Source organism: Dryobates pubescens, chromosome 7 (assembly GCF_014839835.1).
Source record: "Dryobates pubescens isolate bDryPub1 chromosome 7, bDryPub1.pri, whole genome shotgun sequence".
Taxonomy (NCBI): domain Eukaryota; kingdom Metazoa; phylum Chordata; class Aves; order Piciformes; family Picidae; genus Dryobates; species Dryobates pubescens.
The window spans coordinates 2,876,160-2,948,248 of record NC_071618.1 but is presented as its reverse complement, the minus strand read 5'-3'; the positions used below and the strand labels follow the sequence as shown (position 1 = coordinate 2,948,248).

General features: G+C 40.9%; 2 protein-coding genes across 2 annotated transcripts in view; one reads left to right on the top strand and one right to left on the bottom strand.

Annotated features, from left to right (window-relative positions):
- MFSD9 (major facilitator superfamily domain containing 9) overlaps positions 1–7,086 on the top strand; it is a 10,071-nt gene extending 2,985 nt beyond the window's left edge. The window contains exons 3-6 of the mRNA XM_009911420.2: positions 741–784; positions 2,233–2,362; positions 3,136–3,345; positions 3,894–7,086. Coding sequence (XP_009909722.2) covers positions 741–784; positions 2,233–2,362; positions 3,136–3,345; positions 3,894–4,684 — 1,175 coding nt within the window. The 3' untranslated portion in view covers positions 4,685–7,086. The remainder of the gene's footprint in view (positions 1–740; positions 785–2,232; positions 2,363–3,135; positions 3,346–3,893) is intronic.
- An 8,674-nt stretch (positions 7,087–15,760) lies between these two features.
- On the bottom strand, positions 15,761–52,954 carry SLC9A2 (solute carrier family 9 member A2). The gene is made up of 12 exons (XM_054163067.1): positions 52,491–52,954; positions 46,600–47,063; positions 40,899–41,149; positions 33,792–34,009; positions 32,256–32,458; positions 28,252–28,341; positions 26,710–26,780; positions 25,269–25,430; positions 24,589–24,685; positions 23,491–23,622; positions 19,635–19,725; positions 15,761–16,720 (listed from the first exon to the last, which is right to left on the bottom strand). Exons 1-12 carry the CDS (start codon positions 52,765–52,767, stop codon positions 16,350–16,352), a joined length of 2,427 nt encoding a protein of 808 aa, XP_054019042.1. The 5' UTR covers positions 52,768–52,954; the 3' UTR covers positions 15,761–16,349.
- Positions 52,955–72,089: the final 19,135 nt, after the last annotated feature.

Sequence of the window (72,089 nt, the reverse complement as noted above, 5' to 3'; positions counted from 1 at the left end):
CTTGCAGTAATGCTTATACAGATAACTTTTCCAGCATCCAAAAATTTACAGCTCAGCAACTTTGGGAGCCAGAGATGTTGCCTTTAGTTTTACTGTTGATTTTTATTACCTTAGTTTTTATTTTGGATGAAGTTTGGCACTTCACATGAAATAGTTCTGGTTCCTTTCTGTGAGCTGACAGAATAGTATTTTAAACAGCAACTCAAGGGTATGTTTTCATTTCAACAATCTGCTTTGATTTTTAACTTTGAAAGAAACCAGGGTTTGGGGTATATTTTTACAAATTAAAGAGATTGGCAGATGTTTCGCTCTGTTTCTCTTTGCTGCTTGTTTTTGTGCTACTAATTGCCACGAAATTCTTAACCTCCACAGTGAAAGAGGAGGATAGGTGATTTCTTGAGGGCTGCTGTGGTGCCAAGTGGAAAGTGATTAGTGCCTCCTAGTAATAAAATTCTTTCCTGATTCTGAGAAAGGATTTGTAAATGCCAAGGTCTGTTTTGTTCAAAACACTCTACAAAGCAGCATCCTTTTGCATGATACAGTTTACACGTTTTCAACATTTTTCCTTCCTTATTTTTTTTTGTCATTCCTGAAACTGTTCCCTTAGCTATGTGCTAAACTTCTGTTCTTCTAGTAAATGATTCCCAGAATTTGTCTATTTCCACGTGTAAAATTTTGTGTTTTCATTTTTTAAAGCATTGTTTAGTTCTTAATATTGGTATTTTAATTACTTGTTCTAGGATCTCTCTACGGTATAATGCAACTCTTTTCCAGCACATTCGTGGTAAGTTATAACACTGCATTCCTGAGTATACTGATAGTTTTATAGATTTTACAGGGAAAAAGGATGAGGTTAATAAATATTTCTTGACATTTTTTGGAAAAACAAACTGTTTACAGTGTTCAAATAATCATTTTTTTTCTGGAGGATCCAGTTTTTAATTTGTGTGGAAAATGTTTGTTTCAGAACTAAACAGAGTACAGTCTCTAGACAAAAATTAGAATCCAGATTTGGGCTCCTAGGTTACTGAGCACATTGTAGTCATACAACATTCTCTTCAGTGTTGGTCCTAGTAGAGCAGTTTCATTCAGTGTAGTAGCCTGTCCAGAAAGCAGTCTCAAGAGTCAGCACTTCATAAGCCTGTTATTTAGAATTTGCTTTCCCTGCTTAATGAGCAATTCCTTGTAATTTGCCATATGGCCTAAATTCATGCATTATATCTTTGAGCTTTGTTTGGTTCAATTTTCTATTACCCTGTGAGTTTTTACAAACTAATGTAAGCAAGACTGCAAAGACTAAACCTCTTGAATGCATGCTTTACGTTAGATCTCATGAGGTAAAAAGTTTTCACTGCGAGGGTGGCAGAACACTGAACAGGCTGCCTGGGATGGTTGTGGAGTCTCCCTCTGCAGAGGAACGCCTTCATGTATTCCTCTGTGATCTGGTATAGGTGATACTGCTCTGGCTGGGGGCTTGGACTACATGATCTTTCAAGGTCCTTTCCAACCCCTACCATTCTGTGATTTCATGATAGCTATATTTAGCCTGAAGCATCTTTACTATTACCCTGGTACCTCTTAGCTTTCAAGAGACCAGATTTTGAGCATTTCAAGAAAAATACTGTTTCAGGGGTTGTAGTGCAGGGCACCTGGAATAAATTGCTTCTATATTATTGTGATATTTGCTTTGAACAGCAAGTCCTTTGCTTGCTCTCTTCAAAAACTATTTCCTGTTTTGAATCAAGCTGACATGTAAACTTGCATTTAGCACACTTATTGTTTGCCCTTCTCATAACTACTTCCTAGGTCTCTGTGCTCAAATGGCTCATGGCTAAGATCATTCTTTTTAGGATGCTCAACATGTGTCCAGTACATAGCAACCACTGATGAAAATAACTATTTGTTGTGATAACATTTTCAGAGAGCTTCTGTTACTAAAATACCGTGGTGTTTATTTTAGGGCTGTATTTTTAGAAGAGAGAAAATATTTTTTTTAAAAGCCCTGTGCATGATCACATAAAGAAGAATCATAGTTTCAGCAGGTGGACTGCCAGCAGGGCAGAACTCTGCTTGTGACTTCCTAATTTTGAGCATTTAGGAACATTGTGTAATTCAGCTTTTATTGACAGTCCTTTGATCTCTTTTCTCAGTTTAATTTAGATGTACTGATTGTTCACTGTATGTCATTGTATGTTAATAAGAAGCTAATCTTAATTTCCTGCTTTGTGAAAGGGCTGCTGGAGTGATATAGTAGGAAGACGATATTCCCTGCTTGCGTGTATTCTTCTCAGCTCACTGGGATACTTCCTTCTTGGAACATCCACCACTGTGCTCTTGTTTGCCATTTCTAGAGTCCCTGTAGGTGAGCAAACATTTTGCAGTTTAAATTCTCTGTAGTTTCAGCTAGAATGTCATGATATATGGGTGGCTGCATAGCATCTTCCCCCAACAGCACTAGCTGAACCTTAGTAATGGGAAAATATGGCCTGTAGTTTTGATTTAGGAACTGCTAATGTGGTATCTTCATTTGAACACAATTTGCGAATTAATAATTTGGTTGCTGTTTGATTACTTAGTAGAAGTAACACACTCTACCAACACAGTGCTACCAGCACTGTGACCAACAGCCTTGCCCTGGTCAGAGGGAAGGAACACAAATGGTTGCCTTATTAATATTCCTCCAGTATGCTTAACCTTTTGTGCTCTTCTTTTCCCACCCATCAATTTCCCATATGAATTTGGTATGTTAACAATCCTGGAAGTCTTCATAGTCAGCAAACTTGGTACAGAGCTAGATTCATAAATAGAGATGTTCCTACTCCACCATTGCCTACCTACAAATTCCTATTTTAGTAGTTATTTTATTCCCAGTGTGCTTCATCACTCAGCTTAGTTCTTTGTTCAGCAGGGCTGCAGGATCACTCCTTCCACAGAGACACCTCAACAATACTGATTCCCAAGTCCAAATTCCTGAACAGTCAGAGTGGTTGTTCATGGTTCAACATGCTGCATTGAGACATTTGTGGTTAATGGGATCTTAAAAATAGCATTCACATGGATTTTGACCATTGGTACTTCATGTACCTTCTGGACTGAGCAGTACCTGTTTATTATTTTGTTTAAATTATATTGCAGGTATTTTCAAACACACACTCTCCATCTCTAAAGCCCTGCTTTCTGACTTGGTTTGTGAGAGAGATCGCCCTTTAGTAATGGGACGCTTCAATGCAGCCTCTAGCGTGGGCTTCATTCTGGGGCCCGTTGTTGGTGGCTACCTTACAGAGTTGGAAGATGGCTTTTATCAAACGTCATTTATCTGTGCCTCTATCTTCATTCTGAATGCTGGTAAGTTGCACATCCTACTTTTGCATCTTGGGCCCCTTCATTCCTTGCTTTTGTGTTCATGCCATTTGTAACACAAATTCGTGGTGCATTTATCATCTATGGCATGCATGTTCTGTATAGCGATACCACCCTTTGAATTTGAACCTGTGTGGAAGGGTAGGAATTTTGAAAGAGTTAACCTCCAGGTACTTCTCCTTCGTATTGTATACATCACTTTTACATTCAGAGACAGGAATGTGAATTTTTAATATGCCCAAGGAGACAATGAATTGGAATTTTGGCTTTAAGTCTTCAAATCTGTTTCTATGTTGTGATTGTGTCACCTCTGTGGTTTTTTTCCCTTGCTTTTGCTGCTTTTAGAATTGAACTGATACTGTGAATAACACTAAACTTGAACTTTGTAACATTTTAAAATTAAATGATTGTTTAAATCCTTTTTTGAATGTTGGGATTTTTTTACATCGAGTAGATTGTGACAATCAGACTAATGTCGTTCACATAAAGTTAATGCAATTGAATGAAATCCACTGATTTCTTGGTCTATATAGGTCTTGTCTGGATGTTACCTTGGAGTGAAGAAATCCCTGGCAATAGGGGACGTCAGCAAGACAGCAAAAGAACGGACAGTTTCTCAGCAAAACCAAGTCATGATGGGCACCTAAATTCAGCAGCTAGCAGAGCCGTGGCAAGTGAAAGTCTTTTCTCATCTCCATGGATCCAAGTTGTAACAGTACTGAAGAGGATTAAAGGAATTGCATGCTCCGATCTGTGGGATATATTTTTAGTGCGGTTGCTGATGTCTGTTGCTATACTGCTGTACTACAGTAATTTTACTCTGGCCTTGGAGGAGAGATTTGGGATGAAACCTTTGTTCTCTGGATACCTAACAAGCTATAGCAGTGCACTTGGAGTCCTGGCTGGCTGTCTGCTTGGACCAATAACAAGATTCTATCAGCACAACACTTACAGACTTTTGTTGCACTCTAGCACTCTTACCTGCACATTGATTCTCCTGTATGCTTCAGCGCTGAGCATATGGATGGTCATTTTGTCTTCCACATTCTTAGCCTTTTCAACTACTATAGGTCGTACTTGTATCATTGATCTTGAACTGACCATTGGTGGGAACAAGGCAAGTGGTACGCTCCTAGGTGTTGGACAGTCTGTGACCTCAATAGGACGTATAGTTGCCCCACTCCTTTCTGGTATTTCTCAGGAGTTCAGTCCTTGTGGCCCTCCAAGTCTGGGGGTTGGACTAGCTTTAGTAGCTATTCTGGTAATGAATGCCAACAAACAAAAATACTGCAGTCGTGGAGATGTTAAGTTAAAAAATCAGTAGGTGCCAATTTGGATTGAATAGATCTATTTTACAGGAAGGACAAACCGAATCAAACTGGGATGGTGATTACACCTGCCAGACTTGGACAGTAGTAACAGTACCTTTTAAGAAGACCCCCTATTTTCACATGGAGGCAAGTAAATATAAACATTTCTGCTGCCAGGATGTTATTCCAGCAAATGTTATTCTGACTGGTACCACTAGAACACTTGTGACAGTAACAGGTGTTGCTGTGTTGTATTGGCTGGGATTTTTTAAATGGATTTTAACGTTCTTGGAAGGGAAAAAGCACAACATGAAATACACAAATCATGCTTGTAGCTCACATTTGAATGGATGTTTAGATTGATGGATTATTCAAAAGCAGAAACTGGTTCTTATTATTTAAACATAGCTGAATTTTTATTACTTAATCAGAGAATTTCCGTTATAGCTCATTAGTTTTAATTTCTTGTGCTGTGGTCTACTGCCGTTTGTCTGCTGTGACAAAGCTTAATTAGCAGGGTTTATGTAATTTTGTTTGTTTATGTAATTTTGTTAAGCGTACTTTGTCCAAAAAACTTGGTGTACAGCATGTGATTAGGTACCTTGGGCTGGCCATTCAAGCCCTGCTGTTTCCTGGCCTTTCCCCAGGTAACAGAATTTCGTATATGCTAACTTCATGTATTAGAAGATCTAAAATGGACAATAACAGAACCACGCAGGATCATTCAGACTGAAACTGTGAATGTAAACTTTATTGGAACTTGAACTGGTGGTTTCCAAGCAACTTTGTTATAAATTACTTGTTAATACTTCCTGTGCAATGTTCTACCTTCATTCTACAAATAAATTAGCTTCTTAATTCTTTTGAATGATGACTGCTAAAGGCATGATGGAGTAACTAGCAGTAGTTAATGGATCTGGATTAACACGTGCGCTCTCTCTCATCTCTGGAGGCATAAGTGACATTTCAGTGACAAGAGAAAAAACGTTTGGTTTTTGATATTTTAGTCTTCATTTGCCTATACTGCTTAGCTAGTGAGTGGTTACTCTCAGAGCTGTACTCAAGAGTTGTAGCACTCTCCTATGCTCTCGGCTGTTCAAGGTCCTGTTACTTGTCAGTCATCGCTGTTTCTATTTCATTTGAAACATTTTAGAAGTGTTTTGAACTGGTAACATTCCATATGCTTTTCCTGGTATTACTTGAAAGTACAGAGTCAAGCTGTAATTGTGTAATTGTTGGATTGTGGGAGGGTTTTGTTAAAAAGAACTTGTTTATCTCCTTGAACACATCCATTCAAATAGCACTGCTGCTTCAGGAGAGTCATACATAGTGTTTTGCCTTCTTTTAAATTTTATTTTAGTTTATTCTTTACCTTTTCCAGTGCTTGCTGTCATTTAAATCCTTTTAGAAATCTCAGTGATTTCAGTGGCAGCACAGTGGGAATATGTATGGAAGTCTGAGTTGTTTTGATTTTATATGTCAACGTAATCAAAGAATCTTAGAATGCCAGGTTGGAAGGGACCCCAAGGATCACCTGACCCAACTGTTCTAGATGATTGTGTAGTTTGAATGTGATGGCTGAGCACCGTGTCAGGCTGAGTCTTAAAACTAACCAATGTAGGGGAATCTGCTACTCTTCAGAGATTATTCCAGTGTCTAACATGGAGAAAAATCTTCTTCTGGAATCCATTTGAAATCTTGCAAGGAGTAACTTGTACCCCATTATCTGTTGTCTTTTCCATGTGAGAAAAGGAGTCTTCATTGTCCTGGTAGCCATCCTTTATGTACTGGCAATGTCTGTGTGTCATCTTATGATTTCAGTACACATCCTCAAGAGTTCTTTGTTGTAATAGTCTGTGTTTCGTTTCTGCCTAGGAACTTGAGGCATTTTCAAGTGTCTTTTCCACTCTTATCTTGCTTGGTGTGTGTCCCAGAATACTCTTGCCTTAAATTTCCTCTTCTTTCCAGCTTTTATAAAGCTGTTTTGTTTTGGTTTTTCACCTAAAACAACCATTCTGTAAGTCAGGGACTTCTGTTTTGCAACTATAGCAAGGGGCAAAGGAAAAGGATAGGGAAAAAAACCAATAAAAATTAACATATGTGAAAAATCAGTAATTTTTCCTGTACTTGCTTGTTATAGGAGGTAGCATAACATTCACCCTTCTAAGCTGCTGCACTGGTTATAAAGATGAATCCTGTAAACACAATGAAATTCACTTTATATTAACATATACAGCTGCTTGAATATTGGTTATTAAGACCACCAAAGTTCCCTCTTTATATATCAGTGCAAAATGTGCTTTCCACAATGAGCAGGTATTTTTCTTTTGAAAATCTGTGGAAGGCTGAGCTCTCAGGGACATACTGCAACTGATGCTACAGTATTTTGCTTGCAGGCTAACATTATTTCTGAAGTACTGCAGAAATACTTCTTTGTAAAGCCTCAGTTACAGAAAAGTTGCACTTTTGTAAAAAAATGAATATGAATATAAATATATATATGAAATACTCTCTCTCTATGTGTGTATGTATATATATATAAAAAAAATTTTGTGGCTGTATTTCCCCCCTCCTCCCCCTGCTGAAACAACAGAACAAAATAGAAACGTTCAGGTCAATATGAACCACAGATATTTGTTGTGAGTTTGTTTTCAGTTTGTTTTCTTTCAACCTGCTCCTTAAAGCAGGTCATTTGGACCTGCCTGCTTTTCACACAAAAAGCACAAGAGGTGGCTTGACAGTGAGTAGGAAAGGAGGAGTGACATAAAATAGAGAACTTGCGGGTTATGAGATGGAGTGCTTAAAGCTAGTGTTCCCACTGCCTGGACAGCATGTTTGGATCCCTTATGTCGTCTCTGTTGCCATAACCATGCAACAGATCTGAGTATGGACTAAAAAAAGTTTCTACCTGCAAATCACTGCAAATTAATGTTTTTCTCTTGCTTGTTATTAGTGTTGGGTTGTTTTTCTTGGCCTTGAAAGTAGGCTTGGGGTTTTATTTTGCTTATTACATTTTGAAATTCTCATTTTTTTGTACCTTTCTGACTTTCAGTGATAGCTGACATTGAAGAGGCTGTGTATACAATGTAGTAATTTATTTCTGTAAAACAGCTGATCCTATATAACCTACTGAACTTGTTGCTTTTACAGGAAGAAGCAAATGTAATTCCATGTTGGTGTATGCTGCATACTTTTGAAGATACCCTTTATAAACAACAGTTCTGCAACTTTCAGTTCTTGTACTGTTTTCTTTTCTCTGAATTTACTCACTGCAGCACTACCACAGCAGTTGGGGACATTCTCATTTTACATAGAATACATAGAATACATAGAATAAACCAGGTTGGAAGAGACCTTCAAGATCATCGCGTCCAACCCATCAACCAATCCAACACCGCCCAAGCAACTAACCCACAGCACCAAGCACCCCATCAAGTCTTCTCCTAAAAACCTCCAGTGATGGCGACTCGACCACCTCCCCAGGCAGCCCATTCCAATGGGCAATCACTCTCTCTGTATAGAACTTTTTTCTAACATCCAGCCTGAATCTCCCCTGGCGCAGCCTGAGACTGTGTCCTCTTGTTCTGGTACTGCTTGCCTGGGAGAAGAGACCAACATCCGTCTGTCTACAACCTCCCTTCAGGTAGTTGTAGAGAGTAATAAGGTCACCCCTGAGTCTCCTCTTCTCCAGGCTAAGCAACCCCAGCTCCCTCAGCCTCTCCTCGTAGGGCTTATGTTCCAAACCCCTCACCAACTTTGTTGCTCTTCTCTGGACTCGTTCCAGCAAGTCAACATCCTTCCTAAACTGAGGGGCCCAGAACTGGACACAGTACTCGAGGTGTGGCCTAACCAGTGCAGTGTACAGGGGCAGAATGACCTCCCTGCTCCTGCTGGCCACACTGTTCCTGATGCAGGCCAGGATGCCATTGGCCCTCTTAGCTGCCTGGGCACACTGCAGGCTCATGTTCAGTCTACCGTCGACCAGCACCCCCAGGTCCCTCTCAGCCTGACTGCTCTCCAGCCACTCTGACCCCAGCCTGTAGCTCTGCATGGGGTTGCTGTGGCCAATGTGCAGAACCCGGCACTTGGATGTGTTAAATCTCATGCCGTTGGACTCTGCCCATCTGCCCAGCCTGTCGAGGTCCCTCTGCAGAGCCTCTCTACCCTCCAGCAGATCAACTCCTGCCCCCAGCTTGGTGTCGTCAGCAAATTTACTGATGATGGACTCGATGCCCTCATCCAGATCATCAATAAAGATGTTAAAGAGCATGGGGCCCAGCACTGATCCCTGGGGCACACCACTGGTGACTGGCTGCCAGCTGGATGTGGCACCATTCACTACCACTCTCTGGGCGAGAATACGTTGATCGTTGAGCAGATAATGCAGCACCAAACAGGACGTGGGCAAGCATTGCTCGTCAGTTGGTTTGTTCATTACTTCAAGTGCCGCTACATCGTAGCTGATGTGAACCTCTGTGGTTCAGATGCTGCCAGCCCTCAACTGGCTGTGGAATACCCCTGGATAAGTGGTGCTGTATAGCTTGACACTTCAGGATTTGAAAACCCAAGACTCAGCTGTGCTTTTACTGCTATAATTTCAAAGACTCATTCACGAAGAACTGATCATGAATCTTCTAAGGGAGTATATTGGAGCCTGAACTTTGAGAATCAAATTATCGGAGTGGAGCTAGGGCTTCTCATAAAAATGAAAGCGTTTGTAGAGCTCATTTTAAAGGGATGTCTTGAAAAGCTTCTGTGTTAATTTACAAGTATAAAATAAGCAACACTTGTAGTTATTTTTAAATCCTAAATTATCAAAGTAGTATTTTTGAGATGTGCTGCATGATAGGTTCCATTCCATCAAACTTGTAATAAATAGGAGGTCTTATATATGAAAACTTAGGTGAACTGAGGCATTTTAAATGCCTTATCCTTTAAAACCAAGTGCATTTCAGGTCAAGACTCACCAGAGCAACCAGTGTAACTCTTGCATTCCCTTCTGCAGTGCTAGTCCCTCATACTCTTGTTAAATCTTACAGGATGAAAAGCATGTCAGTGCCTGCCCACTGGGGAGAGGATTGCTGCTAACCCAATCTCCCATGATGTTGTCCTATTAGAAGATGCATCTACCACCTGCAAGAATTCAGATTCTCACATGGCTCAGCACGGTATCCAAGGGGACAATTTTCAGCCCCATTTTTAACTCCCAAATCCTAAAGTTCCTTCAGCTGATTATAAGAGAATTAAGGTGCCATGCTTTTTTTTTTTAATCACAGAATCAGGGAGGTTGGAAGAGACCTTCGAGATCGTCAAGTCCAACTAATCACCCAACCCTATCTAATCAGCTAGACTATGCCTCATCCAGTCTCTTCTTAAACAGGAGGAGGAGGAGAAAGTTCTTCACCGAGAGAGTCATTCATCATTGGAATGTGCTGCCCAGGGAGGTGGTGGAGTAGCCATCCCTGGCGGTGTTCAAGATGGGATTGGATGTGGCACTTGGTGCCATGGTCTAGTCATGAGGTCTGTGGTGACAGGTTGGACTCGATGATCTTTGAGGTCTCTTCCAACCTTAGTGATACTCTGATACCTCCAGGAATGTCGACCCCACCACCTCCGTGGGCAGCCCATTCCAATTATCGGACGACAGAGATTGGAGTCAATACAGCTGACCAATATGATCGAGTATCGATCCTTTATTGTTCCAGTATGGCAGGCCTATGGCGCAGGCCTAGGGTGCGAGTATAGCACAGTGAAGTATAGCATGGAAGAAGGGAAAGGAAAGGCAGAAGTGCATAGCAAGGGAACTGCTACAACATATAAACTCGGAGTGCCTTGTTGGCATGGCTTCATTGGTTCCCTGTGAGTGACCACACATCACACTATTATAGACCATTGGTCCAACTACTGATGACACGCGAGCTTTGTTGATGCAGGTGCATGTCCTGCTGTCCCAGGATAACTTGCTGTGTTTGTAGCTACCAGTGCCTTGTTTTAGTTACATGCTGCAAGACAGCACTGGTTTGGTACACTGCTAGCTGGCTCTGCACTTATGCTGAGCATGGCCTACCCCCATGTCAGGCTCCAGGCCTGCACTGCCAGATTGCTCACAATGCTCATCGCTGGCATTGCCACAAACAATCACTCTCTCTGTGAAGAACTTCTAAGATCAAGCCTAAACTTCCCCCTGCACAGCTTGAGACTGTCTCCCCTTGTTCTGTTGCTGGTTGCCTGGGAGAAGAGACCAACCCCCACCTGGCTACAACTTCCCTTCGGGTAGTTATAGACAGCAATAAGGTGTCCCCTGAGCCTTCTCTTCTGTAGGCTAAACAACCCCAGCTCCCTCAGCCACTCCTCATAGGCCTTGTGCTCCAGATCCCTCACCAGCTTTGTTGCCCTTCTCTGGACATGTTCCAGCAAGTCAACCTCCTTCCTAAACTGAGGGGCCCAGAACTGGACACAGTACTCAAGGTGTGGCCTAACCAGTGCTGAGTACAAGGCCACAATGACCTCCCTGCTCCTGCTGGCCACACTATTCCTGATACAGACCAGGTTGCCATTGGCCTTCTTGACCACCTGGGCATACTGATGGCTCACATTCAGCCTACTATCAACCGGTATTCCCAGGTCCCTTTCTGCCTGGCCACTCTCCAGCCACTCTGTCCCCAGTCTGTAGCACTGCATGGGGTTGTTGTGGCCAACATATAGAGCCTGGCACTTGGATGTGTTAATTCTCCAGCCTTTGGACTCTGCCCACCTGTCCAGCCTCTCAGGGTCCCTCTGCAGAGCCCTCCTACCCTTGAAGAGATCAACACCTGCCCCCAGCTTGGTGTCATCTGCAAACTTCTCAATCCCCTCATCCAGATCATCAATAAAGAGATTGAACAGGGGGCCAACACTGATCCCTGGGGGCACCACTAGTGACTGGCTGCCAGCTAGCAGTGGCACTATTCACCACCACTCTCTGGGCTCAGCCCTCCAGCCAGTTCTTAACTCAGTGCAGAGTGCACCTGTCCAAGCTGTGGGCTGCCAGGTTGGTCAGGAGTTTGCTATGGGGGATGGTGTCAAAGGCCTTGCTGAAGTCCAGGTAGACTACATCCACAGACTTCCCCACATCCACCAGGCAAGTCAAGTACCTCTCTCCATTTATCTGGCCATTTAATAAATGGGCCAAGAGGGAGGTTACACTCTGACTTGAATTTTGTAACTTCCTCATGGTCATTCACATACTGACAGTGTCAAGAACAGCTGTGGATTTATCTAGAAAGTTATATCATGATCCTTGTGGTGGTTCAGGCATGTTCCAAAAGGGTCCAGCCCAGTGGGTGGGCAGAGGAAGCCAGGTGTTTCATCCCATAATGCCCTGCTCCCCTATAAGACATCAGCGAGGGGTCCTCTCTTCCTCTTTCTTCTCTCACCGCTACCTGGGTAATGGGGTAAACCGCCTTACAGCCCCCTCTTGGGCCTGACTGGGCCCAAGGCTGGGGTGGGAAGAGCCCTGGGGGTTTTGGGTGTACCCCCAGGTGGGGGGGTGGGATGCTTTTGGGTATGTTTTGGGATCTCTCTTTTGTCACGGTGCTTGTGGTTCTCTGTAAAACTTTCTTGTTCTTTTTTTTCCCCATTTAAACTTTCCACCATTTTTGCAATCCAGTTGTCTGAGTCTTTTCTTTTGCCTGTGGTGGGAGAACTGGCCTTTTCAACCTACCACAATCCTCTAAAACACAGGATAAACAAAGTATTGTTTGTCCTCCTGCCTATCCTGGATTTAAATACCACCTTAATCTGGTCGTCCATAACTTCTCTCTACTGTGTCCTAATACAGTTATTCTTTTCATGCTTGGACTTGATACTTGGTCCATTGTATTTTCTGGCCTGAGCCTCCAATCTATTGTTAGCCTTTCTGTGGCCATGCATTGCAGATGTCATGTGCATATTCTAACCATGTCAAGTGTTCTTGTAGTACAAAAAGCACTCCTACAGCCAATTTCAGAATCCTTCATTTTTCTTCAGGAATTGAAGGATGTTGGCAAGAACCTAGACAGTTTTGTCAGTGTGACTAGCTGAAGCATTTCTTGCATTTGTCAGCCTTAAAACGCTACTGGTGTCTAGGATTAATAGATTTGGCATCTCTTGATGCAGGGTGTGGTGTGCTTGCTCTCAGAGCCCCCAAGATGCTCTTCATAAATAGCACGTATGCTATTTTGGTCAAATTTTTAACTTTGTTTTCCCATGTGATTTCTACGTGGCTTCAATGGAGAGGATATTCTTAAGTTCCTAAATTGTTACGCAGCATGGTTTTCTTTCACTGAAGTCCTGTGATTTCAGTGGAACTAGTTTGCATTATACTCTACTACCAAGTAGGTCAGCCCTTTAAAATTTTGCCACTTCTGATTTTCCCTTTCAAATCTCTGCTGAAAACAGATAACTGAATGTCTATCTACTCTCCAGTCTTTGCTGTACCTACTTTCTTATCCTGTTTACTTTCAATTTATAGATCTCTCAGCAGTCAAAGGCAGAAAGAAATGACCAGAAAACCCTAATTCAGAGTGTAACATACATACTTTCCTACTATCCCTAAAAGTGGGCATTTGAGTACTCTGCTTCCTCAGCAAGACAGTAAAATATCGATACTGCAGAGTGAACTGGGAAGTCCATCTGGAAACAAAAAAATGTGCATGTTTGTTTGGCGTGTTTCCCAGTCACTGCTGCTTTGTGGTTTCCTGTGAAAAGTGCAAAGACGTCCCCAGTCAATACATGACTTTCCCCGTTAGATGGTGCTCGAGGACAGATTTATTGGGCATTTCATTCTCTGGCGCACAAACTGATGCAACATGAAGGAAGTCTCCTCTGCTAGCTGAATTTAGATGGAACTTTTAGAAAGAGCAAAAAGTGCTCTTGTATGGTTTTGTGGTTTGGTTTTGTGTTGTTGTTTTGTTGCTGGTTGTTGTTTTTTTTTCAGTACGGAAAAGCCAAACCTCTGACCCAAACCAGACAGCGTTGAATGAGAAGGGCTACCGGGGATTCGTCCTGTGTCACCTACTGCTGTCATTGCTACTTGAAAAGGAGAACACTCAGGAAAACAGTTTGCCAAGATGGTGAAGGTCTAGACCCAGCAGTAGTGGAAAAGAGCCTGAAAAGGGTGGGAGGAGCAGGAGAGAGGACAGGAGAGAGCACTTACAAGGAGTCAAGAGTCCCAAGAGATTTGTGGTTCTGCTTCAGACTGTCAGAGATCTGCCTTGATGCTTGCATTCTGTGAATCTCAAAGTGTGTTGGAAAGGTAACAGCATGTTAGTGTATTTTGAAGCACCAAGAGCTAAAGACCATATTTAATAAAAACTACCTCCAATCTGGTGTGCTTGTGATAAATGGTACCCACGTTAAGTAACAATAATCTGAGTATGCACTAAGAGACAACCAGAAAAGCAGTGAGGTTCCCAAAACCTGCATTCATTATTTAAAACCATGCCATAAAATACAGTAACTGTTTGAAAACAAGGTGGAGTTTCCCACATACAAGCCAATTGCTTGATCATTACAAGCACATGAATGAGAAAGCTTCACAGGGGGAAAACTCAATGTTGATGTGCAACATTTCACATTTATTTAGTCAGGTTTTAGATGGGCCTGATATAAACCACCCAATCTAATCAGTCTGATCTGCAAGGAGGACACAGTTTCAAAGCTGAAATCCACACTCAAGGCCTCTTTCTTATTCAAGCATGATCCCAAAAATGCATGGACAATTTCACTGATGAAACATACTTTCCTGTGAAAGGCAAACAGAAATTTGGTTCTGAAGCTTGCTGGCTTGCTTTGAGTCCAGTTTTACTTCTAAAAAAGAGATGATCATTAATGGATAGCTAAGTATTTTCTTCCACAAAAATAATTTCTTGAGAATAGCCACAAACATTTGACTGAGATTTCTTGAGTTCATATACCCATGCCCCTGCAGCTTAGACTTTGCATTTCATACAATGCAGAAACTTCCATAGTTGGAACGGAAGACTGAAAGAAAGACTCACTTTGCCAATAAAAGGCTTTAGGAAGGTTTGACATTTTTAATACATATATGAAATAAATATTTTGGAAAAGCTGTTAGAAGAAGGAAAGTCTTAAATCCTCATTTATAAAGCTAATTTATTAACCCCATTCATGAATCTTTGAAATATGTCTGCCCTGTGATTTAAAAAGGAAATTCTGATTCTTAATAGTTTTTTTTTCAAAACAAGCTTGAAAAAGAAAAAAAAAAAAAGAAAAATAAATTAATCTTATTGCCCACAGCTTTAGAAATGTGCTAATGAAAAAAGAAAAGTTATGATTTCACAGTGTACATTCTTCAATTAAAATTGTTGACTTTATAACAAGTAGAATGGAAATGATTTCTGTATTGTGCTGAAATGTGCATTGGTGCTAAGGCAAGCTCAAAACTTAGGACGGGTTAAGTGGGACAGAAAGTGCAAATTCCTAAGAGCTATACAGTTAAGTATAATTTATTTTAATGCACCCTCCCTTCACATATGCATTCAAGTGGCAGCCATTTATGCTAGGATGAAAACATCTGTGTTTCTTATGGGTGTTGCTAAGGTGCATAGTGACTTCAACTGATTTCAGGGCCCTGCTGTGCTACTTTTCTGTACAAACAAATTAAACAGAACATTTTTGCTCCTAGGAGTGCATAGCTCAGACAAAGTAAAGATTATCTTTCTGCTTTTACAGATGAAGAAACAAAAACTAAACCAAGTTGATCAAGGTCACAAACACAAGTGAATGAGCTTTCTTGAGTCTCAGTGGTCCCTTCCTCAAATGATACTGCTTGCTTCATCTACATGCAGCACTCTGCAACTATTCTACTACTGTACTTGCACTGCAGCCAAGAAATGAAGGTGCAAAAAAGCAAGTTTGACTAAGAATATTGTTTATCTGTTTCTTTTAGGGCTTCTGGTGTCCTTCTAGGTGCTCTCAGCTCTCATTGACATTAGTGAAAATCAAGGTAATTCATATTTTCTTTGGTGATCTTTAGTACCTTTCAAAGGTAACATATTGCAAACACTTAAGAAAGTAAAAATTCAAGTTATGCAAGTCTTGTCCCTTTCTATAAACTGCATTTGCAGTTTTGCTCCTACAGCTTGTTTCTTCTTTTCTTCCTCTTTTTCTGTATCACAGTTCTTTGACCAAACTGGGCTTCAGGAATATATTTAATCTTCTTACAAAGTCTATATGATAGGTGCATTGTGCAATTTTCAGTGTTACTCATATTAAAGCTCTGGTTAAAACAAGTATTAGTTGATTATAAATAAAATCTGAAATGATACAAAGTTTTTTTAATGAACCCATTCATCACTGGACTTTCAACAATGATAACTGGGCATTGAACTTGTGAGACTTGGTTCCACAGTAGACAACGTGATAAGGCACATTTCCATGCTATCTTAATAGTGGAAATAATGTAATTAAAGCATTGGCATAAGTTATTCATAAAAGAGATTAAGATTTTTTTATGTCTTTGGTTCCAGTATTCCTTTCATTTAGTCAATGGCATAGACTTCAATCCAAATGGAAGTGGTTAGATCCACATTGAGGCCTGTTTGTTTACTTTAACGGATCCCATAGTCTGATCAGATAGTTTAGAATCCTAATTTGATATGTCCATGGTTATTAGCAGTAGTTCTTGTATTGTTATGTTCAATATGGCTGGTTCTCAGGCTTATTTCTCTGCCTTTCCCCTTGTGATGCCTGCCTAACTAATCGTGGTGGTGGCATAGGTCTTGCTGACCCGTGGTCTGCAGTCAAATCTTCCCTACTCAAAGTGCCAAATCTTGGTCTTGTCAGCAGTGGCTGCCTGAACCCAATGGATGGCTGGGGCAAGGTGCTTGGCTCCTGCTGCTCTCCTTGTCCATCCTGGCTCCCGTCAACTTCATTCTTCCACTCCACCATAAACTCAGGTAGTGGCCTCTGCTGTCTCAGTCTCTGATCTCTCAAGATTTTCCCTGCTCTTGGTCTTAGATTGAGCACAGTTGTAGCGGCATCCAGCTCAGAGTCACTGCTGTCTCCAACTGTTAATTGAAAAGACAATTAACATTTTAGGTGGCAAATATTACTGTTTCAGGAATATTTGAAAAAAAGCACACCGAGCCACAGAAGAAAACTTCCCTATGTTTCTTAAATTTAGTGCTTTTCTGATTAGACACAATAATAGATACCTAACTGCCACAAAAGAGGACAGATCTGAAGTACAAACATGCCTCCCCTCAAAATTGATTTTAGAAAACCTCTACTCAGCTGCTCCTCAGTTGCTTAGTGCTCCCCTGTTCAACTTGACATTTCCTCAGTTCTGTCTCTGGACATGGAAAAACCTGTCTCTCTTGGAGGTATTTGAGCTCTAGTCCCCACTTACATCCAAGCAGGATAAAAAAAGGAAATTTCTCACCCTCACATCCCATGAAACCTAGCCTGAGAGTTATTTCTAACAAAGGGTCACCCAAGGTCAATGTAGAGACAAAGGAGGAAACATCCCACCCTTAATACAGCTGAATGTAAGATACAGAGGAAAATGCACAAATGTCACAACTTGTAAGTGTTACAGACTCCTGCACCCCCTCACAACAGGAAAGAAAATGGTCAGAGGAAAGCTGGCATAATCATTTAGGGGATCCTCTTAAATGATGGCTAGCAGGTAAACCAAGCTGGAAACTTTCTGGATGTGTATGAGTGCGCATATTTTCCCCAGCAGGCTTCTTTCAAATGGATTAACATCTTCATCGAAACTTGCACACTTCAGTCATTTGATAATCATTTTAATAATCATGTATGACTGGCTCAGATTAATTCTTAGACTTAAGTCAGATATGGTATTTTAAATATATCAAAGTAAAGAACTGTGTATTGTGCAACTGTCATAAGAACAACTTCCATTAGTAGCCTACATGTTATTTCTTTTAAAACAGTGAGGAAGGGGTCAACAAAATATATTGCCACTTAATTGTCCACTCACTTAGATAATTATATATCAAGGAACGTCTGCATTGGACTGTGTTTGCAGGCTTTTTCCCCTTAAGTATGTCAAATAATATATTTTTTGACAGTTGAATAATCCAGAGGCACATTTCCTCTTTAATTCTGGGTGACAGCGGGTGACCTCCACAGACATAACTACAGAATAAAAGGCATCCTACATTCAGGAAAGCAAAGATGTAATTATTAGCAGGCAAAACGATGGTCTATTGCTAAATAAATTTGTAAGGGTGGGAAACTGACTGGACTGGGAATCAGATCATTATAGTGACTGTGCAGAGATTTAATCTTCCCAGCAAGAGATCTTAATGGTTGCTTGCAGTGAAAGGAAACGCTTCTGAGCATGGCATAAACATGGTAGCGCAACCAGTAATAATCAAAAGTAATATATAGAATTTGGCAAAGTTTTCACACAAAATGGCTGTCTTCCCCCAGATTTGGCTTAGGCACTGGCTGTAGGGCCATGCCTAGAGAGTGGTGGTGAATCCAGCTGGAGGCCAGTCACTAGTGGTGTCCCCCAGGGATCAGTTCTGGGCCCCATCCTGTTCAGTATCTTTACTGATGATCTGGATGAGGGGATTGAGTCCATCATCAGTAAATTTGCAGATGAAACCAAGTTGGGAGCAGGTGTTCATCTGTTCAAGTGTAGAAGGGTTATCCACATGGACCTTGACAGGCTGGACAGATGGGCAGAGTTCCACATGGTGGCATTCAACAAGTCCAAGTGCCAGGTGCTGCACTTCGGTCACAACAACCCCATGCAGTGCTACAGGCTGGAGTCAGAGTGGCTGGAGAGCAGCCAGGCAGAAAGGGATCTGGGGGTACTGGTTGACAGCCATCTGAACATGAGCCAGCATTGTGCCCAGGTGGCCAAGGCAGCCGATGGCATCCTGGCCTGCATCAGGAACAGTGTGGCCATCAGAACAGGGAAGTCATTGTGCCCCTGTACTCAGCACTGTTTAGTCCACACCTTGAGTCCTGTGTCCAGTTCTGGGCCCCTCAATTTAAGAAGGACATTGAGACTCTTGAACGTGTCCAGAGAAGGGCAACGAGGCTGGGGAGAGGCCTCAAGCACAAGGCCTCTGAGGAGAGGCTAAGGGAGCTGGGGTTGTTTAGCCTGGAGAAGAGGAGGCTCAGGGGAGACCTTATTGCTGTCTACAACTACCTGAAAGGAGGTTGTAGCCAGGTGGAGGTTGGTCTCTTCTCCCAGGCAACCAGCACCAGAACAAGAGGACACAGTCTCAAGCTGCGCCAGGGAAACTTTAGGCTTGAGGTGAGGAGAAAGTTCTTCAGAGAAAAAGTTGTTGGCCATTGGAATGTCCTACCCAGGGAGGTGGTAGAGTCACCGTCCCTGGAGGTGTTCAAGAGGGGATTGGATGTGGGACTTGAAGCCATGGCTTAGTTTGTCATGAGCTGTTGGGTGACAGGTTGGACTTGATCTCTGAGGTCTTTCCCAACCTTATTGATTCTACAGTTTTTTGATTCTATGATTTTGTGTGAGTGTGTGTTAGAATTCAAGAACTCTGTATAAAACATTTGTGAGTTGGAGCAGGGTGGGGGGAAAACGTAACTGTCATTTTTTGTTAGAAACCACATCATTTTGAGAGGACTTTGTGTCCTTATTTTCCTCTCCAATTTGGTTCTCATAGCAGTATCATCTACATTGGCCCCAGTGAGAAAAGAAACTAAATAGGCTCATAATCCAAGAGAGAGATCTGGACATTATGGAATAAAGACAAGGAGAGAAAGACACAGCAGCGTTTCTGCTGCAGAAGTATTTCAGACTGCTGCTTGCTTGCATGGACTATGCCACTATGGTATTTAAACTGAGAAAGCCTTTAGGACCCATTGCTTTTAATGCTCCAAGACCCCTGGAAAGATCCTTGGAAAAACCTTCCTTCTATGTAGACAAAATGATTGTAGCACGGTAAGAGACATCTGAAAAATGTTCATTACCTCTGGAATTTGTTTTATTTCTCACTCGTAGTTTCTCTGGGAGTTTAGTGTTTTTAGGAAGTGAAAGGAATCTTTTTGTATTTGCAGCAGCCTGTGTGCAAAGAAATATGAGAAAAGTAAAGTTAGTGCAGATTAAAGTAGCTGCATAATGCATGTTAAGATATACAACTGAGGCTTGAACATCTTTATGTAGTTAAACAGCTGAATACTAGTTTGGGATTAGCTAATACGTGATCTTTTACTATACACTCAAGTTAATGCTGATTGCTGGTTGAGGTTTGTGCCAACTAAGGTAAAGACTGAGTAATCTCAATAATCTTAAACAAAGGAAAGCATAGTGATATGCCCACTGAGATGAAAGTTAATAAATGTATGCCCTCTAACCTCAGCCTTACCTGTATAAGTTTTCCTAGGGAAGGGAAAAACTGCAAGCATGGCACTACTTCACACACCTCCAGTTTGAAAATTCTACTAATCACCTGCAAAAATCAGGTTGAGACTGAAGCTTGGGCACAAGAACTGATCTGTATTCTGGTCCTGCAAGTGCTTTATACATGTAAATGACTTTACACAGTTGACTAGTCACACTAAAGTTGATGGGGAAGTTAGGCACCCGCGTGATCATTTACCAGTTCAAGGCATAAAATCTTTGTTTTTCCAAGACTAAGCTCTAAAGTCCTTGGGAGCAGAGCACACCTCATACTTCCTGGAATATGAGAAGTACTTTCCAAGACAGGGTTCTTTTTCCTTTTTTTTTAATTCAGAAGTTTATCAAAGACATCCTTTCTTCCATTTCTTACAAAGATTTTTTCCAAAATCTTTACAATCTACCAGTTTTCCTCTGCTTCCATGTTGCATATGCAAATGAAACCTGAAAGGAGATTTATTTCCTTGAAATGAGAAGTTTTTCTTCTTTGGATATCACCATGATGCTCAAGGCCACTATGCTTCTCTCTGTGGTGGACTTACCAATGGATAAATATTTTTTAAGTTACAGCCTGTGTATTTTAAACAACTGTCAGACACTTATGTCTTGCTCTGGCCCAAAAACATCTCAGTCCTACTGCACCTCTTCATTATTCCACCTAAGTAAATAATTTATTATTATATCACAAAGACAACATATGTAACTGTGGTTGAGAAGGCAAAAAAATCCTTCAGTAACAGACTTCTTATCTCAACACCACAGTAGCCCCAGTAATAATCAAAAATGAGATATAGCACTTATTGGAGACATGCTTCCAGCCTCAGCTGCTGAAGGACAACTGTGTCACTGAAGACAACAGTCACAAAGTATTTCTATAAAATGAAAATATGTATTTATAGGATGGCTAATTTGTCTGATACCTGAAATGCAAAGATGATCTGGGGGATCAGCTTCCCTGCTGAATCACTGTGCTTCATTCAAATATGGTCTGAATTTTACAGTGAAAGTATTGCAGAACTGCCTCAGAGGGTCAAATATTATCATGCCATTCTTGTAGTGCTATTCTGTGTCAAAATCTGAAGTCTTGACTACACTTTATAAATACTAAAGAGCTCACAACATTTCACAAAGTAAGAACTCACACAGACTAACTCAATTGAAAGTTCTCTTTCCTGTATTTTGGTGCATACTGTAAGTTGTTTTTCTATCTCAAAGTTATTTTTTATCTCAATCATCCATGCTTCATCAAAATTCCAATAGAGAATACTGGACATCCATTAGAAGTACACTGTGTACAGAATCTATTCAGCTCTTATGAGATAAAATCATGGCAGCAGATCCTACTCCCTTATCATATTCTACAAGACTGAAGCTTTGCTGAAGAGGTCAACACAAATTGTCTTAAAGGCACCAGAACAGGTTGTCCCCATGTGCTGAGAGATAAGTATTTGGATAAGAGGCAAGCCATTCAGGATGACTACAAAGTTGTTGTGAGTCTATGCAGGGAGAAAAGAGAAGGATCAAAGCCCAACTAGAAATTTTTCTGGGTTCATCTATGAAAGACAGTAAATATTTGTGCAAATATATTAGCAACAATAGGATAACTAAGGATATTCCCCATCCTTTATTGCATGCAGGGGAAAATATACTAATCAAGGATGAGGAAAAGGCTGATGTACTCAATACCTTCTTTGCCTCACTCTTTAGTGGTGGGACCAATTGTTCACTGGATACCCAGCCCCAGCCCTCTGAGCTGGCAGATAGAGACACAGAGCAGAATAAAGCCCCCATGATCCAATCTGCTGTATCGCTTAAGACATACACAAGTCTATGTGGCCAAATGGCATACAGCCAAGAGTACTGGGAGCTGATGGAAGTGCCCACCAAGCCATTTTCCACCATTTACTGGCAGTCCTGGCTAACAGGTGATGTCACAGCTAACTGGAGAATGACAAACATGACACTCATCTCCAAGAAGGGCAAAAAGGGAACTACAGACCGGTTGGTCTGACCTTGGTGACAGGGAAGACCATGGAGCAGATCGTCTTGAGTGACATTATGCAGCATGTGCAGGACAACAAGGGGATCAGGCCCAGTCAGCATTAGTTCATGAAGGGCAGATTCTATCTGATGAATCTGATTTCCTTCTATGACAAGGTGACCTCCTTGGTGGATGAGGGAAAGCCTGTGGACATTATTTACTTGGACTTCAGTAAGGCATTTGACACTGTCTCCAGAATATCCTCCTGGGTGCTTATGGCTTGGATGAGTGGCCAGGCTCAAAGACTGGTGGTGAATGGAGTTAAATCCAGTTGGCAGCCAGTCTCTAGTGGGGTTCCCCAGGGCTCTGTTTTGAGGCCAGGCTTGTTTAATACCTTATCAATAATCTGGATGAAGGGACTGAGTATACCCTCAGTAGGTCTGCAGATGACACTAAACTGGGAAGAAATGTTGATCTGCTTGAGGGCAGGAAGGCTGTACAGAGGGACCTGGACAAGCTGGACTGATGGATCCCAATGCATGAGATTCAGAAAGACCAAGGGCTGGGTCCTGCACTTAGACCACAACAGCCCCATGCAATGGGACCTGGGAGTGGCTGGAAAGCTGCTCAGCAAAGAAAGACGTGGAGGTGCTGATCAACAGCTAGCCGAACATGAGCCAGCAATGTGCTCAGATGGCCAAGAAAGCCAGCAGCATCCTGGGCTGTAGAAGGAATAGTGTGACAAGCAGGGAAGTAGGGAAATGATCATGCCCCTGTACTCAGCACTGGTGAGGCCACACCTTGAGTATTGTGTTCAGTTTTGGTTGGGGCCCTCACTACAAGAAGGACATTGAGCCTGTCCAGAGAAAGGCAAGGAAGCTGGTGAAGGGTTTAGAGAGCAAGTATTATAAGGAGCTGCAGAGATAACTGGGGTTGTTTAGTCCATCTGAAGGGAGACATCATTGCTCTCTCCAACTACCTGAAAGGAGGTAACAGCAAGGTGCATGTTGGTGTCTTCTCCCTACTGAAAAATGATAAGGCAAGAGGAAATGACCTCAAGTTGCACCAAGGGAGGTTTAGACTGGATATTAAAAGAAACTTCTTTACTTAGAGTTATCAAACACTGAAACAGGCTTCCCAGGGAGACGATTGAATCATCATCCATGGAGGCATTTAAAAGACACAAAGATGTGGTGCTAGGGAACATGGTTTACCATCATGCTTAGTAGAGACAATAATGGTTGATCTTAAAGATCTTTTCCAACCAAAATGATTCTATTATTCTATGATAAATTAAGAGACTCATGTATGCAACTCAGGGTGTAAATGTGACATTATATGTGCAGGTGTCTTCCAAATTTTTTTCTGTGTTTCAGGAGATTTTTGTTTTCTGCATGACATTTAGCTACAAAGAGCTGCTCTCTGTAAAACACCCAAAATGCAAGTACCGGTCTTTCTCTTGACAGGCTGTTCGTTTTCCTCAGGCTCTCCCTAAGGCTGTGCCGCCGCCGGATAAGAATTTCTTTGGCCTGTTTTTCATTTGCATCTGCAGCCAGGCTGTGTCGGTTGTATGACATTGTCTGAAATATAAAAGCAGTGGTCACATTCTGAAAAGCATAATGTCAAATATATTGAACTATGTGCATAGTGCCAAACAGGTTCTTTGCATGAATGTTTTAATGAGCATCATAAACCCTTGTGTACCAAATCATACCGCAGATGATTAAGAACTAGAACAGTAATGATGCCAGCATTTTTTTTCAGTCATGTGTTTCACAAGCACTTCTTTGGTTTGGTTTTCTTTTTTCTTTTTAACCTGCTGATATTTATAATGAAAAAGAAATTGGAAAAAGTTGGCTTAATGTAGTGTTTACCCCCACACTGTACTTGCTCAGTCAATATGTCAATGGAAGAGACACATTTGAAAGTGATAAGAGGAGTCACCTAGAGGGAAGTCATTTTTACCTCCGGCAAGCTGAAGCTTGCTCCACTTCTGAGTGTTTTCCAAGGGCTCAGGCATTTAAACTACTTAGCTACAGGAGGGTAAATATGAAATGTCCTTTTGCTTGTATGTCACTGTTTTTCCAGCTCATCACCTCTGCTTTTAATATAAATAACTTCACAGCTGGAGGCAAATGGGAAATCTGATCCTGCATCATGAAGTGACCAAAATACTGATGTAAGTGGACAGTGTTGAGTTGAATGTGCACCTATGATCTTTTTTAAATTACATAAGTATATTGCAGGTAATATGATAAAACATTAAGCTTTATCGATACTGTAAGGTCAAAAAAGCTATTTACATAAAGGACTGTGAATGTGTTGCTGTGCATACAATAAGACATGGATTGCAGCTCACACCCGTGGCTCAGTTGGTAACACACAAGACCCTTAATGGGAAGGATTCATAGGCAATGGAAGTAACTAACAGCATGAATTATTATGCTATGGTACAGCAGGTGTACTGGCATGACAACATGTTAGGAAAGTAATCAGTATATTGAAAGAGTAGTGGGATATTTAAGTATGCAAAACTTTGTCCTTACTCGATGTCGTATTTGGTAGAGATTCTTTGTTAGTATTTCCCGCATGTTTTCCATTTCAATGGGTGAAAGCGGCTTTATCTTTCCTTCATGATATTCACTGTGGCAGGATGAAAAGGGGACAAGAGAGGGACAAGAGAAAAAAAAATTTTACTTTTTTTTTTTTTTTTAATGGTTGGGAATTACATTTGAACCATTTCCCTTGGAAAGAGTTAGAAAGAACGTTTCAAAATAACTGAGAAACAGGTGAAAACACAATGTGCAGGAAGGAAATTTCAATCTCATTTGAGTCACTGGGTAAGGCTCAAAACTCAGTCTCCAAGATTTGATATAAATTACATTTAAATGAAGAATTGGTTAAGGTACTATTCAAAAATTCCCTCAGGCTTTCCCTGTAGCTATTTGCAGCAGATGGGCAGGCAGTGATTCAAATCCAGCTCTGCTCTACATGGTAAATCAATGTTCCTATGAGCAGCTGCCCTTGTAAAACTATATAGTCTGCACCAGCACAGCCCACCAGGCACTTCCATGTCTGAGCTGCAGGCAAAACGGTCTTGCGTTGTATCCATTTACTTTTAATGTGACATTAGATACAAAGTGTCCTAAGTCAAAGTGATCATCCTGCCTACAGACTTAGCGGTGAAATAAGTTATGTGACCCAAATAAAATGTTTGCTTGTTTACCTGAGAGATACTGACGATGGGACCTTACTTATCATTCCACTCTCTGCCATCTCAATAGCATGTTTGATTTCCAGCTTCTTGTATAAAGAAACAATACTGGATTTGGGCTGGTTCTCCCGGATTAGAAGTCTTCGCAAGTATTTATTGTCAAACTTCTTAAACCTGTACATGAGGCAAAGCAACCCAACCAGTTAATTTTTACTGTGCATAGTTAAGGAAAACCAATATACTGTACCTAATCCAATTGTGAAGAAGTTTATTCCCTTGGAATGCGTCTGTTCTTATTAACAGCCTGCTGCTGAGTAGCATGAAAAAGGGTCAAGTTCATCTTTGCTTCAGATAGTTTTAACCTGTGTTTTGATTAATACGTTAATGGACAGTCTCCCTAGCAGCAACCTTCAACTTTTAGATATTCTGTGTTATTCCACAACATTATTTTTAATTCTCCATTTTCAGTGAGACAAAGAGAACATTAAATATTTACTGTAATAACAAATAAAAGGTCTAAATCTGCACCACCTGCTTTTTCTTTGAAATTTTAATTTGCTCTTGTTAAACTTTGGATGTTCTCCCTCCTTTAATGCAATTGCAGTCCTCTTGGATGTTTGGTGAAAAAATATTGATTACAGCTCGGGTAATTTTGTTTGTCAGAAAATATTTTGCCTTCTGGTGATTTGCCTTCGGAAATTATTCTTCAGTTCAGGTCCAAAGGTCATGAAGAGGTGGGACCCTTCTTTGCTCTGTAATCTGTTAATTAAAGGTCTCACACAGACTGGAGGAGAACCAAGCTGAGCAAAGGAAAGTTCTATCCATGTCATGCATCTGTCAGAAGAGCACCCTCACTGTGCCTGACAGCACAGCAGATAAGGTGAAAACATGAATTATTCAGGTATTGCCAGTGGCAATATTCTTAAATGACACAAAAGTCTTAAATGTTATCATCAAGAACTGCGGAGCTGCCTGATATTAGGATCTCTCATGCACCTTGTGCCAGCTAGTGCCTTGATCTTTCTTGAGAAAGGCCTTAAGCTTTTGTATATATTCCATCAAATAAGAAACTAACCCCTCACTTAACACTACAGATGCATACAATTTGCAGGAGGAAAGGTGGACAGGATGAAAGGCTCATCAACCACACAGGAAATGCTCTGAAATTGTCAGGATTAGGGAGAGGACACACACCCTCAGAAGGTACTTTATTCTTGAACCAGAGGGTTGCCTTTCTTCCCAGTTGGAAGATTTTGTTCTGCTTGCTTGTGGCTTACTCAAAAGACAATGTTTTTCTACTTTCCTCTTGTAACCCACATGTTCTAAAAACAACCATCCACCTTCAAGAATAAAATGCTAAAAATTAAATAGGATGCACAACAGCCTTTCTTTGTTGCTGCTGAGCCAGTTCAGCTCCTCCTGCATAGCAAAGATATTTAAATGCCATTCTTACTTATCTCTCCAAAAGTTGTGACCCCAGTGTCCACACACATCTTCAATTCCTGTCTTCACATGGTCAAAGAACTAAAAGGGAAACATCAGTTCATTACATATAAACATCACTTTGATTGCCTTCAGGCATTAGTAGTTTCTAACTTCAAAACAGAAATGTGTAGCTAGAATTCAGGGTGACAATTCAATTTAGCTAAGCGCAGTCTAACCAAACCGAGAGCCAAACTCTGTTTTGTTTCACTGGAGCTTCCTTAGCTCACATCCCGAAAATGACAGAAATATATTGCTAATTTCCTCAAAATCAATCTACCTGAGTCTGAAGGTTTTTCTCATATTTTCACCACTTCTAAATTCCCTAAACACTCAGGGATATGCCTGGGAGTTATGCAGGGACTTCCCCAGGCCTGACAGTGAAACAAGTATGGCTTTGTGGAGGAGAGCACCTGACTGGACAGCAGCTCCCTACATCAGCACCAGCCCCTCAGGGTGTCCAGGACAGAGCTGAGATACCTACCTTCAGGAAATGAGCTCCTGTTTTATGGAACTGTGGTCTAGCCTTATCTCAAAGCATCTTGATCACCTAGTATTCCTCTGCATATTATAAATTACAAAATAGAGAATCAGTTTGCTTTTAATTCAAGTACTACAGTAGGGGTCTCTCAAATTGCAGGAGAAATCTTGGTAGATAATTCTAAAAGGATAAGCTCTGAAAACAGGAACTCAAAGACATGGACAGGCTGGAGAGTTGGGCAGAAAGGAACTCAGTGAAGTTCAACAAGGACAAGTGTAGAGTCCTGCACCTGGGCAAGAAAGTCCCAAGAGGGACAATGGCATCCTGGGGTGCATTAAGATCAGTATGACCAGCAAGGTCAAGCGAGGTTCTCCTGCTCTTCTACTCTGCATTGGTGAGGCCTCATCTGGATTATTGTGTTCCAGTTCTGGGCTCCAAGTTCAAGAGAGACAAGGAACTACTGGAGAGAATTCAGTGGAGGCTATGAGGACATCTAGACATACTTCCATGCTGAATATGGCCCTTACCATTTTTGGAATATCAAACTACCTGCCACAAGTAGGCTACAAGGAGAAATACATTCAAGAACATGTATGGCAAATAAACTGGAATAATTGGAGATACATAAGGAGGCTGATGATGTGAACATTAAGTAAGTTTAAGAGTGTGCTTAGGAGGAGTTTACATTTTTTAAATTAAACTAACTCAAATGAAATGTAATGGAATTAAAGTGGTAAAGGTTTCCTAATGTTGCCAAACTCTAAAATAATATGTATCTCATGTGAGAACAAACTACAGGAAGTTAATCTACCTCAAAAGGCAAACAATTAAGAAAGTGAAGACTCCAAAATAATGATACATAATAATGCTAATTTTGGTAATTGCCAAAGGTTAAATGTAAGCTTTACAGTTATGTTGCTTATAACAGCTATGAAAAAAAATAAATATCTCAAAGAGTGTGTATCTCTCTGTATACTGAAAGTCACTAGGAATTTCATCTATATGAGGGTTTTATCTGAAGCTGCAGCATACCCTGTTATAGATTTCTTCACTGACAGCAGGCTGCTTTTTATTTGACCTTTTGACATCAAGAAACTCCACCAGTGGGCGAATTGTTATTCCCTGTGAATAAGGAAAAAAAAAATTAGTTAAATAATTCTGAGGGGGTTGTCCATAAAGAAAAAGCAAAACCTTTCAGTCCTTTCCATCTCTGTCAGCCTTGAAAATGGCTATAGAGACATTTTTAGTTCTGGATACCCCTTCACCTTCTTAACCCCAAAATCCAAATACCCCAAAATTTGAGTCCTGTGTCCAGTTCTGGGCCCCTCAGTTTAGGAAGGAGGATGACTTGCTGGAACGAGTCCAGAGAAGAGCAACAAAGTTGGTGAGGGGTTTGGAACACAACCCCTACGAGGAGAGGCTGAGGGAGCTGGGGTTGCTTAACCTGAAGAAGAGGAGACTCAGGGGTGACCTTATTGCTCTCTACAACTACCTGAAGGGAGGTTGTAGACAGGCGGATCTTGGTTTCGTCTCCCAGGCAGCCAGCACCAGAACAAGAGGACACAGTCTCAGGCTGCACCAGGGGAGGTTTAGGCTGGATGTCAGGAAGAAGTTCTATACAGAGAGAGTGATTGCCCATTGGAATGGGCTGCCTGGGGAGGTGGTGGAGTCACCATCACTGGAGGTGTTCAGGAGGAGACTTGATGGGGTGCTTGGTGCCATGGTTTAGTTGATTAGGTGGTGTTGGATTGGTTGATAGGTTGGACGTGATGATCTTGAAGGTCTCTTCCAACCTGGTCTATTCTATTCTATTCTATTCTATTCTATTCTATTCTATTCTATTCTATTCTATTCTATTCTATTCTATCCTATCCTATCCTATCCTATCCTATCCAGCCTTACACAATAACTGTTAACAGTGAATTCACCCTTGTGATCAGCAGGTCTTGCATTTAACTATGAAGTCCTTGACAACACATAGAGTTCACTAATGCAACAAAAGGAAGGAAGCAGCTCCCTAGAGCTATGAGGTCTAAGAGGGGCAATCCGACAAACTCCATCAGAAATATGTCACCCCATTCATAGTATTTTTTTTTCAGTTCTGTTATGCATTAGAAAAACCCTCCCTTGTTTTCTGAATTAATAAACAGATCCTCCAATCATTCCAAAGCAAAAGTATGAAGTCCTCATTTTTAGTGATTGTTTCCAAAATGGAAACTCAAAGATGTATCAAGAGTAGCAATAAAACTGCTATTCAAGGTCATGATACAGAGACATCTACCTGCAGATACAGTCCTTGCTTGACTACTTTCAGAGAAAGAACAAAAAGCTCTGCCTACCCTAGAATGACATAATGGTTTTGAACAATTATTTGTGGAAGAACTGACATAATTTGTTTATTTGTATAGGCTTACTGGCACAGGGGAAGAGGAATTGATCTCTCATGGTGTTAAGATTAGTCCCTACTGTCCTAGACAACCAGCTAATTTTTATTTTTTTAAATAAATGAATCAAGCTTTATCTTAAAAGTAGTTAGGTTTCTTTGCCCCATTGCTCATACTGGAACACTCATCCTGAACCTCATTGTTCTGATAATTAGAAAGCTGCTTCTTAATTGCATCATGGTCACTTTGTGCCACTTTGTTCTTCTGCCAACATTTGTCTTTTTAGTTTAAACAGTGTTCCTTCTCCTCTGGTATTCACTCCTTCATATAAACAGTAATTACAGTCCCTCTTCTTCTTCATTTTGCTGAGGCCAAGGCATCCTGGACTACTTTCACATGACAGGCTCACTAGTTCCATGATCACTGTAGTATATGGCACTGTTCTCTGATGGAAATATCTATCTACAGAAATCTATAGAAATACCTATCTTGAGATCAGATTTACCTTTCTGTCCTCACAGCATTAGTGTTTTTAATTCTACCCCATTATCAACTAGTATAGCTGAGTCTTTTTCCCTATTTGTTTCCAAATGAAAGGTCACAATTTCATAAGAGAACCCCCTACTAAGACAGTCCCAGCAAAAAAAATTTGCACTTATTAATGTTAAATTTCACTCTATCGTATTGGCCCTCAGTTATTTGTTTCTTTCTACATGATACCCTATCTTGTCATCCTGAAAACACCTTCCAAAGCCTCTCTTCAAGAAAAGACTCCTACAGTTATGTGCCACAGTCATTAACAATAATATTAAATAAAACCATCCCCAGGAATCATCCATGAGGAATTCCATTAATAACATCTTGGCAGCCTATTTTTGACCAGGGTGGTCAAACACTGAAGCAGATGCCCATAGAAGCTGGGAAATCTCCATCCACACACATATTCAGGACTCAGCTTGACATGGCCCTGAGCAACACCATCTAGCTTCGAGGGTTGGCCTTGCTTTGGGCACGGGATTGGACTAGAGACCTCCAGAGGTGGTTTCTGGCCAAAAGAACCATACGCTTCTGTTTCCCTTTAATGGAAAAACTGTCAGCTCCTTCCTCATGCACTTTGCAACCATCCTACTGTGAATCTAAACTTTGGTTTAATAAATATTTAAGCTAACAACCTCCTATGTATGCCCTGCCCCCAAAGATTTTACAGTAGTCAAGTTAGATGAGATTACTCTAGAAAATAGATTGCCTCATCAGGGAATGATACCAGGTTTCCCTTTGGTAAACCATGTTGCATTTCCTAACATATTCTGTTTACCTATATATTTTAAAGTACTCTGTCCTTCAAAATCAGTTTTCATAGCTCACATGACAAGGTCAAGTAACTGTCTTCTGACTGCTCCAGCCACCTTCTTCCCTTTTCCCAAGAATGGGCACAGGTACTTGCTACTTTCCACAGCACATTTATTCATGAGAAAGCCAGGCTGAAAACATATTTATGTTTTTCAAATTCCTTTTACTAGTCTCAAATCTCTGTCACTGCTCCAGATAATGACGAGCCTGGTGTGTTTATTTGAGAATCTTAACCTCGCAGAATCACAGAAGCATGAAATGTTGTTTTCAGTCACTTCCCTCTCACTTGGTCACTCTTGGCCAGGCAGTTTGCAGTTTGAGCTGGGTGCCCCCCTGGTGTGTTCACTTCCTGTGTCCAGAAGTCCAGCCCAGAGGGATGGACACAGGAAATTGTGTATTTCCTACCATAATTCTTTGCACCACTATAAGATCCAGTGCGGGGTCTGGCACTTTCTCTTTTCTTCCTCCTCCGTCACCCGGTAACTGGGGGAGATGTCTGCTGGCTTTGGGCCTGGCTAGGCCCAAGGCCATGGGGGAATGGACAGTCTCAGGCCTGGCCAGCTGAGACTAGCCCAGCAGAGGGAGGGGGAAGAAGGAGCCCTGAGGGTCTTGGGTGTACCCTCAGGTGGGAATGGGATGCCTCTGGGTTTGCTTTGGGATCTTTCTTTGTCACTGCGCTTTGGGTTCTCTGTAACATTCACTGCTTTCTATTTAAACTTTCATCACTTTTGCAATCTGTTTGTCTGAGTGTTTTATTCCTGCCCGTGGTGGGGAGAGGGGCTGCCTCAACCCAGCATACTCCACATCCAGGATAACACCACAGTCAAGTTCTACACATTCTTCGACATGCTTTTGGATGGATGTTCAGCTGGTTTGCAGCACCACTGCCTAATGACCAGATTCAAACACTCGACCTCTCAGTACTGTCAGTGTTCTCCATTCCCAGCTCACTGCATACCATATTCAGCACTGAACTCCTGAGTAAATGCCCAACTTTAAATATTCTCACAAGGAATTAGTGCTGGAGCTGTACCCAGATCATTTTTTATCTCTATTCCAACCTCACTAGGTATTAAAAGCTTAATACTACTTGCATATTAGCATAACTGCTTACTATCTGTCATACTTTTGATACCTGTCTGTGATATGCATAACTTTTTTTTTTTTTTTTTGATAAACTGTGACCATGGAGAGTATCTTCAAATATGTTTCTTGCAACAAATTAGGATATTCGGGGTTTTACCCACTGCTCATTTACAACTTGTCTGAGAAATAAGAAGTCCAGAGGATGGAATGCATTACCTGAATGAAGACGGTAAAGAATATCACCACAATAACAGCAGTGATGAACAATTTCTTCCTGGGAAACACAGCAGGAGGAAGGAGAAATACAAGTGAAAAACAAATAGCTCCTCGGAGGCCTCCATAGGCAATAATGAATTGGTCCTTAAAAGTGAGAGGAATTGTCCGGAACAAGTTAATGATCTTAGTCAGAACAAAAACACCTGAAGGAAAAAAACAAAACCAAACCAAAACAAACACATCAAAAGAAAATTCAGAGAGGAAGAGAAAAAAAAAGGGAAATTAAATCATACAGAAATCCCTCACAATACCAATATTTGGTTTAAGTCACTTTTATTTCCTTCTTACCTATATATTATTGAAGGAATTAAATGTTACTTAGCCTATCAAAAACACTATTAAAAAAAGGCAAATGGATAAAGGACATCACCTTAAACATATTTAGTGAGCTAACCACATGGATTGAGCACCTCTAGCAGCTAACTGATCTCCACAAGACAACTGTTAGATTCTGCACCTTTAGAAGAGCAATAAATCTGTGTGTCAGTATAGAGTAAGATTTCTGATGTTTCTTAAATAGGATTTGAGGTGCTTTTGAACACTTTGGCTTGTCACCGCCATCAACCTATGCTTTGAATCCCGCAAAATCCTATTCACATAATTTTATTTGCACATACATGAGGGATGCAGGACTGGAGATGGAGGGAGAAGATGTCAGTGCATGCTGCTATACTGAAGGTAAAGGTTCCAGTGATGTGGTAAAGCGGAGTAAAGGCATAAAGGCCGGTGAAGGGAGCAAGTTCTGGGGCCAGGAAGTGGGGAGCAGTTAGGCTGCTCAGCTGCTTTTCAGCACAAGGTATTAATTGTGGCACTGCAGGTACATAAGAGAAAGTAGTCTATACTAATGAACTGGAGAGAGACTTCAGAGCTGGAAGTAGGGGTGCAGAGGCAGATGAGAGCATGAGCTGTCTTTAGCCATGGAGAGATAATCATTGCAAATGAAACTGGGGTGAGGGACAGGTTTAAGACCTACAAGCATGGCCTGCACTCAGATCTCAAGGTAAAGACTTGTTACTACAAACTAAGAAGGATCAGTCAGTTTCTTATGGATTTTTTTTTCTTCACAATATATATCTGAATTTTGACTACAGAATTTCCTGTTTGGATGGTATTTAGGGATATGACTGGGGAAATTCTGAAGCTAGAAAACATAAATTAAAAAAACTTAGAACCTGTTCAATTGGTATGCAATGACTTTTTTTTAAGCAAAAGTAACTTCTCTGTAAATAAGTATTTGCTTAAATACATGTATTCTGAATAATAAGCAGAATACCTCTGTCTGTAGATGGGCAGGATCAGGACAAAAGTGATTTTTGAGTTCTATCTTGGGGGAAGGTGGAAGCTGACTCAGTGATATCAGACATATCACAGATAAGACCAGCTGATGGGACTTTGTCTAAACTTTGGTACTTTCTGCTTGAAACTTACAAGTTTCACTTGTAAAGAACACTGAGACATAGACTGAGACTTGCTTACCCAGAGCCCTCCAGATTAAACAGAAAAGGAGGGTGAAGCTAACGAAGGCCCAGTTCCACTCATGGTTCTTCCCAACTGTAGACACTCCCATGAAGATGAAGATTAAGGTCTCACTGACACTGCTCAGCATCTTCATGAAATACTTAATTGTTGTATAGGATTTCTGAGAAACATTTTCCTCCACATATTTATTCATAGTCATGGCACAAGCTGTAATTCTGAAAGACAAATATTATCCTATATTTCATTGACATGATTTCTTACAAAAATTATTTCATTGGCTTCATTTCCACAGAACATTATTCACATTTCCATAATCCTCTTTAAAATATTTTATTCTGTAACTTATTCTATAACCAATGTGAATTTTATAGACTTTGGTGAACCTACAGCTTTGGGCATGAGGTTTTTTTGGGGATTTTTGGTGTTGTTTTTTTGTTTGGTTGGTTGTTCTGTTTTATTTTGTTTTGTTTTGTTTTTGCCATGGTGGGGAGGTGTCTGAGAGGACATAAGTATACAGGGAGATTTGTCACATATTGAATCTGCATGATCTCTGCAGAGGTCACTCAAACTCCGTTTTGAAAAAGGCAGAGCTGCAGAGAGCCAGAGGCAGCTCTAGAAAAATACAATTGCTGCTTCAATTCCTGATAGAGGACATCAAACAGGGTGGCAACTGTATGTCCTGGAGTAGGGCTTCCCTCCCTTTCCACCAGTGGTTGTCTTACCAAACAATTGCCCTCCTCAATGGCAGTGATGGTAGCCAGCTCTCCTTTCCAGGCAAAGTAAGCAGCAAGGCTACAGTTTATCATCTTCCACCACTACTGGCCACTGCTTACTTTGCCTGTGCATGGGACTGAACAGGAGATAAACACCACCACAAATCACACTGGTGCTGTTGCACATTTAAATAGCCTTCGATTAATGAAATGGGTATCTCAGCTGATAGGAGATATGGCTTACTGTAAATACACCTACAGGTCCATGCTTTGAGTATGTTTAGTAAACAGAGTTTCTTAATTAGTAAGAAGGGTAAAGAATTACATTACTAGCTGTATACCACTTGCTCACCATGGTTGCCAATGATGCAGGGATGGCTGAGGACCACTTACCTACAAAGCTTACAAGTTTAAGGACAGTTAGCAGAGCTGACTGGAGGCTAACCTCAAAGTGATACCTCAGTGTAGGGAAGCATAGTCTGAATTGTCTAGTAATTATCAGCATGGGCAACTAAGATAAGGGAACTGTGAAATAGCTGTCACTCCTGATTCTATTGTCTAGGGCAAAACCATGTCTTCTCTGATTTCCCAGTTAAAAAATTTTACATACCCATGCCTGGGTTCTCAGTGAAACCATGTCTTTCTGAATATAGCCCATGAGGACTTGTCCTATGGTTATTTACCCCAGTTCCCTCAGGCTCTCAGTTTACTTTTTTTTGCCAACATGGGGAATATCTCTTCTTACTGAAATCTCCACACTTCTCTCTGTTGCAGAGGTGGATGGTAGGTTTACCAGCATGTCTTTGGAAAAAGCTGAAGAACACTTTCCCCTGTCTCATGGAGATCCCACTGCAGGAAGTCTTCTGCTGAGCATGTCCTGTTTCCAAGACAAGAGCCCCATCTCTGAATACCTCAAACATCCCTGAATGTGAGTGTAAATGGAAAGGCAGACTGAGAGCTCAGAAAAAGCTCACTGACATTATGAATGCACATCTAAGTTCTTTATTCTAAAAGAAGGGATTTAAAGTATATATATATTTCAAAGCACAAAGTGGAATCCCAGAAGCAGCAGAAACTTCAGAAGGACTTTGACATCGTAAACTTTCTTAGTGTTTTGCAAGAGACTGTCTATAGCAGCAGTTGAATCTTTAGTCTCTAACAGACTGAATGTGTTTCTCCTAAATAAGTACAGTCAGTTTTGTCCAGAATTTCCTTCTCTTATGTGGAGTCAGCATGGCTTGTTTTGGAAGACAATAGCCAAGATCTGAAACATAGTTTTAGATCTCTGACCCCACCAACACATCCACATACCCAAAGTGACTAGACAGCATTACTTTTGAGAGACAAACCTGAGAGGACACCTGGACACTGGGAAAAGACACAGCATACTTTACTGATGTCTATCCAGCAGCACAGCCTCTGCAGGCACATGATAGTGATTAAAACCCAGGGAAGAAGGTCTGATTTGGGGACACATGCAGCAGAATGCAGCAGGTACAGGCTTACAAATACAGGTGGAGAGGGTCTGCTAGCAGAACATGTGTCCTAACCTGGCCTTCACCTTGCATTTTTCACCTGTACTTTGTGATGGAGAGGCAGATGTAGTAAAATGACCATTACCGCATAAAAACTTGCTCCAGCCCAAGCAAACTCCAAGACTAAGAAGGAAAACTTGAATAAAACTATCCCAGACCACTATTTGCATTTAGCACTAACATAACTGTCAGCTCTTTCCTTATTGCCAGCTGATTTCACCACAGCCAACAGAAAGAATCTCTGTGGCCCAAGAGTAGCATGCCATCTGGGAAGCAAAGCTTATCATGGTTTCATGGGATCCACCATGGAAGAATAAGCATGCAAACTTCCTCCCTACAACACTCAGTAGTTTAGGTAACTTTTCTAGTCTGAGTATGTGATTGGGGCAACGGAGGTCCTGCATTTTTACCAATACTGTCAGACTGCTGATGTTCTTCACAGTTCTTTTCCTTGTCCTGATCTCACAGTTGCCCTGAATGGGGACTGTCACTACAGATAGCACTAACATATGTGCCTGCTTATCTTGGGAAGAAAGTGGAAGAGGGACCTGGGCCATATATGAGGCTTTTATCTTGACAAAGAATGATGACTTGGTGATGACATGCATCCAGCCCTAAGAATGGAAACATTCTTAGCTTCTTCAGTTTTCACATAGCTCTGGTGGTCAACCTTAAAAATGTATATGAATAACATTTTTCATCCTCCAGAAGTCTCATATTAAGTGGCAAACTCTTGTGCAGCTCTTCACAAGCTGCAGTCTGCAGTGACAGACCTGCAAATATTTCAAGTTGTATCGTGAATTGTGACAGTCCTTCTGTGCAAGCACTGCTTATCTGCACAAGTATAACAAGTCCAAGGTACCCCAGATACCTCCAGCTGCTGGTGCACACAGTGGAGCTGGCACGTGCAAAGGTACCAAATGTAATATAACAAGAATGTTGTGGAAGGCTGCAAAACAGCCAATTCTAGAGCCACAGTCATTTTAGAGTCTCAAAGCTGCAACTTATTGCCCAAAGCATTGGGGCTGTCAGGTCTGCCTCAAAAACACAATAAAACACTGTAGTACTATTTATTGCCTTTTAAAAAATAAATAGCTTTCATGATTATAGCCATTCAGGAAAGCCCTGCAGCTGGGGGTAATAAGAAAGTGTGCTCTGGACACAGTTTGTTTTTGGATCCTGAGGTAATGGAGAGACTGTAAATAGATGTCTGATAAGAATCTGTCACCAGATTAATCAGGATCTTTGCAGGATGTAACTTAAAACACCTACTATGCTTAACCACTAGAATTTAAAGGGACCACACATTTTGCATTCATTCAATTAGTGTTGACTAATTGTGTTGGTTCACCAGTATAAAAATAGTGCTGCCCTTTATTTGTTACTCTTTGGGTCAATAATATTCCACAGCTAACCAATGCTTACTTTATGAATATGTTATCTCTTCAGAGTACTTATTTATGTTAGGAAAAAACCTGTTGAAATCTCTTTAACTCGAAAACAAGTCAATACAGTGTTAGAATTTAGTATGAATTATTTTTTTTGAATAGGCAAGGTTTTATGCACATTAATATAATATGTTCTTCTCAAATTAATTTTTACTGTCACAATAATGAAAGCAAAAGCTTAAGTGTGGTTTATTTTATATTTCTTATGCAACTATATCAATTCTGGCTGCCATTTCTGTGACCTGAGGTCAAGAAGGGGAGAAAAAAACCCAACAGTTTATTGCAATTGATCTGCAACTTTCTGTGCTTCTGAAGAACAAAAGTCCTCCTGTACAAACAGAACAGTTTCTGTCATGACTGCAATAAACTAGGCCACTAAGTTCAATCCTCAAGTTTCCTTGACCTATTAAATTTACAGTCCTTTCAATGTTTCATCCTTTCAGCCTGATAATTCACTGTTGGAAAAACAAAACAAAACAAAACCCAAAACAAACAAGCAAACCAAACCAAACCAAACCAAACTAAAACAAAATAAAAGCAAATAAAAGAAATAATAAAATAAAAACAAACCCAACCCTAATAAAAACAAAACAAAACCAAAAAATAAAACCAAAATAAATAATAATAAAATAAAATAAATACATAAGAATAATAACATAAATCAAAATAATCACAATAATAATAAAAACAAAATAAAACAAAACAAAAATCAAATAATAAATAATAAATAAAATAAAAACAAAACAAAACAAAAAAAAAGGAACATATGTAAATAGTTCTGCTGCTTCACAGCCTTTATGAGAAATCTGTCAGCAGGAAAATGCAGCATTATAATTACAAATGGAACCAAGCAAGTGCAGTTCAGATTCACATCAGTATGTTTTACACCTGTGATCCTGATTCAAGCTTGCCTCTAATTACAGAAGCAGCTCTTTTTTCTACTTCTGAAGAGGAGTTTCTCACTGCAGCTCACAGGGACATCGTTCAGTCCATTTGCTACTTCATCCAGTTAACTTGATGTAGGGGTTCTACATGGATGCTTCAAGAATTATTTGTCCTCGTGAAGAGTACACAGACTTATCAAAAGAGGGACAAGCACCTTTCATTTCCCTCTGTTCCTCTGCCAGTGAATTCCTTGCTCGCACAAAAATGAGCCAGTCTGTGTACGTAACTTATTTATTTGATAACACTGTACGTTCCTGCTCGTGTCCTCCTGTTAAAGTGGTGTAGGGGGGTGGGTGGGTACAGCACATAACTACAAGGTCTCACTGAGTATCTTTATGAACCTGGTTATGAAGGAAGTGGGAATCAGTAGTTTAACAGACTCACAATGATATGGGTGAACAAGGTGAGATCAGACAATTACTCCCTGTAGTCTGAACAATAAATGGCCTACAGAAGCCATGAATGAATAATCCAGGTTCTAAGGGACACTCCAAGGTCACTTGGTCCAACTGCATGCTCAAAGGAGGGCTGATTTGAAGTCAGATGCAAGTAATTGTGCCATGAGCCATTTGCTGCAGAAAATGACAGGGAACTCAATTTTGGTGCATGTTGCAGTGCGCCACAGAGTAAAATACTCTCTGCAGTTCAAAGACAAACAAAATCTGAAAAGCAGGTTTAGATTTACTCCAATGGGTTGCAGGGAGGAGGCACAATTTACATCTCTTGACATCTGAGACACAAAGCTCTATGCTTTTTTCAAAAAAAGAGGGTTGCATGGTAAGATAACTTATTTTCTACTGTGCTGCTGGAGGGAAAAATACTCGGTTTTTCTCTTCTGTTTTGCATCAGCTCAGGGGCCACTGTTACAAATGAAAATGAATGGGTTGTTAGTGCCATGGGAAGTACTGGTGTGTTGGTGGCAGGCACTGGTATGAGGTGGGTCCATTGATCCAGCAGACCAGCAAACCCACCATGCCCTTTCCATTATAACCATGATGCAGCCTAGCCAAATTATTGTTTTAAGTGCCACAATTTTTCCCATGTACAATTTAGCCACACATCTTTGGTTTAGAAGCCCTTTAAGTATTTGATCATAGGATGTCAAGGACATTTGGTTTAAGAAGTGGAGGAAACTAGAAACCACACAAATGCTATTAATAGAGGCTAGGGAAAGAGATGGCACATTTATGAACTCAGTCAAAAGGGATGCATATGTTACTTTATTTAGGCTCATATCAGAGGAAGAAACCCATGCAATCTTTAGCTCTTTACTTACATTCAAGTACTAACCCCTCCCATTTCATGGCATTTTTCTGGTTTTGTACTAGCGAAATCATCAGCTGTAAGCTTCCATGCAAATTACTTCCCAGCCCCCAAAAAACATAGATTGGTATGACTATGATATCAAACCTATCTTCACTTTCCTAAAAAATAGTCATCAGAAAAGCATTAGTAAGTATTAGTGATATCCAGAAGTAACATCTCAGCTTTCTTAAAAAGCTATGCTCCTAGTGCCCGAGTGACTCATATTTGCCACTAGAACAACACAAAGTCATTAAAGAAGTCTGGCCTTTAAAAATATTACTTGGAACCAGAGCAAACCATTTCAGTATATCAAATGTCATAAAGGCTCTTTCTAACATTGAGGTTGTTACAGTATAAACAGCATCAAGCAAGAGGCTGTGCTCTGTCCTTACTGAAGCCCAGGAGTGAAAAGAACATAGGAATGAAAATATTTTTATCTTTTCAAAGTCAGAAAATCAATATTATTTCATACATAATGATGCATTCAGGGGGCATTATTACACCAGGATATCAACTAACACCAAGATTCTAAACTGAAGGGTTATACCACCACAGGACTAGATTCTGCAGATTTTATGTACACCCAGTCCTTACTGTGCTTGTAATCCAGCAGGAGTTTCTCCTAATGATATATGCATTGTTTTCATTGAATGGTACTTACTGGCTACTCACATGACTAAGTGTAAGACACAATTTCACAATATATTGGCATCAGAAGTGAAGCCAGTTCATGAAGCTCCTAGCTGCCACTCCCACTTCCTCCCAGCCACCACTTCACCTACATCCCTGTGGGCCACCCCTCAGACATGCCCTTATGACTAGTTGTAGGGTCACACCAGGACACAGGTCACCAAGGCGATCCTGGTTAAAAATAATACCACTGAAAATATGTGGGATTATTTTTAACTTGGAACATTTAAAAGATATGGTTTATGGTGCGATGCCATGAACAGTTTTAGTGACACAGCTGGTGTGGTGGCAAGCTGAGAGAATGAGATAGAAGTGGGAGGGGAGAGGCCGGAAATCCTCAAGCCAGCATTGCTGCCATGTGCAGTGGAATGATGCCATATAGCAGGGTTTGCAAAGTCCGGTCATCCCTGCAATTTCCTTTGGCATTCTTACTTGGGTGCTATTATTACTGAAGTTTGGGGTACTTACGCCATGATGCCCGACAGATGAAACATTTCAGCTGTTATGTATGACAAGTAACTGTACAGGAAGACAAAGAGTGGCTCAATCACTCGGATTTTATGGGTGAAACGGGTGGTAAAGGCTGCTACAAATCCCAAAAGGATTCCAATCAATACTCCACCGATCCCCACTATAAAGAAGTTAGCAATCCCAGCGAATATGTCAATAACCTTAATTGTGCGCATCTGGCAGAAAGACTTGAACAAATTGTACAGGACCTATGAGAAAAAGAAAGCACATTATGTATCTGAACTCTTCTTAATTTCCCTCATGCCACTGAGCTCCTCTGCTTCAACACTGAATTTTGAAGTTCTCAATCTACCTTGCACTCACTTTTGAGATATGCTGTTTACCTACGGCATATTATTTTCCACCCATAAATATCATGGAGATATACAAAGAACAGTAAATATCATTACTCCCATTTTTCCAAATGAGACAGATTTGTTAACCCATGCATTTCTGCAGGCCAGGAGCAGAGATTTAGCTAAGCTTTCTTTACATTCATTTATTTGCGAAGCTCCTGATTTCTCCAAAATTAGCCATTGCAGATTTTTCCCAGAATCAAAGAAACAGAAAAGAAGGGATTAAAAAATGCATTTTCATAATGAGTGAAAAATCAGATTGTTACATAAGACTCTAAGAGCTGCACTACTGAGTTAGACTATAGGTTTACCAGTATGGGGGGAGGAGGGTCAAGAAGGGGTGGATAGAGACCACCTCAAGGAGTACCAGAAACATAGCATCCATGGAGTGCTCTTTCTCTAATTTATTACACATTATGAATCTGATAGTTTAAAGACTTTTAAAATTTCAGATAATTTCCAGAGGTTTGGGTTTAATTTCCATTAACAGACCTGTTACCGTGTGTTTGCTCAGTTTAATTTTCAGTGTTCATAACCATCCTTCAAAACAAACTGAGTCAACAGGATTATCCCATTTTCTTAGCCAGAAAGCCCTTTTGTTTTACACAGGAAACAGAACAATGTAAACTCTCCATTTCTCTAAAATTCAGTATTTGGGTCACTACAAAACAATAGAATCTGTTACTCTTAAAGAAATCTTAAACGATGTGCCCGTTTGCAGACTTCCTTGGGAGATTTAAGTATCACCTGGTGCTGCACACATGCTCCCAGCCCTGCAATACCATGACAGCTACATATCCCCTTGTACAGATCTAAGATTGGTCATAGGCACCTATTTTTATCACAGCAGGGTCACAAGTTACATGGTTGTAATAAATACCTGACTAGCCATCTTGGACAGCTTGCAGGAGTTAAACCTCCGCTTTCTTTGTGGATTTACTAATAAATCAAACAGGTTTCTCTATCAGAAATGCAACTTGAGAGAACAATGCTTTATCAGTACTTGCATTGTGCCAACAATGTAGGTGTTTGTATAGTGACTGGGAGGGATTTGTCATATTTGCAGTCTTACTCTATTTCACATGACAGAAAGTTGTTAAGCTCTTGGGCAAAATTTGATAGGTCTTACAGAGGTAAAAGTTTTCACTATAGACTAATGAAAATACATTCATTATGGGTCACTCAGGCCAAGTGAAAAGAAGGAATTGAAAAAAGAAAAGAAAAAAAATCTTGCAGAGTATAGAAGACAGTTACTTCAAACTTAGCATGGCCATCAGCAATTTTCATTACAAAGCAACAAACAGGACAAGAGCAGGAGCATGAACAATCTATTTGGTAACAATGATGTCCTCAGGATGAGTTCACATGGAAGAAGTGTCCTTTTTCACCTGGATGAAGCCTTTCATCTTGCTACATTGAGGCAGACTCCTAGCATTTTTGCCTTATTCCTTGTTACTACGTTCTGTGCAGGAAAGGAAAGTAATGGCATTAGGTTCCACTGCTTTTCCACCTGTTTTGATTTGTGGACCTTATGGATTTGCATAAAGAGGATTATACCAGAATGAAGCCTATTGAAAACAGGTGTGCCGTTTTTAGTCACTTTACAAGGACCTCTCAGTCCACAGACTCTCAGGACTTCATGAATCACAGACTGAAGAAAAAATGCTATTGGCTTATGGTTTTGGTGTTTCGGTTTGGTTTGGTTTTTTTTGCAAGGAGATGAGTTTCCCTGAGATACTTGTTGAAACTTGTTGAGACTACCCTAGAGTTGTGCTGTTCTTCAAGACACCTACAGAATTTGACCTGGCAGAATATTCCCCTAGGGAAGATTGTTATTTTCTGTAATTGGAGTTATAAGAACCTTTTTTATTTTTAAAAAAGTAACTATATAAATATATATATAAGGCAAGTCTCCAAAGTAAGGGTGCTGAGAGCTGCTGTTAATGCTCTTCTGAAGCAACAGCCTTTCCATAACCTCACCTCATTCTCACAAAGAAGTATTCACCCTACAAACAGAATGGAACCACATACAGATATGTCAAGCCTGTGTTTGCAAATGATTTTAAAGTAAAAAAAGCAATGTTCAGCTTTGTGCCTCATATCAAAACCAGACTGCCATGGTAAAAGCAGCAGCTGGGACTATGAAATGAGGGCTACGGAATGTCACGAACATGATTTTAATACCATTCCTATTGTTCTTTATTTACACTGCTGTAAACGAGATCAAAATCAAGTTCACCTTATGGCTCTCCAGCAATTCAGTTTTACTGCTCTCTCTAACAGTTCAGGTGAGTTAAACAACACCAGCTCTGGTCACATTTTGTAACGCATTTGTACGAGAACAGGTTTTATTTCAGGTTCGAGATTTGCATTTAGTCAACACCCTTCAGCTGAACTCGCTGAAGGTTACACCAGGGAATATTAGTCACCATTCACTTTTTAATCTTGTTTCAGATTATTTCTGCTCTTCTTAGATACTAGTAGCTTGTTTTCATTAGTTGCCAGTTACTAGGTTTTAATTCTGAAATTACTGTAAAGGACTCTAAAATAATATTTTCAGTACAGATGGAATACAGAGCACTGCTGTAATGTTTTCTAATATGAGAATAATATTATTATAATGAAACTGCCTCCTTTTTGGGGTTTGGGTTTTTTGTTTGGTTTTTTTTGTGTGTGATTTTAAGACTAGGATTGGAATTTGAACTTCTAGCACTCAGTTCCAACAGTGATGTCTCCATTTAATATCACTGTGCCAGTTAATGCTGACCTGGTCTTTTGGTAAAGCATACACTCTGAACAAGAAGCCAACTAGCAAACATTGTCCTCAGCCAAATTCAAGCTCCAAAATTCCATCAGTCACATCATCTGAATGTACAGACATATAGCAAAAAGCTATGAGGCATGAAAGACCTCCTGAGAAACACAGCAGAATTAAGATTCCTGAGAAAACACACCTCACTTGGTAACTAAATTGAAGGTGTAGTAGGCAGGCATTCTGAAAAGGGAAAACATAGGTGGCCCTGCTTTCCTAATAAAAGCTTTTATTAGGAACACCTAAGGAGAGTAAACAGGATACACGAAGGACTTAAAGTATTTAGAAAAGACATTTAATAAAGCCACACCATTCTGCACTGCCTATCTGTGTAGCCCCTCAGGTTTTTGGTTCTGCAGTGGCCATAGGAAGTAGGTAGCTTCTACAGATGGCCTGCCTGCATTCAGCTCCCTTCCTGCTTCAAATCTGCATCCCACTGGAGGCAGCTGCCAGGATAGGTTGGAGTCATGGGGTTCCAGCACACAAAAGCTGGAAATGCTGAACTCTGCATGTTAGCTGTCTTAGCAGCTCTCCTAGCAACACAACACAGGCAGAGAAAGTGACAGCATTTACTAAATACCATCTCCTTTGAGCAGACAGCTGTGTAATCCTGGCAGCACCACAGTGAGGACTGGTCAGTCATCACTGCTATGGGCAGGAGAGGACCTCTAAGGGTACCCCACAGGAGACCTGTGTGACAGCCTGGGTCATGTTTTAAGTATGATCATATGATTGCAGGTGTGCAAAGTCATAACAAGGAACCATCCGGAGACCAGCGCTTAGCATGTGGAAAACACTTGACCTGCTGCCAAGTACTACCTCTAAGCGATAGCTGGGAACTAAGATGGAAGGTACTCCAAATTCTTTTCGGTCCTTCATGAATATATGCATGACCAGTGCATTACTGGGCTGGTCCTACTGACTCCTCAGAGTATCTCTCCTGGGTTAGGGCATATGGGCAGGAATGTCCTGAGAAAGGACTACTTCCAAAGAAGGCAATAATGATACCTACAGGAAAGCCATGCATCACAGTTATTAAATTGCCATGCCAGCATCCATAAAAATGGTGGTTTGGAGTAATTTGCCATTGGGCAATGGCACACATGAATACTTCTGTCATCATGATGCAGTGTTTTCCTAGCAAATCTTGTTGGATTAACTGCTGCTCCAGTGGCACAATGATTAATTTTGTGACTAGAAAGAGTAATTTTCAATAGAAATACACACACATTTAAAACAAGACAAAACAAAACAAAAAAACCCCAAGGTTTTTCATGGACATAAAACCAGACCCTTGTTTTCCCCAGAGAAACTTGCATGAAAAGAATTCCATGGCATGAGTGACAATTAACAGTGAGCAGAGAAAGACACACATACGAGTGAAATGATAAGGCTTTTGAAACTCAGTATTTACACCCATTTATTTTCAGGACAGGCTTAAATATCAGTTTAGAAATGGAAGGGAGTTTCAGATGTAAGATAATGAGTAAAGCTAGGCTTCAAGGCAAGCCTCTAAGAGAGGATGCAACTCAGCTCACTGGATAAAACAGAATCAGTTAAAGCAAGAAGAGAAAGTGGAGAAAAAAAGCCAGTACTCCCATGGATGTACAAGACATCATCAGTACCAAGGGCCAGGTTAAATTATGTGATATACAGGTGTTAAGCAAGTGAGGAAAAGTCCTAGAAAATGGGAAAACCAAAGAACAATTCTGTATAGAACAGGATAGGAATAAGAGGCCAGTGGCAAAGATAGGGAAGGTACAGACCCAATTTATTAATCTTTGAGTCTTCTGGCATATGAAAAGCTGGACCTCTACATCTCACAAAACAGAAAGCATGTCAGGACACAGCTGGCAGAAGGAGGATTACAAGCAAGGCATGAGTAAATGGGAGTAATGTCCCAGACATGGAGTAATCTGGTACAAACAAGGGTGACTGGGGGTGCTGATGGCATTTGCAGACTTCTGTCCTCACGTCAGCATCACGAACCCATTTCAGCTAGTTAATAATAAGAAATTACAGCCTCCAGATGGCTGTCCTATCTCATCTCTAGCCTGAAAGAAATGTGTTGGTGGTCTCAGGGCAGTTCCACCTGGATGGGCACACGCATCAGCTAAGTACTTTGCCATCTCAAAGATCTCCCCATTTTCCCTGAGAACATGCTAGGATAGCCTACATTGGCCCTTTTCCTTCTCCTGCCCAACAACACTTCTGCAGGTGAGGAAAACCTACAGTTTCAAATTACAGAAATAACAGAATTCAAAGACACAGAAACTAAAGCGATCAGGCAGCAAAATCCTTGGAGTGAATACACATTATTCAGGTATCATGACAATACTGTAGTTTTTAAACCTAAAGTTTAGAGAACGACACAAACATATTAGCATTCCTTGACTTCCATCTATTAGCAAACTGCAATACAAAGATACAGATAAAAAGAGATACAAGGGAGTATCATTTGTATCAACTAGTCATGTAACAAGTAACTTACCACAGTTATAGCATCATTCAGCAAAGACTCTCCAAACACCAGGATGTAAAGCTGTTCATTGACATGAATGTTTTCAAAAACAGCTAACACCGCCACCGGATCCACAGCTGAAATGAGGCTGCCAAAGAGCAAGTTCTGTAGCAATGTGATATCAGTCAAACCAAATGCACTGATCTGGCAAATTCCATAAAGTGAAATTCCAATGCCAATGGCATTCCAGAGTGTGCCCACCACAGCATACCAGAAAATGGTACCAAAGTTCTCAAAGAAAAGACGAGTTGGCATAAAATATCCAGCGTCGAGTACAATGGGTGGTAAGAGATACAAGAAAAACACATCACTGTTCATTACAGGTGGAGACTTCTCCTCTGCTCCAAAAATAATCCCACCAAGAAGTAATCCAACCAGAATGAGGAGACAGCTTTCAGGTACTATCGAGGGCAACTTGTGGTAGAGATGAAAGCCTTCCAAGGAAATTCAAACACAAGAAAGTAAAATGATTATTTGCACAGAATCCAAAAGTTTACTCTGGATTCTGCTATCTTAGTTTCTATAGTAAACAAACAGCAATCTCAGAGAAATTTAATTTTCATTGCAAAGTCTGAACCAGACCACTGCAACGGGCCAAAGCAAATCTGTCAGATAAGGTAGTTAATTCATTTAATTTGGAGGAGAGACAATTGAACAGCTAAGCCTTCCAGTTAATGCTAGTCTGGATAGAACACCTATGTGCAAAGGTTCTGTTTGTGAAAGTGTGGGATTTTTTGCAATGTGGAATCCTCCAGAAACACAACCCAAACACTTTTCTAGGGCAAATTATATCTAAATTTGGGGGTGGGGGGGGTTGTGTCATAATAATCACCCTTTCCTGCATGCAGTTTCTTAAATGAATTTAAAGAGTACATTAATTACATTTTTAAGAGTCTTTCAGGGTCTCAAAGCTAGGGAGGCAAACTAGCACATGCGACCTGCACCCAGTCACCCATGGTCACTTCCCCAGCCACCATGAGGAAGCATTTACAGACACAATTATCCTTTTAGCTTTAGATGAGCCTCCGAATGAATTTTAATTTCATAAGAAGCAGCGTGTTTTCCATGAAGTGACACCAAGTTGCAGCCTGCATTATTACACTCATTCCTCTGCATTATGTGAATTGTGGTAGTGTCAGGAGTGTTCCACAAAAATCTGTGCAAAGTACTGAGGAAAATTAAATTTAAAAGGTTCTGAAAGAGGACAATGTTGGATGTTCCTTGGTCTACTAAAAAATCTCAAAGCTGTGCAGCTTTGATTTAAAGATTCCCATTACTTGTAGAAGCTGGCTGCTGTAAGGATAATTTTGGTAATGAATGGGAAAAGTTTTGAAGAAACTTAACTGGTCAATGTAATGGAAGGATCAACCTTATGCACCAAGGTCACATTTCAGGTCCTGGTGATGCCAATCTTTACCAGACTCCTCCTTATCTATATTTGGCCCACATAATTATATAGAAAACTCTCCACACCCACAACATCCCACAATTCCCGCCTAACTAAAAAGCATTTAAATGATTTTAAATGAGAGCCGCATGGAAACACTGGGTGTGGTAATAACGGGCATCTATTTCAGTCAACCTCTTTCAGCAAAAATCACACCAGTAGTCGAAACAGTTAAACTAGTGCAAACTTGGCATAGCTCACATTTTGTTAATTCTCCTTTCATCATAGGTAAGTGAAAAGGTAGCCTGAACTTATAATTAGGAAAAACAAATGAAGGACCAATGCCCAATCTACAGATTTTTCACTTACATATTCTATAAGTACACATACTATGTATATTCTATACATATAAGCATCCTAGAATACTTGTATATTCTATAAATATTAAAGCTGGTTTTAAAAGTAAGCAGCTCAGGGTGCATTTTTTTTTTCCTTCCTGGATGAACACAGAATACTTTTAAATATTTAGAAACACAGCCTACACGACTTGTTAAAAGAATGGCCAGATTTGCTGGTGAACAGTTTATGGTTTGTCTTGGTTTCTGCAGTGGCAGGACACCAAAATTTCCAATGCAATATAGAAGTTTCCCCTGAGTAAGTAGATTCTGCAATAAAAGCTTTTTTAAGCCCTTCAGCAGTATTGTAATTTTCTCAATAAAAATTGAAAAGGAGGGAATTTTTGTAAATACAGCTTTTAAATGAAACAAAAAAACCACCAACCCAACCAGCTGTAATGTGATGGCAACGAAATGTCTATTGTGAATATAAAAATAAAAATACTTTTCTTTTCTTCTCTACAAGTCATTCAATGGAAAGTTCATATTCTTAGAGAGCTTTTGAGACTCCATTTCATCCTTAAAAGTAATGGAAAAGCTTCCTCTAGGTTAAATGTGTTCTTTATCCATATAAACAGCATTAAAACTCCTAAAAGACTGCCTGTCTCCATAAAAAAGCATTCAAAAGTGACTAAGGATGGGCTGTGGTTCCCCATTTATGGGCAGAGAGCCAGGATTTAGTATCCAGTGCACACCAAGTCAAGCACAGGTGCCTTGAAGGATGACAAACATCTTCCCTGCTCTGACTGTATCCACGGGAGTCCTATGGGAGCATATCCTGTGCAACAGATGAATACTCAGATTTTTGTGCTGAACCCAGAACTACAGCTACACTCTCCTCTGACTGTTTTTGGGCTCCTGATTATGCAATGATTCAACTTCAACAGCATGGAAGATGTTTACCCTCCGGTCATTGGGCATTAGGAAACTTGCCTAAAGTGCAAATTCTCTAACCTTCAAGCTGAAAGTCCTTACACTTCTGGTTACCTACTTCTTGGGTGAAATCCAGTGCACTTTGATGCTAGAAGTGCAAATGGGACACATACTTTTGACTTGTTCAAGGGCCTTCTGAACACCTTAAACCTATTTTCAGGACAGAAGCATTAGAAGGGTATCAGCTCAGTTCCCAAAAGCAGCACTTCTAATCATGTATTTGTGTTTAAATATAGCAGTGATGGGAACCTGGATCAGTTAGACAATATTTTGTAGGTTTACTAGCATAAGAATTAAGTAAAACTGGGAGATAGGTAGACTAGTCTCATGCATAGAGTCTGTAGCATACTTCAGGTGCACCGGGTCCCACCTCATACACTCAAGGACTTCATCAGTGTATTAGTAACATACCCGCTACATGGTACCACAACAGATAATAAGTAGAGGCAGTTAGAAAGTAACACTTCCAAGCAAGGCAATTTCTTAGATTTCAAATGTGCCCTTGTTTTATAGCAGAATAAAAATCATCATGTTTCTAATGTCTTTATGAAAATGCACCATGTCAAAATGTTCAAGTTCTGCTTGACAGCTTCAGTGTTTTCTTTCTTACGCTCTTTTGCTCTGGTTAAACATAGCCTACAATGAGATGATCACAGGCAGGATCTGAGATACCTTTCAGATGAATCCCTCCATAAAAATTAGAAAAACCTGGAATATTTCAGCTCCAGTTAAACTGCACTTTTGTGAAAACACATTTGTTTAAAAAGCCTCCAGATGGTCAATAAGCAGGTGCTGCAACAGAGTTTTCCTTGGAATCCTTCACAAACAGTGAGACCTATTATTAAATGCGACCCTATCTTTTGAGCTCCTTGCACCTGAAAAGACCTTAGGGCTCCGTTCATAAAGTTTGCTATTCAGCAGTGCCAAGCATAAGCATTCAGCACCTAGCCCCAGAAAGGAATTTGCCATGGCAGATTAAGCAGCAAAGTTTCCTGGGCAGTGCATGAATCTTGAGGTGGATTTCATGCTACCTGGCATGACAGGGGTGAGATGCCCGTGCTGCCAGGAGGAAATGCTGCAGAAAGAAATGTGCCAAAAAGCCTCTTACCTCACAAGGCTGCTTTGGGGGCTACAGGAAAGTGAGATGGGCTAGAAAACTAATCTCAATCACTTCGAACTGACACACATAACCAGCTCTGCACAGCACAGTAGGACATGGCAGAGCCAACAATGCTATGTCTCGGTGGTTAAAGAACTACCTGTATGGGCTACCTCTAACCAAAAAGAAGTCACAAGTAGGTGAAAAATTGATCCTGTGGGAATGTGACTTAGGAGCAAGGGGAGCCTGTCCTGGGAAGGTTTACCTGATGCACTCACTGGATAAGAAAGCACAGACAGAGCTCCAGGAGCTAGAACTGGATGTTCCTAATTCCAGTCCTGGAGTGAGGGCGCCTGCAGATAGGCGTGGTGAAGCTGAGCACTGCCACACCTAGAGCCTCTCCTGGATCTGGCCCTCATTGCTTGTAACAGCAGAGGTAGTGTCCTAGATTAGCCACACTAGCTTTTATTTGGTATAATGGTAGGGATTTAAAAATTACACACATTTTTCCTCATACTGTTTCCTTGTTGGCTGTACTGCAGTCAGATTGGAAAATTAAAGCAACATTTTTTTCCCTTTTTTTAATTTTTAAATACCTATGCAATAGCAAAATGTCATGGTAGTCAGAATGTGTAGTCTCACAGAAGTTATATATTATTTTGTGTGTTTACATGTCTCAAATGGCTTCCTTGTAATCTATAATAAAACAGAAACTTTTTCACTAGTCTTAGTTTATTCAAGAGTTCTTGACCTATGTAAACTCGGAAGCCAGAGCAATTTTACAGTATTCAACTCTTTACCAAACTCTGTATTTTCTGGCTATTTCACTTCATGATATATTTGAGTGTATCATGTTTGAACTCTATCCTGATTCTGCAAACACCTTAGAACATATTCAAGACTAAGCATGCATCTTTAATGCATTAAGATGCATGCATCAAGACACTTGCATCCTCAATGCACGCAATACACAGTATTTCTGCAGATAGTAAAGAAGCCATAGCAAGTTGCTTGGGTAGGGGATCAGCCCCCCAACTGTAATGCTAGCTGTGGCAGGAAACAAGTGCAAAATTTTTGGTTTGCAGAATCCTGATTTTCTGATCACTAACCTGAATGTGACACAGACTATTTAAATGTCCCAAGCAGAAGTCAAAAGTTTTGTCAAAATCTTTTACCGAACTTAATATGATTACAGGTTTTTCGGTTGAAATCTGAGCTGAACAAAAAAGGGAAAAGCCACACTTTGGAGACAAACAACTGGAGTATGGGTAAACCTCATTTTTCTTCCCATGGCTTTACACTTTACAGCATCTTCTAGTTAAGAAGATACAAAGTTTGTCATTTTCAGAGATTTACTGGTTTGTAAATGGTTCTCTAGTACACCTTTATCTGATATTCTCAAGATGACTGTCTGTACTAATTTTTCTCTCTGGAACCAAGAGAGCATCATATATAAGCTGCACGAAACACTGTGAAGCTATGCAATACAAATATTTTCCACATGAGGGAAGAGGTGGCCTTTCTTAATTCACTGTGGTCTTTCTGATCTTTCTGGGGACATAGCTGAATGGTGGGAAAGTACAATGGAGAGGCTTACTCTACCCTCATAAATATTTACTTTCCATCGATCCACTGTTCTGTTCTGACACTGTCATTATACACGACGTTATTTTAAGAAAAAGAAGATAGTGATCAGATGACAGCAGGGTGATCTCGGCAAAGCCAGTCGCTCAGTGCACCCGGTGAACTCCGGGTTTTACAGTCCTCGTAGCCCGGCGTTCACGCGCTGCTGCTGAGGGCTGGAGGCAATCTCTTTCTCCTCCGCACCTTTCCTAACCGAGAAAACCCCACCTTTTGCCAGCTAAATCACGCCCGGGCATCCCGTCCCGAGAAGCCGCACCAGCCTCCGGCTGTCCCCGCACCCGCGACCCCGCCGTCAGGCACAGACCGCTTCAGCCCGGCTGCCAGCGGCGGGCCCAGGGGGCAGGTGGCCCAGGAGAGCACAGAGGGAGGGAGGGAGGGAGGGTCACTCGACGGCCCCGCTCACCGATCTTGGCGAGAGAGGCCAGCAGGATCCAGAGGGTGATCTCGAAGGGGATTTGCACGTGGGGATAGTCCAGGGTGAAGACGTGGAGCCGCGTCTCCTCGAGAGCGGTGCCGCTGGGACTCGGAGGGGTACCGGTGCCCATCGCTGAGGCGCCGGGCAGCCGGCTTTCCGAGGTGACCCGCGCCTCGGCCACCCCGACCGCCAACGCCGCCAATACCGGCACCAGCACGGACAGCAAAGGCGCGAAAGGGCGCGGGGAGACGCCGCAGCTGCCCATAGCGTCGCTGCTCCCGGCCCGGCGTGCCGCTGCCCTACGGCCCCGTGCCGGCCGCCGCCACCATCCCGCCGCCGCGGGCACCTGCCGCTGCCGCGGCCCCGCCGACTCCGCCTCCTCCTCCCCGGTGACTGGGTGAGTCCCGGCCCGGCGCCGCCGGCCGGCCGCGGCACCCCGCTCTTCCCGGGCCGCCCCCGGGGCCGCCCCCACGGGCAAAGCCGCGGGTTGGCGTCGTTTCTGCCGGCCACCGCCCCCGGCCACCCCCACTCCCCCGGGGTCGGTCGGCCACCTGGCTGCTGTCAGATGCCGGGGGAGCTTCTGGGCGGGGGCCGGGCCGCAGGCCGTCGCCAGGTGCTCGGGCTGGGAGCGGGCCAGGTTGCCACCGGTGCGCGGTGCCCCAGCGCTGAAGGGTGGTTCAGGTACCCGAACACACATTTCCACCGCCCAACACATGATGAGATGGACGGGCCTGTGGAGCTATAGACAGCGATGGAGAGTAGGCCTTGAACTGAGCATTACTTGCAAAGATTTGTATGCAGTCATATATACGCATGTACATATTTATATAAACCAATTTAAAGAGTTAACACACTATAGATGGAAATGTAAATGCTTATATATGCATACATGTGTACAGTCTGTGTATACAAAAGTAATTTAGATATATGTATCAAGAGACTATTTAGTTATGTATATACATATGTAAAAACGTGTTTATATATACATATGTGTTCATGTATATATATTTTCAGTAAATCACCTTTTACATATGTATATACATATGCATGTGTATGTGTACCTACATGTATATATAAGGTTTGCCATTACCAAACACAGTAAAGGTGCTTCTACCAAATGAAAGACAGCTTCATGGTCCCACTAATTAAAGGTTAAATTCTGTTAATTTTGAGAGCTGAAAGAACACATTCCATATATGTATGTAGGTTCATATAAATGTACATACGTGGAGCACAATATAGATTACATATTGTGTAACACATGATATATAATTATATATTATGTTATATAATATGTAATGTATTGTATAATATATAGTAATAAATACTATCTATATGTTGCCCTTTATCAAACAAGTGGTAGACACAGTCCTGTTCCTGTTAATATTTGCCTTCTGTTAATTCAGGAGTTTAGAAAAACACCTGTACAAACATATATGAGTGTTCATACATTCTTATATATGTGTATATAAATATATTACTAATATATTTACATGTGTGTGTTGCTAACATAGAACATGTAATTGGCAAAACCCTGATCCTGAAGGCATTGGGAATGTGCCATGAACTTCAGCACAGCTGGTATTCTATTCTAGTCTAGTCTAGTCTAGTCTAGTCTAGTCTATTTCTATTCTATTTCTATTCTATTCTATCAGATCCTGCTGAGCATCAGGTCTCTGCATTTGTGAAAGAATGGAAACCCCGCCACAATGTGCTCATGTCTTCATCACTTTGTGAGTAAGAGAGTATTGCAAAGCTCAAAGTCACACTGTTCTGCATATCTTTACAGCAAAGCATGACTTTCTTTCTTGATTTCAGATAAAATGAAGTAGGTGGTAAGGGTTCTTTGTGGCAAAAAGTGGCAACAAGTAACCAGTGGCTACTGTTTCTGTAACAAATTAAAGCTCAGAATAAATGATCTGAATACCTGTAGCTGTCCCTTATCTCCAGAACCTGAAAACAGGGCACTCTAAGCCTATGGGTATAATTATAAATTCAAAAACTTTACACTAATGAAAGATTTTTTTTAATCTAAAAGTCAGCCAGCAGAACATGTTTGAATATCAATCCAGCATACACATCATCTAACTCTCCAGCTGCATGATCTTCATGGGTTCTTTAATTTGTTAGATTAGAGTCTCTCAAAGAAAAGAAAGAAGCAGATAAATATTGACAGTCCTGAGGACATTTCCTTTGTACAGAAGAAAAATACAAAAAGGAACTCCCCTGTCGTTCCTCAAAAGACCTATCAAAAGACCATTGAGAAGACAAGAAGTCTAACCCTCAAGTAAAGGAGATAGTATTACCTCTCATATGCAGATTGGGCATCATAAATTTAAGGTTTGATTATTTTATGACCTTTCCTGCAGGTGAAGAAAAGCTTTACGAAAAATGTGGTTATGAAAGTGAGACGATAACTGCTCTTCTATGAGAAGTGTTACAAATCCTCTGCAGTCATCTGACCTGAGCCTTCACATATTGCACTGGACTCAGAATTATCTTCAATAATGTAAATGAAAAAACATTGGCAAAGGCAAGCTGGCCAAGGATATTTGAAGTAGGCTTATTCATATACTGTCCCATCAACTCTTTCTGCTATTATCTCATAATCTTCCTCTATGCTGGGATTCACATTACTATTACACAGTCAAAGTAGAAAGTATCTTGTAAAGCATGAAACTGGACCACTGTACAATAGTTCTACAGTCATTTGGAAATCATTAACAGCTGGCTGAGGATTTTCAGGTTGTCACAAGAGAGGAAGAGTTTGGAAGGGAAAGTCCTGAGGCATGAGAGTGTAGAGAAAGTCCATTCTCATGGAAAATATTCTTCATTGCTGCCCTTTTCATTACAAGCAATGAGGGATGACAGAGTTCAGGATGACAGAGTTCAGTTGCTGTGGACTGGCAGAAACAGATGCTTTGGCACCCAGGTCATGCCTTTACAGACACAAAATTTCTCCCACACAGAAGAAAAAAAGATAAAATAAAAGTGGGAAAAATGTGATTAATCCTGAAGTTAGTGACTTATATGCCAGTGATAAAAAAGGAAATAACACATTGACACAAACCCCCCAAAACTGGGTAAGTAAAGAAAACTGGAGTTGAGATTGATTACTAGAGTTTATACTGACTATTGTTACAACAATATAATTAATTGTTTGAATGGATTGTACAGATGAGAGTATCCATGTTTGGATAGGAATTGCTTTTACAGGATAGCATGGTACAGCAGGGAAGTGTACCATATTTAACTTTGGAAATCATTGAAATAGGTGCAGTGAAGCTCAGTACAATATCAGGTGCTGAAGGTCTCATGAAGTTTCTCTCAGTATTTGCAGTACATGGTGCTTTCCCCGTGCGCTGGTCCCACAGACTGTGAAGGCTTTCACCACTGGTGGAAGGTCATTAAATCCAGTCAGAGATTTGCCTGAGACAGCAGAATTGAGTATGACACTCGCACTATTTCTGTTTCACCCAAGCTGTACAAGACAGAAGCAATAGCTTCACTCCTTCCACCACCACTGGCACTGCACCAGCCCTGCTGGTATCTGCACAAGAAGCAGCTCCCTCTGAGGGTATGGCCAGGGACATCATCATATGGAGCAAAATGTTCCTGAGTCTCAATGCTGCCTAGGGAGGGGAGGGAGAGGGGTCCCCTCAGCCAAGAAGAGTGATAAAGGAGACGTGAAGGTGTGTTCCTGGCGCCACCATGTCTCGTTATGGCTCTGCCCCTGACAGCTCAATACATCTGCTCCCACTTCAGAACAATTTTCTGTCGGGTCGCTCCGCACCATTTCAGTGATAGCACAAACAGAAAGCACGTACACTGCACTTGCCTGATTGCAACTGATCCATAGAGGACCTTCCCACAGTGCCCCCACCAATGCCTCACTCCCTGTGCTGTGCTGTGCCATCTGCACCCTTGTGTACTTTCATCTCTCTAATTCTGCTCACAGGCATTGTCTGTTTTGCCAGATAACAGTGCTAACAGCATTTCACGTGACAAAGTGCATGCTATTTTATACATCAAGATGGTGACTCTCATAATTCAGTTTGTTTACCTTTTAATCCATTTATTGATTACTACTGGAAATTACTACCAGAGCAAGGAACTGCTCAGGCTACCCACAGTGTGTTGTTTGGGAAAGGGAGGCATTAGCAATCACACCACACAGGTTTCCAATAGCTTGGGTGGTTCACACGTGTGTTAATGACAGTTTAGTTTGACTTTTGCTGTAGTAGGCATTAGGACATTTTTGTTATAGGCATGGCTTTGAGTTATAAGGTTGTATGTCATCTCTTATCATTAATTCAAAGTAATCTATACAGTAGGAAGAGCTTTAACCTTACTGCTGTTAGCAAAATTGCATTCACGATGAAAAAAGAAATGGCTGATTTTAACAAATAAGTTTTTAATTGTAGCATAAATTTAGATCCATTTTAGGGACTCCCTGAAAAATCGTGAGGTTGTGTTTTCACACTTCATTTTCTGACCTTCTGTGGATACAAAATGTTTTTGTGATTATTTCAATAACTGGATCTCCTGTGAATAATGTTAAAGGTGTTGTCTATGATCAAAAAATTATAAATGATTGGCAGGGAAATCACAAGTATATGAATAAATATTTGTCCATAATTTTTGTTGTTCTTTTAGTTTTATATTTTTAGCAGGTTAAACAGAGGAGCTTTTAGGTCGCATACTTCTTAGATTTTTCCCTATAGCAGTATAGCAGGATTACAAAATCTGCATTCTGGGTTCAGAAGAAAAGTATACATTTCGCTCTTCTTCCTAGCCATTTGTCTGAAACAGGCAAAGACTTTCTTCCATTTTCCCCAAAAGTATATTACAGGAGGCTGAAACACAGCCCACCTTGCTGAAATAGATCAGTGCACTACTAAAACAAATCTGTGAAACATTCCACTTTTTCCATTAGAACAAAGAAGGAAGTTTTAGAGTTATTTCAGATTAAAAAAAAGGCTGTTCTTGACATCTGCGGCTGCATAGGAATCGCACTAATGGAGGGAAAAACCATGCCTGTGGTACATGAAGCCAGGGTGTTCAAAATACCAAGGGAGAACAGACAGCAAAGAGGTAGCATAGATTTTTGGTTTGAGGGGGTTTAAAATTTGTTTAGAAGTAGCTCCAGTGGGTGTTTAAGGATCTCAAAATACAGACATGCCTGATCAAGAGTTGCTTCCTTTGGGAGGGAAGCTGGTCACTCACCTATATACATGTCTCAAAATCTCTCTTCCATTAGGGGTTAGATGCTCCTCATCAAGGCCTTGACAGTATAACTCTGCCTCCAAATCTACTAATTAGTGGGGAAAAAATCTCAGCTATCAAGTCATTTACAATACGAAATCAATAATCCATTGAGCATGTGTTTTTCCAGAGCCTTTTCCAGGGCTGCTTAGCAACCAATCCCCATAAACCAGGTCCACCAGAGGCATTATACCTTCCTCATACAGGCACTTTAATGGCAGCAATTTAGTTGTGCAGGTTTGAACTTTGGAAAGCTGTTTTAAGGTGCTTACAATGTTAACTTTTGCATCTGCACAACTCTACTTTTAAACTAGAAAGAGCTGATAAAGGTCACAGGTACTGGCAGCCACCTAATTTTCCACAACTTGAGGAGTGGCAGGAACAGCAGGCTACATGACCACAAGGCTTCAGAGCACGAAAGAAGCAGCATAGCTATTTTTTAATCTTCAAAGGCAGCTCCATGATTGAAGTAGCAGTGAAGCTGAGAATGAATTTCTAGTGCAGAGTGGTGATGACCAGCACTGAAATCAGAGTGATAAACTCTGTTTTTTTTAGGATCTCCTGAGGCTGCACACAGGAGCTGCTACCCCACAGGACCTGTCTCATTACTCCAGTGTGAAGCCCTGAGGGAGCAACATGCTGCTCCTTCTGTGGATTATGGGCAACCACCTCCCCAGAGCCAGAGCTAATCTGAGTATCAGAGTAATTGCACCCCTGTGAACATTCTCTCAGACTTCTCCTAAGGCCTTCCCCAGCCAGCTCATTTGTATACAGGGACTTCTGCTCACCATGAGTAAGCACTTTTAGCAGGTTCAGCCAGGAAGCTTTGGGAGAGCATTTTGTGACATTTCTGGTTCCAGAAGGACACTTAGAACCCAGGAAGGCTAATAACCCAGGAAGTTTAATTTTGCCATTACTTGAAAGTAAAGTGCACCTCTTTGGTTCATAAAACAGGCAGAATCACGAGAAGTGGCCCCAAAGGGGTTTCTGTTGTTTTCTCCTTCTTTCATTACTTGTCTTCCATGTGATCACTGTGTCACTGGAAAATAATAATGTTGGGCACATTTGCTGGAAACCCAGAACTGGAAATGACAGACTGGTCTCCATGTCTTAAGGATTAGAATAACATAATTGTTTAATAGCTAAGCAACATGTTTAATGTTTAAACTGTAAATTCCCTCTTTAGCTCATTCTGCAACAGGGCATTTAGTCACTGAATGATTTCTGAGGCTGTGTCCCCATGCTGGCTGTCAAAAGTAGCCACTGTTCTCAAGCCTAGCACCTGCCACTGCCAGAAATACAGAAGTACTAATTTAAATGTTTAACTCAGGCCAGGGGGGAAGTTAATGACTACAAGAATGCCTCCAGATGCAGCTTTACAATGTCATCATAACTGACAGATTTTTCCTTTGAAAACAGAGTTTAATAGGTTTATAAACATATTGCAAAATGCTTTCCCATCAGTTCAAGTTTTGGAGTTGGTGACCAAAGTGATTCCTATAGTACTACAGCCTATATTTACAACTGTGGGACCTTTTAAAGTATGGAGGAGTAACCTCCTTGCAAGGGTCAAGGTAAAGGCTGAGCCAGTCCTAGAGTTCTGGGAGGCTTTCTGCTGAGCTATGTTTCCTACTTGCTCTTTGTTAGTAGATTAATGGCACAAGTGTGTTGAACAAATGCTCCTTACAAAAATGCTGAGGAGTTGGTTGTTTTGTTGCTTTATTTTAATGAAGAAAATTCAATTTAAAAATGAATGTTACACAGTTTTTCAAGAGGTTCTGAAGCAATTAAAAAATGTGTCCCATGCTGTGCTCTATCTTGTATCAAAGCATCTGGCACTTTATTATCAGATTCTCCTACTGTTACCAGTTTCTCTGACCCAGGAGTTTCCTTCTTGCACTTAGCTGGTATGCAGAGTTTAAAATCTGCTTCCCCTTTTATTGACATGAGCTGGTTTACATAGGCAAAGCAGATTAGATTTAAGCCCTTGATATGGACTTCTCTAAGAGGACAGGAGGAGTCTAGAAATGTGGGTGTCTAATGGGGTGCCTTACAGAATGTCATCATGTTGTACTAAAGAGCAGTTTGTGCATTGATGTAGTGGTCAGCCAAAGAATTAACACAGGGTTAAATAGTGAGCATGTGCTGTCTAAAAAAACCCCAAGAAACAAACAAAACACCAAAATAAAAACCCATCCTAGAGTCAGTGATATTTTCTGCATGCTATGTATAACTTTCTGTTGGGCTTCAGAAATACAAATTTCAGTGGATTGAGTTTATGTTTTTCTTATCTCTCTCTGTTGTCCTTATTATTTCTCTTTCTCTAGCTGACTCACTGAAGTTAGTTAGACATTTTTTGCATCTCTTATGGTACTATATTTTCATTGCAGAAGGTTAATAAACCTTTGTAGAACCTTTAACTATTGATCTCAGGTGCTTGGTTTTATGCCCAGTAGACAGCTGGTGTGAAACACAGGTTTTCCATTTGACTTAGTGGAAGTTTAGCTTTAAATTTTACACTAAATGTTATATGTGGCTTATTTTCCATTAAAATTACTCCAGGTTATTGTTGTTCCAAAGTCATGTGTAAAAATAAACTTGCCTTGCCTCTTCATGTAATCCTGTCCTTGGGAAAGTTAGGGTGGAACAATCAGGTAAGAAATTAATGAAATTCATTCATTCATTCATTCATTCATTCATGGAGAAATAGCCTGCATGATGAAAAATTGTGTTTAGAATAATACAGTCAGTGAGGCTGTAAGAATTAAAAGAAATCCTCTGTGTTGACGTTCCCTGTAGGCACTGTAAACATAAAGTGAAAAGGACCATGGCTGTTAAACTTTGCCTCTTCACTTTGGAGATTGACTGCACAGTGTTCAGCTACACATGAAATCTTCCTTAACCTACAGCCTGATTTTTAGCACTAAGTGGAATAGCATCAGTACGTGGGGTTAACAAAGCCTCAGCCTAAAACATTAAGTGTCACAGTGGTTAGAGAATGCAGCAGCCAGGCATCAATTTGTTTTCTAGAAAGAGCTTTCTCTTGACCTCATTATATATTATACAGTTTTTCAAAGAATTTTAATGACATTTTCCTGTGGGAAGATGGCCTTCAGGAATGGGAAATGTGAACATTTCACCAGAAAACTTACAGATGAGCGGAAACTTTCGTTAACAAACTAATGGTTGCTGGCTTCTACAGAGGCAAACTGGACACACTGACAACATGAGGAAGATGGCAAGTCTTCTTTGTCTCAGTAAAATGAGTTCAGTGAATTTTGAGCAGCATTTGATAAACTTTTTAAATGCAAGGCATACATATTATGCTAGTGGAAATATCTGATGAACTTTTCCAGTGGTCACAAACTTTTGGTGATCGTCAGTATCACTATGACTCTCACAACAATGTTCTGGGTTCGATTATACTGAAATACTAACAGCTCAGTAAAGAACAAACTTACTGTTTCTGCATAGTCTAACAGCAAGCCTCTTTTCCCTTGTATGTAGATATTTAATATCTATATCTGTGCATTTACACCCCCATATATATTTATATAGTTTTATTTATATTTTATATAAGCTCCATGTAATTAGCTTTGATCAACAGTCCTACATTTTAAATTGCTTTTCCTTTTTACCTTCGTGAATGCAGATACTGCAAGTGGAATCTGCTGCTGTATTTTTTTAACCATTTCATCTAAGCATAGATACGTAAATGTTAAGAGTTCCCAAGAATCCCAAGTATTTTTAAGTCATTTTAAAAAGCAGCAGGATTTGATACCTTTTAATCAGAGAAAAGGATGCACAGGGTGAAAAAACAAACAATAAACAAATGAAAAAACCTTTTTCACAGGTACAGCAGGGAAGTGCAGAGGAATGGTCAAGTGCCTTCCAACGCCTACAACAAACAAATCTACTCATAGAAGCTATGTCAGGATAGCATTACTTTTTAAAGAACATTAAATCCATCTCCTTGTATTCTAACTTGCCTCTGATTGCTTTCTTGTGTAGCAATCTTTCTTGGAACATTACATAATGAAGAAAAAGAAGGAAAAAAAAAAAAGAAAAAGTGGAGTAATTATCACAGTACCACAGTATCACTAAGGTTGGAAGAGACCTCAAAGATCATCAAGTCCTCCCTGTCACCACAGACCTCATGACTAGACCATGGCACCAAGTGCCACGTCCAATCCCCTCTTGAACACCTCCAGGGATGGTGACTCCACCACCTCCCTGGGCAGCACATTCCAATGACAAATGACTCGCTCAGTGAAGAACTTTCTCCTCAACTCGAGACTGTGTCTCCTTGTTCTGGTGCTGGTTGCCTGGGAGAAGAGACCAACCCCCACCTGGCTACAACCAACTTTCAGGTGGTTGTAGAGAGCAATGAGGTCACCCCTGAGCCTCCTCTTCTCCAGGCTAAACAACCCCAGCTCTCTCAGCCTCTCCTCATAGGTTTTATGCTCAAGGCCTCTCCCCAGCCTCATTGCCCTTCTCTGGACACGTTCAAGTGTCTCGATGTCCTTCTTAAACTGAGAGGCCCAGAACTGGACGCAGGACTCAAGGTGCAGCCTAACCAATGCAGAGTACAGGGGCACAATGACTTCCCTGCTCCTGCTGGCCACACTATTCCTAATGCAGAATTATGTTTGTAGTCATTATCTACTGGTATTCTTTTAAACTCCTCCTGTGTGGCACTCCATCTATACCACCTGAAGAAGGAAAGTACTGTCCAGTTCTGGACATTGATACAGCTGTTCTGGTTTGGGAAATTGTTTTTTTTTAGAGGTAATCCAACTATCTGGGTACAGAACTATCAGCGTGCTTTTAACAACTGCTCACAAAGTCAGCCTTAGCATCACATAAAATATGTGCAGATGCTACTCATAGAAAGACCACAATCTATTAACCTCCTTCAACTCCTCAGTGAAAGGCAGTCATAATTTTATTTTTAGGGTTGCTCATCTGTCCTTTAGCAATGACATCTATGTCCCAGCTTCACACCCCGCTCTCTCTTTAGGGATCATGGATAGAAGACACTTCAAAAGGGCCTGCTTGTTGCTTCTCAGCACAGGCCCATCAATCACTGCATATAGATGCTGCCTCTTACAGCTGAGCATGAAAGGAGGCCTTCTTTGAAAGTGCTTCTTCAAATACATTGCAAGAAAAGTTAAGACCAGAGGCAATGTAGGCCCGCTGCTGGGTGCCTAGGTGACAGAGGTGCTAAATGCCATCTTTGTCTCTGTCTGTACTGCTGGAGGTTGTCCTTGGGACCACCAGGCCCCTGAGGAGAAATTTTCCTTGGTTGCTGAGGGCTGGATTAGAGAACAGTTAAGTCATCTGGACATCCATATATCCATGGGTCCTGATGGGATGCAGCCAAGCATGCTGAGGAAGCTGGCAGAGGTCATTGCCAGACCACTCTCCATCATCTTTGGTAAGTCACGGCAGACAGGAGAGGTGCCTGGGGACTGGAGGAGGGCAATTATCACTCCAGTCTTCCAGAAGGGCAAGAAGAAGGACCTGGTTAACTATAAACAGGTCAGCTTCACCTCCATCCCTGGAAAGGTGATGGAGCAACTTATCCTCAGCACTGTCCTCAGGCATATCAAGGACAACAGGGTCATTAGGAACAGCCAAGTGGAAATCTTGTCTGACCAACCTGGTAGTCTTTTATGAGGACATAACCATGTTGATAGGTGACGGCAGAGCAGTGGATGTATGTGGTGGGTTGAAAATTCCCCCCAACATTAAATTTGCCAGACTAGCTCAGTTGGAAGCAAATGAAAGCTGTATTTACAAGCAAAATTACAATCTACAATGAAATGCAGTGAATATGTACAAAGTATACAGTATTTACATGTATTCACAATTAATGAACAGCACAAGGACCCCCCCTAGTCAAAGGCCAGGGGAGCTGCTAATAGCTTCTCCTTCCCTGCCTCCCACTTACCCCCCTGTACACAAAGGGATAAGAGAAAGAGCAGAGACATGTTAGAACATAGCCAAAACAATGCAGCCAAGGTCAAGCAGAAGCACAAAGTTAGTATCTCCCAGAGCAAAGAAATGAGAAGAGAGAGAGATTTTGTACAACTAGTTTAAGTCCTTTATCTCTTCCAAGGGGATTGTTTAGAACTATCATTATTTTCCTTTTTACACCCAATAGTGATTTATTTACATTCTACTACTTTCTGTTCAAGATCTGTGAAAATTTTAAAAGGCATAGCCTAAAACTACTACAATGTGGTTTATCTTGATTTCAGTAAGGCATTTGGCACTGTCTCCCACAGCATCCTTGCAGCTAAGCTGAGGCAATGTGGTCTGGATGATCAGGTAGTGAGGTGGATTGAGAACTGGTTGAAGGGAGGAAGTCAGAGAGTTGTGGTCAATGCAACAGTGTCTAGTTGGAGGCCTGTAGCTAGTGCAGTCCCTTGGGTCAGTAGTGGGACCAATGCTGTTCAATATATTCATCAAGGACCTGGATGAGGGCACTGAGTGCAGTCAGTAAGTGTGCTGATGACACCAAACTGGGTGGAGTGGCTGACACACCAGAGGGTTGTGCTGCCATTCAGTGGGATTTGGACAGGCTGAAGAGCTGGGCAGGGGGAAATTTAATGAAGTTCAACAAGGGCAAGTGTAGAGTCTTGCACCTGGGAAAGAACAACCCCATGGAGCAGTATAGGTTGGGGACTGAGCTGCTGGAGAGCAGTGAAGGGGAAAAAGATCTGGGGGTCTGAGTGGGTGGAAGGTTGACCATGAGCCAGCAATGTGCTCTTGTGGCCAAGAAGGCAGATGGTATCCTGGGTTGTATTAGAAGGGGTGTGGTCAGTAGTATCACAGTATCACCAAGGTTGGAAGAGACCTCAAAGATCATCGAGTCCAACCTGTCACCACAGACCTCATGACTAGACCATGGCACCAAGTGCCACGTAGGTTCTCCTCCCTCTCTACTCTGCCCTGGTGAGGCCACATCTGGAATATTATGTGCAGTTCTGGGCCCTTTGGTTCAAGAAGGACCTCAGGGAACCACTTGAGAGAGTTTAGCACAGAGCTAAACAGAGCCGGTGGCACATCTTTTTTATGAAGAGAGACTGAGGGAGCTGGGGCTTTTCTGCTTGGAGAAGAGGAGACTAAGGGGTGACTTCACTCATGTTTATAAATATGTAAAGGGTGAGTGCCAAGAGGATGGAGCCAGGCTCTTCTCCGTGATGCCCAATGACTGGACAAGGAGCAATGGGAGGAAGTTGAGGCATAGAAAGTTCCATGGAAACAGGAGGAAGAATTATTTCACTGTGAGGGTGACAGAACACTTGAACAGGCTGCCCAGGGTGGTTGTGGAGTCTCCCTCTCTGGAGATATTCAAGATCAGCCTGGGTAAGTTCCTGTGTTACCTGGTATAAGTGATCCTGCATTGGCGAGGGGGTTGGACTAGATGATCTTTCGAGGTCTCTTCCAGCCCCTGACATTCTGTGATTTTATGATTGATTGTCTGAAACATACATCTGAAGCCAGATGTGGTGGATTCCAAATCCTCATTTGCCCTGCTGCTGCTACTAAAATCATGGGCCAAGCTGAGCAAGGTGCTTTCTTCCTCATTGTTTACTACAGGTACCTCTATTCATGATGGCTTTGGCCATTGCTAAGAGACCTGTAGCTGTGTGGATTGTTCAGGTCTTCTCCAAGTGATTAGTCACAAATGATAAAGGAGTGATGAATGAGGGGTTGTACTACATGGCCTTCAGGAGACCTTTCTTAACCATTCTGTGATTCTGTGGTGAGAAGGGATTTTACATACCAGTTGTTCAATGGTTGCTACACTGGAAGCTTTTGACAAAGCTTTCTCTCCTGCAGTTGAGCCTCATGTTTGTCCCACCTGCAGCATGCTAAAACAGGATGAGCAGAGAGATGCAAATTGCCAAAGTCATAAAGGTCAAAAGAATGGCAGGTTTAGATACAATTTTTGGAAACAGGCATAATTGTTAGGGTTCAGAGCTGGCACTGAGCAGAAAAGTTGGCTTCTAACTCAGGAGGTCACTCAAACTCTTGGTTTGGACTGTCCTGAGAAAGCATGCCCGAATGCCTCTGTGTGAGGCCAAAACCAGAAAGTATGTAAGTATCCTCGCTGTAAAAAATCAAGCAATTGACCCAACCACCAATTACTGCAGGATCCAGATAATCTCCACATACACAGAGGAGGAGTAGTTTGGGGCTCTTTGAAAGAGGCAATCCTGCCTTGTTCAATTCAGTTGCAAAAAAATAAATCCAAATCCAAACATGATTTTACCCTCTATTATATTCTTGCCAGTGTGTAGATTTTTGGCTATAGATAAGGATCACCCAGGGTTTATGTCAAAGTTTATTTTCTAGTAAGCCTGTAGCAGCAATTAAAGTTCCAAAACAGTTTTCACATACTAGTAATTTAAAGAAAAGTACATCTCTGAAGATGTAATTTTCCATTTTTGATCTCCATCCAAAGATATTCTTTAACTTTGAGCAAATTCCTGTCAAACAGTTATAATTGTATGAAAAAAGATACTTTTGCAGATGCAAAAAGAGATGACTACTGACTTTTTCCTTTCTCTTCTATAAGATAAGCCAAAAGAGCTGACAGCTGAAGACTGTTACATAAATAACCACTCAGGATCTTGTTCATAAATGCACTGTAAGATTAAACTGGAAAAGAATTAAATTATAAAGCCTGAATGCTAGGCAATAAGAATATATAGTTTAAAAAGGCAATAAGCTCTTCTGGTATCTTTTGAGTCCCAACCTGCTTCCTCAACCATACCTGAAGCAGCAAAGCTAACACACGTTGAACTGTGGCTCAGCTTTAGCATAGACATCAGAATACAGGTGATTTCAGTAGCTCAATAATACACTACAAATGTTCATTTTAGAATTATGTCAGGCCACCCAAAAAACAATAATATTGTCCTATCACAAGGTAAGCTTTGCATAAAATAATTATTCTTTATATAGACTTGTTCTATGGATTATTCTAACACAGAATTAATTTACTTTTCTTGGGTTTTATTTTAGAAGCGTGAGTGGGTATCTGTAGCCCTTTAACATGCTTTGTTAAAGGACTACAGAGGTCTTTGTGGGATGCTAAATATATTGAGGTAAATGAATCTTTGATCCAGCCTACCTCCCTGCTTGCCTCACATCCTGTTCACTCTCCACAAAAATGTGTTGGTCTCATGCAAAGTGAAAATAACGGATGTAATTTCTGAGAAGCCAATAAAGATCTTTGCCAGGATCATTAATTATAAATGAAAGCTATATTAACAATTCCTTCACACTGGACAGCATGAAATTCAGTAACTATAATATTTGGCTTCCTTGTGAAATTTCTATAAAATGTCACATTATTTACAAAATAGAATCCATTTTAAAGTTTGGTATTTTCTGTATCTTAATGACTGTCACAGCAAGTACAGCTCTAACATCTGGTTAATGATATTATAGTGCACTAATCTATTATTTAATTATCTGATTTCTGATTTTACCTATATTGAAGTAAGATATTGCTTTATGTACAGCTTGTCATACTATTTAATAAAAACCTGAATGAGTTTGGGAGGGTTTTTTGCCTCCTTACACTTGCAGAAATTATTCTCTACAAAGCTTGAGCAAGGATCCCATAGTGTCATTATCATTATCCATTTATCTCATGTGAGAATGATGTTTTAGGATCAGAGGGACAGCAGTAGTTATGGAAAGTATACTGAAAAAAATACTAATTCTTAGGCTCTGGTGGAGGCCTTAATGAATAAAAATTCATCAAGTTGAATAAATCAACTTTGTGATCACGGTCAGACCTACTATAACACCAGATACAGAAGGAAAAAGGTACCAATATGTATTGCTGTGGCTTCTAGGAAAGCCAAATAATGTGGATTCCAACTGTTTTCTGGGCAGCTCAGAAACAAAAAATAACCCTCATTCATTGCTCTGTTTAATAGTAAGTAGTCGTTAGCAGAGGAACAAGTCTGAAAACAACCAAGGACATAAAACAAATCCCCAATTTCCACAAGCTACTTACCTCTTAATGGTGTTTTTCTTTCTTATTTCAATAATTTTAATAGCACAGGATCAATCCTTCAGTGCTTGGCTTTACTGAAACTACACCCAACCTTGAAGTTAAGCATTAAGATCCAGATCTTGGTAGGTATTTACATGTTTAATTATTTTCCTGGATCAGAACTACCTCATAAAGACATGTTACAAATTCTTGGTCATAAAAGCATGACAATTCCTAGATACTTCTCTCTGCCACAGGCAGCCTCCCAACCGGACAACTTCTTAGCCTCAAAACTTCAAGAACACCATGTGTCAGGCTGCCACAAGGAACCAGTCACTAAATTCAGATCATATAAAACACAGAATTGTCAGGGTTGGAAGGGACTCAAGGATCATCTAGTTCCAACCCCACTGCCATGGGCAGGGACACCCTCCACTAGATCAGGTTGACCAGAGCCACATCCAGCCTGGCCGTAAAAACATCCAGGGATGGGGTTTCCACCACCTCCCTGGGCAACCTGTTCCAGTGTCTCACCACCCTCATAGTGAAGAACTTCTTGCTGACAGCTTATCTAAATCTACCCTCCTCTAGTTTGGATCCATTCCCCCTAGTCCTATCACTACCTAACACCCCAGAAAGTCCCTCCCCATCTTTTTTGTAGGCCCTCTTCAGATACTGGAAGGCCACAATAAGGTCTCCTTGGAGCCTTCTCTTCTCCAGACCGACCCACCCCAATTCTCTCAGCCTGTCCTCATAGGAAAGGTGCTCCAGCCCTCTGATCATCCTCGTGGCCCTTCTCTGGACATGTTCCAGCACACAGAGGCATGATGATTTCTTTTGGTTGCATAAACTCCTGGAAAGCACCACGGCACTTCAAAAACCCACATCTTCCTTAGTGTGTTATGCTTTCTGTCTTCATGCCAATCACATCTAATTTCACACTAAAAGAAAGGAACAAATTATCTGCAAAGAGTTTTTAAAAGGCAATGATTCTGATAAGGATTTTGACTTCATTATGTGTTTCTTATGCAGGCTGCCAGCCAGTCCCTTTTAGTATGGTTTCCTTTGGGTCCTATTTAATCCTAGCAGAGGATTTGTATGTGTCACCTTTCAGTTTTGGCTCTTTAAATACATTGCTTAATTCTATCAACAGAGGTCACTGCAGCTCTTTTTTCTCTTTAATGAAAGCCTGCTTTTTCCAACAGATAAGGCACAATTAATGCTCTCATCTAGCAAAGTTTTAGTTCATCCATTGAAGAATGGTACAGGAAAATTGACACATAGTGGGAGGCTGGAGGAAAACCAAAAAGTATAATAATCAAGAGAACTCATCTGAACTTTGGAACTTAACCTAATTCAAACTTTTTATAATGATGTGTTGAGCTTTGTCACTATATCCATCTCTCTTTTCATTACCTAGGAACAAGATCTGTAAATCTGGTCTTGGCACCAGCTGCTGTATCTGCTCTGGAGTGCTTGGTAAATCAGTATCAGATGTTTGTGCATTAGGGAAAAACAGAAAAAAAAATTCTGAAAGAGCTCCTTCAAATTGCTAAGACTTGATTAACAAATTCACCAGCAGTCATCACTTTCATTTGAATCTGTTTGCATACTTATGGAAATGATGGGGAAAGATTTGAGGCTATTTATCATTAAGAGGAATTCAAGCCAAACGGTCCATCTGAGCCAGCAGTAGTAACATGAGCTTTGCAATTTTCTATTGCTAAGCCCATTGCAGCAGATTGAACCAAATACACTTGCAGACAGAATCCTTTAGAAATAAGCAGAATATAGGAGTTGTACACAGTGAAACATTGTTAAATATATGTATGTAACTTTTTTATGTGCATATGCAGAAATAGCTTAGTTTATTGAGGAGGAAGATTTATCTGAAAACTAGATGCCTAGCTTTGAAAAGATGCTTTTCTTTCATAGGTGCCAAAATCTCCCAAAGGATCAAGGCAGCAGAATTCTGTTACAGACTCAATAAGCTGAGTTTAGATGTTCACAGCAAAAGTGTCTACATGTGGAGTGGGTGCCTAAGTTTCCAATGGAATCAGTGGAAGCTGAACTGTTCATCAGATCACAGCAAGGCAGCCATCCACATGTTCAACTGATTTATGACCTAAGTGCCATTTGCTACCTTGTGCAGATCCCCTCCAACTCCAGCACCAGGGGTGCATTTCAGCTGATGTAATGGTACTTCCTCATCAGACCAAAATGGAGAAGAAACAACTTTCAAGAGTCTCTGTTCCAGGTTTCTAAGGAAAGCATGTATATTCACTTCTTACAAGCCCCTTCAATGTTACCAAATGTTTGTAGCTATGCAAAACACACAGAACTTATGTAGTTTTATTTTAAAAGGAACAACAGTGAATGTTGGGGGGGGCAGGGGGATGAAGAATTACATATTTCTTACAGATATTCTATACATAAATCTTAAATATGGCAAAATTGTATGACATCTTTTAGGACACTGAGTGGTTGTAAAGAGCAGGTCCTGATGCTTGGCTTTAAGCAATGTACAAACAATGCAATTTCTGTGTGGATTATTCCTCTCTCTTCTTTTGTGGTGAGAGCTGTATGAACAGTTTCAACTTGTTGTTTTGTTCCTTTCTGTAGGTTTCAGTCACCTGAAAGCCTAAAGGAAGTAAAAGCAGAATTGGAGTCAAGGGACAATGGTCTCATATTCTGTTCCTGGCAATGTTCCTGTGTCAACATGTACAGAGGACTCCTTTGCTTTGTGCAAGTTTCTCCACCTTTTATGTGCGGTTTAAGTGCTGGTATAATTCTCAGGATGTGCTGCCTCTGAAATGTCTGTGCCTTGTGTTCACACAACACCTGGAAGACCCTGTACACCACTGTAAGTACAATCAATATTCATCAGGAGGTAATGTCAAAGACAGATATATTTGACCAGTTGACTTTCCTTCATGTAGTATTCTCTCACTCAATGCAGGTGCCATGGTTTAGTCATGGGGTCTGTGGTGACAGGTTGACTTGATGATCTTTGAGGTGTCTTCCAACCTTGGTGATTCTGTGATTCTGTGATTTCACTGATGCAATATCTACTCTTAAATAAAACCATGAATAAAGGTAGCTAGATTGCTCCATATAGATTTTATTCCAAAATATCCCAAGGAAATAGGAGCCTTTTATTTTGACATTTGTGCATGACTATTTTCACCCCTAATCTCTGCTGATAATAGAGTAGAGCAAGGAGCAAATGGTGTTAGGCCTAGAACCACCTAATGAGTCTAAATGAGTAACTGACGTACATGCCAGCAAAGAAACCAGCCTAACTTCAAGCTTGTTTTATGATAATTTTGTATTTCATGGAATAATGTAATGATGGGACAGTACTGAGCAGATGTTTAGTGATCTGACCTGTGTCTGCATGTGTAAAAGTGATCTTGCAGGTGACTTATACTTAAGCCTCCATCTCACTATGGCTGTTCTTGACAGATACTTCTTTTATCCTGTCTTGCTCCCACGAGGACAGTATTAAAAAGGGTGGAGGCCCCATCCCTGGAGACATTCAAGGTCAGGCTTGATGGGCTCTGAGCAACCTGATCTAGCTGGGGATGTCCCTGCTTACTGCAAGGGAGTTGGAATAGATGACCTCTAGTAGTCCTTTCCAACCTTTGATTCTGTGATTCTACAATTCCATGTTTAGTTTGGGTGTCTACTCCTGACCAGCTGTCCTCTATTGGTGTGGCTGCGATCCACCCTTGCAACAAAAGAAAACTCTGAAAATCAGAGCTTGACATGGTTTTCTTCAGTATGTGTGTCATTTCCTATGACTGAAATGTAGTAGAAACTCGATTTTTTTTCCAGGAAGGAGTGTGGACTAGAAACTAAGAAGAATCAATATTAACTTTTGAAATTTCATATCTATGAAACCAAAGCAGGAAGGAAAAAGGAGTTTCACCTGTGATTAAGATTGAGAGAGATTCTCAAGAGGAAGTGAGTCAGGCAATTTAGCTCAATAGATTTCTGGTCCTCATAACTAATCCAGAATATACTCACGTTACCTTACACTTCTAATTTTAAGGTTCTTAAGTACAGTGAGTTTGGCAAAACAACAAAGGTAATTGTCCTACCTAAAAAGCAAATAAAATATAAAGATAAAGCAATCTGGTTTTCCACTCTTTGTGTTTTATCCACATATGTAGATAGAAAATTAGAAAATGTACACATGAAAAAAGTAAGGTTGGAAATATTTGTTATGTTTTCCAGAGTCGCCTGCAGGCTTTCAAATCACAGCTTCCATTCATACACACCAATAAAATGGGGTT

Bases quoted from the DNA above. Each gene is read 5' to 3' on its own strand.
- SLC9A2 (XM_054163067.1), bottom strand. From the start codon at position 52,767: ATGGGCAGCTGCGGCGTCTCCCCGCGCCCTTTCGCGCCTTTGCTGTCC. The intron at 28,342-32,255 runs GTAATGCATTCC...CCTTATTCACAG, and splicing joins TCTTTACCGTCTTCATTCAG to GGAATAACAATTCGCCCACT. The intron at 19,726-23,490 runs GTACTTGCATTT...CTTTGCACACAG, and splicing joins GCCTGTCAAGAGAAAGACCG to GCTGCTGCAAATACAAAAAG.